This window comes from Diadema antillarum, unplaced genomic scaffold, assembly GCF_040938485.1.
Source record: "Diadema antillarum isolate AM-2024a unplaced genomic scaffold, OU_Dant_1.0 scf00000061, whole genome shotgun sequence".
Classification (NCBI taxonomy): Eukaryota; Metazoa; Echinodermata; class Echinoidea; order Diadematoida; family Diadematidae; genus Diadema; species Diadema antillarum.
The window spans coordinates 1,683,629-1,755,717 of record NW_027270950.1 but is presented as its reverse complement, the minus strand read 5'-3'; the positions used below and the strand labels follow the sequence as shown (position 1 = coordinate 1,755,717).

The window sequence follows — 72,089 nt, the reverse complement described above, 5'->3', positions numbered from 1 at the left end:
ATATCTTCTTGGGTAACCCGACTGAATCAATCTTCACTTGCTGCCCAGGCCACCGGATACATTAGAAAACCACGAAGTGCCCATCAGCGAATACTGTCATGTAGGCCTCTGTACGTCAGCGTGGTAAGCCTACGTGCATCAAAAGCGTAGGCACATAGATTGGTAAAAATCGACACCAATCGAGATTCCTCGGTTGTGTGTGTAATATTTACATGGAGTATTTACTTCTGCAGTAGCTCTGTCAAATATGACTTACTGATAGAACTGAGGTACAATTTCTACAGTCCCTTTAAATGTCTCTAGTTTTCAGTGTTTTCCGTCTGTCATTATGTTTGTCGTCTTGTGCTGTTGTACTTTGCCCCAACTTATTCTCCCCGTCTATTCGTCTGTCTACCTCTCTCATTCGCTGTCTATCTTAATCTGTCTTTCTATCTATCTATCTATATCTGTCTATTTATCTATCGATCTATCTATCTATCTATCTATTTCTCTATCTATCTATCTATCTATTTATCTATCTCTTTCTCTCTCTCTCTCTCTATATATATATCTATCTATATCTGTTTATTTATCTATTTATCTATCGATCTATCTATCGATCTATATATCTATCTATCTGTATATCTATCTATCTCTATCTATCTATCTATATCTGTCTATTTACCTATTCATCTATCGATCTATCTATATCTGTCTATTTATCTATTTATCTATCGATTTATCTATCTATCTGTCTATATCTCTATCTATCTATCTATTTATCTATCTATCTATCTATCTATCTATCTCTATCTATCTATCTATCTATCTATATCTGTCTATCTATCTATTTATCTATCTACCTATCTATTTATCTATCGATCTATCGATCTATCTATCTATCTGTCTAAATGTATCTATCTCTATCTATCTATCTATAATCTCCCCATGTTCTGGATGGCAGCGTTACTTCCCAAAGTTGTCTGTTATACTTCACTCTATTTTGCTCCTTCTCTCCCTCAAAAAGACAAAGCAGAAACAAAAACAAGCATTACTTTTTAACCACTATATACGTTTAATAGGATTGATGTAGGGATTTGAACTTGTTTGGTATTGGTATAGTTGGGTAAGGGTACACTTCTAACTCATCACCTCTCTTAAAGGGATTGTACAGTTATGGTTGAGACCTAATTTCAGGTTTCTAACAATTTTTGGTGAGATAATGAGAAACCTCTTATAAAATGTGAAAGAGCATGTAATTCTATGAGGAATTCAATGTTTATTTAATGAAAATTGGTTTTGAAATGGCTGAGATATCAAAAAAGAGCGATTCTAATAAAGTGTGGGACCCACACTTTATTACGATCGCTTTGTTTTACTTTGTTTTTTGATGTTTCAGTCATTCCAAACCCGATCTTCGTCAAATAAACTTTGAATTCCTCTTAAAATGGTATGTTCTGTACTACTATCATAAGTGTTTTCTTGGTATATCGCAAAAAGTTAAAAACCCAATTCTCATCTGCACCAAAACTGTACTATCCCTTTAAAGGTGTTAGAATGAAAGTTAATTTTGCATACTGTGCACGCGGTGGTAATAATAACTCAGGTTCTCTCTCTTCCCTGTCGTATGTTGCCCATATGACATATATTATAGGCCTATATAGGCCGGTTCCATGACATTTGCTCCTACGACAATAATTGCTCCCGTGAAATATCTGCACGCTAAAGCCAAACATAAATTCTACCCACTATCATAACCCTAACCCTAATCCTCACTTCAAACTAAACTTGAAACTCTATCACAACCCTATAAATCCCTAACCATATTCGGAGAAAATATGACCGACACAATCGTCGCAGGAGCAATTGTCGTGTCACCATCATGGACCTACCCTCTAGAGTAACTAGTTCCTTGCAGAACAAACTGAATGTGGTAACAGGATGGGAGGTGACATAAATCTAAAAAATCATCGCTCCGATATATATGATATTGCTTAAGAGTAACATAGCTTGCGTCTGAATTGTGTGTTAAGTTTACCTAAGGGAATCTGATTCCCCTTTTTTGCGTTGTGCAGCCACCGCCTCGGACCGCCTCGCCATTCAGTCGAATGGGACCCTGAGGGCGGCGCATCTATCACCGCAGCACCTGCTGTCGTGCAACGTCAAGAGGCAGCAGGGGTGTAACGGGGGGCATCTCGACAGGGCGTGGTGGTACATGAGGAAACGGGGGTGAGTTCAGGAGGAGGAATGGGGAAAAAACTAAAAAAAAACTAGACACACACACGCTGCAAACATACACACGTTTACTGTGCAAACAAACAAACAAACATGCATGCATCCATCCATCCATCCATCTATCCATACATACACACATACAAACATACATAGGAACGTACATACACACACACATGCACACAATACATACAGTACATACATACATCCATCCATGCACACATTCAACTTTATTATACCACATCCTAGAGGTATGAAAAGAGACCTATAACTTCATTTACCAAAATGTAAAAGGGTGTGTGGACAACTTTAGATATTCAACTGGGATTAAATTGTTAATTTCTTCTTTGTTATTTCTTGTTTTGTCACGGGATATTAGAAGACACAATACGCGAAGATGCTTTCGTGGAATGCTGGCTAAGCACGTGTCGTCCATTATAGAGATAAGGTTGTTGAAACAACTCTTGTAAATCAAAATGCTGCTTAAATACTTAAATATATGAATATTTTCTATGCATGCAGAATACTTTGGTCGGTCAATACTTACTGCACTTGTGCTAACTTTTAGTTCTTTTAACAACTCTCAACTTTCAACTATTATTATAAGAATGTTGTTGTTAACTCTTTGAATTTAATTATGATACAGTGCTTGTTGTGTTTAATAAGTCAATATCAAATAAATATAAATATAGCAAACGTTATGTGTCGTCTCACTACAAAGCTAAACCTTTAACGACTATAAAGATATTGACAGTAACACATTAACACGACGTATGAAAAAAAAAAAGATAATCATGCAATTACCTTTGACCCCTTTCCGCCTGATCCCTCAGGATCGTGTCTGAGCAGTGTTACCCATACATGAGTGGGATGTCCCCAGACCTACAGATGAAGAAAGGAACGTGTTTCATCAAGGGGCGCGGAGGCCCGAGTTACTGCCCGAATCCGGCCATCAGGAGCGAGCGATACGTATCGACTCCACCTTACAGGATAAAGAACGATGTAAGTTGGGGTGGCTTGGGTCAGTGTTGTGGGTCAAGTGGAACAGGGAGATGAGACTCACCCCCCCCCCCCCCCCTGTCTGGAATACTCTCTGGCCAGAGGCTACGCTCATAGTTTAGGATTTTACCACGATTATCATCATCATCATCATCATTATCATCATCATCATCATCATCATCATGTTATGATACCGTTGTACCAAGATACCTACAATCCTAGGCCCAGTCATGACATTGGAATATGTGATTATATCTTCGTGTATAATGAAGTATTATATTATATTGAAATGTGACTATTACGATATATATAATCATATTATAGATATATAGAATAGAGAGAGAGAGAGTGGGAGAGAGAGGGAGAGAGAGACAGACAGGCCTACAGATAGACTGACATCATTATATCGTACGGATTAAGAAAAGATATATTATTCTGTGTTGCTTCTGATCTTTCTAAACGCTTGGAAAAAAAAGAGACATGATATAGGCCCTAGGAATAACCAAAGCAGCAGACGCAGCATGAGTTTCTTTCTACTCAATACCGCAAGTTTGCATCCACAATCTATAGTGATAACTCCCAAAACCAGCGTTAAACTTCTTCCCCACTCTGAAATTAATTCACTCCGACGTGCAACTCGGCGTGTGTTCGGTAATTGAATGCTAATTCCTGCAGGACGTGGGTCGTGAGACACACATCTCGCCACAATGCTTTGCAAGCCATATTAGGGCTTTTTACACTTGTAAATTTTTGCTTAGCCCCGGACCAACGGTGGGGCTAAGGGGGCGTTGGCACGGGACTATCCTTAGCCCACTTTCTGTTTACACTTGTTTTTGCCAAAGTGGGCTAGCCCCACCGATAGTACGGTACTATCTGGCCCTGCAAAATAGCAGGGGTTAGCACCGCAATTGCGGTGCCAAGCAAGTGAGTGTAAACAGAACGAAAAAATAATCCTGGGCTAAGCGACGGAGACGAAGTCTGACCCTCACTGACCAATCAGAAACGAGGTAATCAAGTGCTGCCGGTGCGTGCGTGTACGTGTATAGTACACAGCGTAATCATGAATATTCATGTGGTTTGGAAAGTCCGGGGCTAAGAAATACGAGTGTAAAAAGGTAAGTTTTCTCCTTAGCCCCGGACAAGAGATAGTACGGGACTAATTGGCGAGTGTAAAAAGCTTAAAAAATTGGTACGGGACTAACGATAGTCCTGGGTCAGAGAAAGTCCGGGGTTAAGAAACGCAAGTGTAAAAAGCCCTATTGATAACCTACTACAACCTTCCAAATACGGCATTTCTTATTCGACGCAAAAACAAAAAGCACAAAGAAACAAAACCGAAACCCTTAAATGGACCTGCTGGATCTCACCTCCACTGTGATTTGTGGTGTAGCTTCGAAAATGACAGCTCTCTTTGACTCATATCGCCCTGCACGAGATTTCGCTGATTCAATTAAAGGTTCAACGATATAATTTTGATGGAAATTGGATGAAAAATAAGGAAGTTATGACATGTTGAAGTTTCGCAATTTCTTTTTTTTTTTTGGGGGGGGGGGAACAGTTCTTGAACAGTCAATATGGACATGCAAATGGCAAAGTGAGTATGTCATTCCCTCATTACTTACCATAATAGTTTGTACATATAATTTTGACATTTCCAGTTTTTCATTTACACGTAATTATGCCCGAGGCTCAGGTCCTCGTATATCTAACTAATCACTATTTTGTAGTTATTTAACCAGGAATAGCATCATGTTTCACACTTCAATGACAGAAACACTGAATTTTCGTCATTTTTTGTACACGATCAATGGAAAATGACATAGTTAGCTCACTCATTTGCATATTCATATCCACTGTACAAGAACTGTTTGGCAGAAATTAGCAAAACTTCAAAATGTCATAACTTCCTTATTTTTCATCCGATTTCAGTCAAATTCTTACCGTTGCCCTCGTAAGATTTTACTCTTTTTTATCAGACTAACTTATATTTGGAGTGGATTTCCTCTTTTAGCAAGAAAAGTAACCTGTCTTTATTCCCTAGCTAACACAGTTTCCCCCAGTCCCTATAGGTTGTGACTATGAGCATACTAGTGAATGGGATGACTGTGAGTGATCTATGTGCTGTTATGTGAGGTCTCGAGATCGACAGCAGGTCCCGGATTGGCGTTTCAGTGCCGTGTGCGTTTAGCAGTGCCGTATATTAATATACGTCACTGGCGTTTAGAATAGAGTAGCGCCCTCTTCGGCAAGCATTTTGTTCAGTGATTAATAACTTGCGAATCGGACAATATATCCGACTGATAGTGTCTAGTCTTTGATCAAAATCATGACGTTTAACCAGGTGAAATGAAAGTATTCCTTGACACTGCTTTATTATAATCAGTATCATGATCATTGTATCAGTTAGCAATGGTTAGTACGCTGTGAAAGTCCACTTCTGATAACTGTTAGATAGTCTTTGAATTGCCTTTTGAAGGATGTTGCAGGTGCATTAATTTCAACCTTGAAGGTGCACAACTGCACCCGTTGGGAGCAAAATTTACCTAGCCTTCAAAAAGTGCACCATTTTCACACTCACAAACATGTAGCACTAAAACCAGCATAGTTCATCGGATATTATATTGCTAGGCACGATAATTAGAATGGGGTTTTCGCCCCATTTTACGCGAAAGCTCCCCCATGCTTCTCAAATGGCACAGGCATACACATTTATTCCACCGTCTTAGTCAACTTTGTCAATTAAAAACTCCATGGATCGTCGTATAGGTCGTCGAGAATGGCACCATCGTTCTGAAGTGAAAATAGACTGAGGAAGCACTTCGTGATAAATCAGTTATTGTCGTTCCTGCTTTTGTTGACTGCATGCGGACACCTTTCCTCGCTATGTTAATCTGACACTGTCACAATAATACATGTATTACGAAATGCTTTTGTCTGATTCAATTTCTGATTTTGTGCGTTTTGTTTCCTGCAACAGGAGCAGCAAATCCAGGCAGAAATTTTCAGGAACGGGCCCGTTCAAGGTAAAACAAATTTTGTTTGCGGTTAAAACTATTATCATTCGTCTGTTACGCTCACTTCTGCAAAACGTTGTCATAACAACAGGCCTTCAGTTGACGATTAGATCACTATGAGCATAGATTTAGTGCTGGAAATGGCTCGTTACTTTCAATATATTTCTATTGTTGTTTTTCTTCCATATCTTTGTTATGCCAAAATGTGTGTGACAACCATGTTGTGCATGCAATACTTGATTGGTCAGAATACAACATTTTCTGATTATGCAAAATGACTGGAATCGTTGCATTTACCTTGGCAACAACTTACTATGGAACGCCAAAAACGTACAAGTTAATTAGGTGACTTCATGCACTCTGTGCAAAAAAAAAAGGCAAAGAAAATAAAGAGGTGGCGTTTTTGCGGGTTTTTTAATTTCCTTCATACAGCAGCTTACTGGTAGATCGGTAATATGACTATGGAGAAATAAAGCATAAGAAAGTTAAAGTTCATAAATGGTATTGTTTCCTGAGTACCGACATTTGTTTTTACACAGTGTCAAAGGTCATTATGGAAAATAAATTGCCTGACATCACGATCATAATGTATTAACCCCGTTTAAAACGAAAATCTCGCAATGATGTTGACAGTGTTAACAACAATGTTGCTGTTGTCTTGACAAAGTTAACTGGTATTTAGCAAATGCTGATTACCACTGAAATGTCCACCTGAGGATTCTTGTCCATAATTTGACTTTTCACCTTTTGTGTGCATGGACTCTCTCCACCAGCCGTTTTTAATGTCAAGAGCGACTTCTTCATGTACCGAGGCGGCGTCTACCGACACATTGCAATGAAAGCGACTCCGACGGACGTCAAGTTCAGCACGGACCAGTCAGCCGTCCAAGGGGACGGTGTGTTTGAAGACGAGGAGGGTGGCTGGCACTCCGTCAGGATTCTGGGATGGGGCGTCGACAGATCATACGCCAACAGACCGCTGAAATACTGGGTAAGATCTTAAATTCCTTTCACAGTGCACTCGACTCGACTAGTGTACCCTTTCACTTGGGTAAAAAAGAAACAAGAAGAAGATAACAATATTAAACAAACAAACGTAAGGAAATAATGCGCTAAATAGCCAGTCGGGAGCTTGTATTTCGGATCCTGTATTTTGGATTGTCCAATCCGGATGGAATAAGAAGAGGGTGGGGTGGTGTCAGGAGGAATAGTAGGCCTATAGGAATGTTTACGAATGAACACACAGTGATAGGCGAAGAGAAATTCTGAGTCGGCTGAAAACAATGGTTGCAATTGTTCCTATAGCTGATTGGCCATTAGTTAAGCGCCTACAACATTGAGAAGATTATGTAATGTTATAAGGGATTTGATGATACATAGTCATGTACAATCGTCTGCTTTCACCTTTGTCTTTATCATTGTAATCATTGTTATTAGTATCATCATCATGTCGTTATCATGATTTCTTATCATTGATATCATGGTTATTAGGGCCGCCATCGATAAGGAATCTATCTTGTATCATTATATCTCGTTGTGATTACATAATGTCCAAATTCCCTCCTCCTTTTTCCAGCTCTGCGCTAACTCATGGGGCAAGGAATGGGGCGAGAATGGTCTCTTCCGCGTCATCCGAGGCGAGAACGAGTGCGGCATCGAGAGCCTCGTCATCGGCGTCTGGGCGAAGATCGACAGCGACATGATGAGTCCAATGAAGTCGAATAACGTCATCTAAACGTCCACACGTTTAAATCCTGCAGACTTTGTTTTACAGACGATATGAGATACTTTGGGAACTAAATGTATCTATTGGGTTGACAAGTTGAAAAGAAAAAACCTGCAAGAGATCTCTGATTGGCTGATACTGTTGTGACATCACTACCCATGATTCCTCTCTCCCCAACTGAACTTTGCTGAACCATGGACCCACTTCGTTGTAGGTCCATGGCTGAACGGACAACAAGTGCTTCGACGAGTGGTTCAGTTGAAGAAAAAAAAAAACTGCAAGAGATCTCTGATTGGCTGATACTTGTGTGACCTCACTACCCATGATTCCTCTCGCCGCGACTGAACTTTGCTGAACGGACGACAAGTGGTTCGGTGTAAAAGGCTGTAAGATGGAAAATATGGGTACGCATTATGACCGACGCACAAGCACCGCAGGAACGTCTTTGCAGGCAACAACTACGCAGTTTCGCGGAGACTAGAGAGAGGAACACAGACACTACACAGCGTATGATGATATGCAAAGATATCGATACAGACTGCAAATCAGAGTTTGCTGCGGTCAATCCAGCTTTACTCTCAGCTTGATGTACACCTAAAAGGCAACTTATCAATATACATTCGTGGAATGATAAATACGAAGGATCTATGCATGTGTTCATTCTCAGAAGTCATGAAGTAGCTAAAGTGCCCAGGGAAGCAGTTCACCATCGTTGCGTCGCGAACGCGTTAGCCACTACGCTCGACCCGCGCAATGAATGAATTATGCTCTTTTAACTGAACGCAGCTGCGACGTCGCGGAAAAGTGAAGCATGACCTCTATTATTACGTCATATTAATGTAACGATGACGTGGTGATGGAATTTGCATGCTAGCGTCGAACAAATTGGTGGGAAGTACATCACATCGAAATGCTGTGCTGGCAACGCGACGTGGGGAAGATACCTTTTCTCGCCTATTAAACATCTTTTAAGCTGCAAAGAGTGATTCTTGGCCAGTTATGAGTTCGACACGAGTCTGGAAGTCAAGTTTTTGTCTTCAACATTAATTTCTTGCTGCCTTTCAACATGCACTCATCAGGTTCTCCCCTGTCTGATTCTAACTAAGCTTCACTGCTTTGTGATACGCAACGTAGGACCCTCTGCACACGTTCTTTTTAAAAACCCTTTTATGGATCGATATTATAACAATGATGTGCCCCATCACAAGATGTTGTCTCTGCCCATTTCGGCATAGGGCCCACAGTAATCACTTCAGAAACGAAGAATTGGTTCCCAAATGTCCTCACCAGTACGGTTCCATGACAAACACGTTTGAGAACAAAATGTACACTTGTACATTGATTTGCCACTTGAGTAAGCCTAAACTGCAGACATAGAGCTTAATATACATGTATAGGGGTGATCCGTACATCCGTCCGCTTGTGTTTATGTCCGTCCGTCTTTCTGGTCTTCTTTAAGCTTTACTCGAGTAGGGGAAGTTACAAATCACAAGACAATTACATTTTGCTTATTACAATATTGGGCAAAGTAGACAGAGGTCGGGTGTCACAGGTCACAGTCAGGGTTTTCCCATATTCTCCTCATGCAATATTTAAAAAAAAAAAAAAAAAAAACGTTCAAAATTCCGTTTTACCCTAGAGAGAAGGGCCAACGTTATTCCGTAATGAGATTTTGGATGTTTGTAAAGGTCAAAGGTCATAGACTTCCACTCACAGATTTCCACCCTGCATAGGAGATGGTTGAGACAGAACATGGTGTTAGATGGACAGTATCAAGGGCAAAGGTCAAAGTGTCAGAGGTCAAACTGTCAAGTCTATATCATTCATGCCACAACTCAGGACAAAATTATTTATTACTATTTCAACAAGTTCTTGTACATACACGAAAAAAGGGGCAAGACAGCTTACGGATTAGATTTTGGTGCACGAGATTTTAGTGGTCAAAGGTCAATGGTAAAGTTCACAAGGTCCAAAGCTGAGACAATGTACGCCATGTGGTGTCTGGTGTGATAGACGACATATACATGTAACACTTTTTTTTTTCAATTGTCCATTCACTTCGTACATTCGTGTGTTTGTCAATCGATCAACTCTTTACAAACTCATGTTTTGTAATATAATTCATCAGAGTGTAAGGATTATGAAATTGGCGTAAAAATATTGTTTATCTGTTTTGTACAATGTGTTTCCATTGATGAACAATAATGTAAGTAAAGGGCCGTTAATCTACAAAGTGTATCATACAGGACGTAGATGGCGTAATTCAAAGCACTTTGTAAATCGCGTCTTCCCTATGAGACTTAAGCATACTGTCTAAAAAATAATAGCTCACCATGTTGTTGTTGTTTTTTTCAAAATACTATTTTATCCATCCCTCGTAAGGCCAATGATAAGATGTGCGAGCGAGTTTATGAGTTTTTATCATACCTGTAATTATAATAGCAAGCATGTAACATCAGCAAGGAAGCATAGGACAGACCGCTTCGAACGACGGAGAAGCTAGCTGATGAAAATGCCCTGCGTAAAGGCACTACTGTTCCTGCCAACAGACTCGAACCGCTGACCTAAAGATGATGATCCCAATGTGCTTACCACTGAACCTCCAGAGCAGAGGCCATTGTTTATTGACGAATATATGACATTTTGGCAGACAAAGACTTAATCCTCGAATTTCAGCAGTTTGTGCGAATCAAACGTTGTGAATGGTGTGTACGATTTATTTTGTGCTAACTTGCTAAAAAAAACCGAGTATATTCTAACAATAATTACGATGTCACGACTTTAGTTTGATATAGATATCCAATGAATATACCATTTAAAGGACATTATTTATTGCATTATCATAGCTTGACTTGTGACTTTTGAAATATATGAATATATGCGTATATATTCAATAAGATGTTGTTATTCATTATTTTGCATACAGTGGCTTTCTTACTTTCAGTTGACATGGGAATGTTGTCAGAGATTAGAAATAGATATTGGACTTGTAGTATTAAAGGGTTGCTACATCAGTATAACGACTTATGGCCATTCACGGCTTTCCCACAGCTAAATTCCTGATTGATAATTGCTATCTGCCAGTCACATTGAACATCAATGTCTGAACCTTTAAAGGGAAAGTAAAGTTTCGTTTGAGACCTGGCTTCAGGTTTCTGACTTTTTGAGATGAGATAATGAGATACTTCTTATGAAAATATGAAAGAGCATAAATTCCAAGAGGAATTCATAATTTATTGGATGAAAATTCGTTTTGAAATGGCCGAGATATCCAAAAATATGTGATCAAATGTGGGACCCACTCTTTATCAGGATCGCTTTGTTTTAATTACTTTGTTTCTGAATATCTCAGCTATTTCAAAACTGATTTTCATCAAGTAAATTATGAATTCCTCTAATAGAATGGTATGCTCTTTAACATTTTTTTAGTATCTTGCAAAAGGTTAAAAGCTCAATCATCATCTCCACCCTACATCACCTCCATACATCGCTAGACCTCCGTACTATCAAGATGGGGTCGCAAAGAATAACGCATGTCTCTAAAGTCAACTGGTCGCCTTGCGAACTGCTTTTTTTAAAACCTACAAATTAATATTTGTTTAATTTTTGCACCGAATTCCAGTGTGCGCTATAGAAATGTTTATATTGAAGATACTCATAATCCATTTCGTGAACTGCTACAATATTGAAAGTGCATTGTACGTGAGTCTTAGCTCTAATTATACACGAAGCCAATGCAAACAAAAGACAAGACAAAAGAAAATAAAACAAAATGAAATAAAACAAAACAAAGCAAAACCCACGACCAAAAGATCGGCCAGATGTATGATACTCATGATGAGCTTTTCCCCTTTTGCTATCTTCTTGCGCCCACTGATGTTTATGCCAATTAAAATGTATATATAACATTATAATAGTCTTTTTACGTCATGGAATTAATTGAGCACATTGTCTTTCGTTAGTCCGTGGAGAGTTTAATGTTAGTTTGTCAAAGTACGAGCCGTGCAACACATTTCGCCCTCGGTGCTTTGAGGTTATCGGGACCTGTACAGAATACATGTATTGTACTCGCAATGACGTAACAAAAACATTACGATTTAAACGATGAATATGCGCATGACTTTCTACTGAAGTACGACATCAATTAGTTTTGAATGGTGTATTTTCTTCTTTCATTTTTTGAAGCAGCCTATATCAGATTTATCAAATTAGATTTGCATACATAGTAAGTAGGGAAACATTTTCGTAACGTTCTCCGTTGTTACGTTATGCCTTTAACACAATGTCCAGCTTACACTCATATTACACGAGCTTTTACGGGTGTATTTAAGTAATGCGTTTGTTTTGTCCTGTTTATGTGCATATTCCTTCCTGAACTCTTAACTGTCTAACTAGACATGCTATAGATGTTGTTATTTGAGCTTACTTCTTAGTTTGGCCATGAACGGTGCATCTGTTTAATCAATTCTTTCTTCTTCCGCTTTTTCAATATAGGAGTTTGAATGATTACGATGTGGATATTACCTATCAAACGATGCCTTCCATCATATCAGATAAAGAATGGCTCCAAAATAGATGGGTGTTTAAAATTATCATCTCAAAGAAAATTTGGGCAAAATCTTTGTGAGGTCCCGTGGTCCTCAACCGCAGAACTGTATAATTACAAGAATTAGTGGCACGATTTAAAATGTTGTGTTAACTATTTGTAATCATTAGACATTTTTTACTCTATTCTTTTAATATTTGTCTGGTCAAGCTACTGATATAGTTGTAGTGACTTTTCCTACTTTCCAAACTTTGTTACTATATTCCGGTCCCCTTCATTAAACCTATTATTTGTGTATCTATTACAAATACGATACAGTTGGTGGAAGAAATTGCGATTTTTGGACGTACGACTGAGCAGAATGCATAAATGAAATGTACAGTCTGCTTTCCGCAGAGACTCGTCTTTGTTTTGTGCATGTTGTTTTCCGTTCGTTTGCACACATACACTATACGTGATCACGTATTTTCCATTCACAAGACATGACTGCACTTGCAAGGGATATGTTTGAAAATGTTTAGTTCATGAATATCTGAATGCGTGAGGCGTTACCAGAAAACCCAACCAAATACCTCCCCCCAAAATGAATATAAGAATAGTTCTGCCATAGATAGAACCCCTCCCCGATCTTCATTCACTCGTTCGTCTTGTGTTTTTGTTTTCGTTTTTGAACATTGACTTCATATACCTGTGACATATCAATAACCAATTTTAAATGTAAATCTTTATCGTAGAACCCTTATCATTATTATTTCAATACGTGTATGGTAATTTTACCATTGTAATCGCTATATGAAGTTGCGTATAAATAGATATAAGATGTTTCTGGTATTTCTTTTTTCTGACGTCATAACTTATTTCGTTTGATAATGATTATAATAAAAGCCACGCTTATGCACTATTTGGTTAAAAAAAAAAGTTTCTCAGTGCATTATTCATACACACACACACACACACACACACACACACAAAACAAACTTGAACCATTAATTTTCTTTTGAAAAAATGAAAAATTTCAAAACCGTTTTTCATTAAATTAACTTTGAATTCCTCTTAGAATTATATGCTCTTTTACATTTGATAAAATAGTTTCTAATCAACTCGCAAAAAAGTCAAAAGCAGAGTCCCCCATCTCATCAAAACTGCATACCATCCCTTCAAGTTTATTTAACCGTGTATTCCAGTGTGCAGTACATTGAAAGACACCCGGGCCTTGTTTCATAAAGCTGTTTGTAAAGTCACCCATGACTTTACGTACGGCTGGAATATGAAGTGACAAAATGTGTGCATTTTTTTCTTAACGTTTTGACAAAGTGCGACTGTATGTCAATATTACATCTCAATTGGGGCAATAATACACTTTCAATTAAAATGTATGTTAGCACATAAGAATAATCATTAGCATCTTCAAATTTCAAGTTTAGCTATTGAAATTAACGATACAATTGTAATAAGAAAAACCCACTTGGCTTGCCACAATTAAGTCGTTCGTAAAGTCGGGCGTAACTTTACGAACAGCTTTATGAAACACGGACCCGGTCATCATCGATGACTACACCTCTTACTATCGTTCGTTCTTCCACATACTTAATATCTGTGACCTGGTCAGAAATTAACATCAAGATTTGGGGAAAGTGGCCCAAAGAGAAACCAGATGAATCTATCGGTTTACTTGCATATTCAAATTTTATGCATGCCTTTCTGACATTGTTTCTTCTTGACAACGTGAAAGCTTTCCCCGAGGTTTGAACCGACGTCGCTACAATAAAAAATAATGTATGCAGTCTGGATTCCAAGCATTGAAAAGTGTTTTAAAGGTACAGATTAGGATTACTAGTTTTCTTGAAATATCATTTCAGAGAAAAAAAAACACCCCCTAGAGGTAACATTTGGCAGTAAACTGGAGGAAAGACAAGAATATTGATGTCATGGGATGCATTTTTTTGCTTCACTGTAAACCTTTGTAATTTGTGGAGAACTCGCACACACACATACACAAACACACAATCTATAATCATGTATTACATATATGTTCTCTCTCTCTCTCTCTCTCTCTCTCTCTCTATATATATATATATATATATATATATATATGCATATATATTTATTGTTTGTATTGTATATAAACATATAAATATATCATACACATATATGTAATGTAAACATACACATTATTTTCAACTATACTATTTGCCCCCTACTCTGTATGTTGTATAAATGTATATGAATATATCGTGTATGTTGTCTGTCTGTCTCTCTCCCTTCCCTCTCTCTCTCTCCATATATATATATATATATATATATATATATATATATATGCATACATAATCATATATTTATATATACTTGAATATATATGTATCTTACATTGTATGTACATTCACCTACATTTATTTTGTCCCTACCAATGCTGATGCTTGAACACTGGGTGATTGCAACTTTTCATCTCTGTCTGTCTGTCTGTCTCTCTCTCTCTCTCTGAGATTCTCTCTGTCTTCCACACAGTTTTACAGCCGCTAAGAATACATCTTTTGACACATACATCACAAAGAAATAACACAAAAGGGGCTGTTTCATTAGTCTAGCAGCCTTTCTCCATCATTTATTCTAAGCAACATTTGCAGAAAAAAAAAAAAAAACAACACATGAGAAAATAGCAGAATAGGAGCGCCATGATTCAAGCAAAGAAAAATCATATAAATTCCTTAGGAAAAAAAACCCAATAACCATCAGTTTTGAAGTACCAAGATTGAAGCCATACAAATAATCTTTCTTATTTCTCCTCCTTCTCTTGCTCAGAAAAGAAAAATATACAACCCATTTTTAGATAAACACACATCACAGTACGTCCACATTTTGTCTCGTCCACATAAAAAAAAACAAGAAGACTTTAAAATAAAAGTTAAAAAAATAATATTGCTCTCCAAGCACCAGCAAAACACTATGATATACCCTTTCATCTTTAAAAATGATAATTCCTACTAGTCTGAGAAAAGCCACAAATTATTAAAAGTAATCATTAAAGCTAAAAACCTTAATTTCATCTACAATCATCCTCAGTTAATTGTGGATTTATGGTGACAATGGCAGTCAACCCATATTATTCAGCATGTATGTCTATTAAGTCCACTGTGTGGATAATGCAGAGGAAGCGGAATTCTGACATCAAGAAGTCGTTAGCAGATCAGAAACCTTTATTTTTTTTTTTTTGTCCCCAGAAAAATCAAAGTTCCTGGTACACAAAAGACTTCGAGAAGTGTGAATTCCTCGGCTAATTGGGCCACTTCCATCCTCGCTTTCTACGGAGCGCAGATGGTATAATTCAACGAATGACCCCAACGAAATGTCCCCACTTTTCAAAGGGATGCTCGCCAAGTTTTACCATCTGTGCTCGATAATCAGTCACATCGATTGCAAAGCACAAAAGAACACAAGTCCCCAGTTGTTTCCTCTTGCGCTTAGCAATGATGGCTGCTATCAGAATATTTATCACATTTTTTTTTCTTCATCTGAAGCATTTCAGAATTGCATTCTCCACCATACTGACAGTTGGATTCGGAATATAATGTAAAATATCTATACATTGATCTTCACAAAAAAATCTTACTCTATATTGCTATGAGAGTAGTAAACACAAGTTGATAAAAATCATTTCTCTATATATTCTATATAATAAAGACATAAAGAACACCAATAATCACCAATTAAAAAGTTTTATAGAGTACTTTTTTTTGTTTGCTGCGAGATCTACAATTGTATTTCAAGTCTATTAAGAGGGCAGGAAAATAAAAAAAAAGAAACTAAGAGAACAGCAAAAGGCATGTTTTAAAGAAATGCATTTAAGACGACACGTCCCTATCTATTCAACTTCGTGGTATAACCCATCTGTCTTGTTCATGAATACAATGTAATCAAGCCAGAGTCGCGCTCGGACGGTTTTACCGAGACATCACGCACAGGGAACAAGTCCCCAGTTGCTCCGTGCACGCGAGTCAAGGATAACGCCGACATCGAGTTGCGACTCGTTCCCATACTGTTGCCCCTGAAAGCTTTCGTGACCCCAGAAACTGACATTTTGTCCCCATAAAATCTCAACCCTGAAAATCACGCAAACTTCAGCGGCTTACATTTTCACACAAAAAACAACAGAACATTGACCAATGCAAGCATAAATGCTCTGGAATTCGTCCCCAGGAATTCAAAGAATGAATACTTCCATTATGTCTACATTCGATGCTAGTTTTTTTTTTTTTTTCAGTCTTTACTTTCCGTAGCAGATGGCAAGTACTTATAATTGCTTGACTCTGAAGCTATAACATGACAGAAAGTAACTCATTTCTCATCTACATACTATTCAAATATTCCATTATCTTCAAAATTTGCTAGCAAACAGCGTGGCTTAAGCTTGGAATCTTACATAATTTGTTTCTGATATAAGTACTTTTTTTTTCATTTTTGTAACATGATATCAACACTCCTGCTTCTTTGCTTTCTTTTTTTTTTTACTATTATGAAATGCGTTTCTTCGTGTAAATAATATTATAGGTCAACCAACCACCTTATCTCCTCTTCAATATTAAGGCCGTATAATGACTCGGCACTTCCTTATTCTCCTTCATGGATACATGTGACCTTCCCATTGAAATGTCTAGCACAGGTATAATGCACTTTTGTGTGTATAGAAAAAGGATGCAAGACACAGCACGATACGTAATTGTTGACGGTAACAAATGACATTAAGTACTTTTTTAACCATTTCAATCTCGTGGAGTCAAGCGTTGAACAGACTTAGAGGGTAGTCTGCATGTGATTGAAACTGCATTGGAAATATAATATGATGGCAATTAACGCATTTGCCTTGGCGGTCACAACAAAGTACAAGTTAAATTCGTGGAAAGCGTATCGTAGACTGGATGATCACGCGATTATGTAACATACAAAAAAAAAATTCAAACTGGAAGAAAATGTCATTATCTGTCATATTCCTGCCTTTGTACACTTTTTTTTTTCCTTTCTTTCCCAATAACGTCTTGCATAGAACTGCAGTGACCACTTGAACAGGGTAAACAAAAAAACAAACAAACAAACAAAGAGAAACATAAGACGAGACATGTGACAAACACCCAATTATTCATTTTCATTGTGTGTGTTTTTTTTTTCATCTTCATCATCTCACATATCATGCAAATGTACAAGTGTACAATGTACAGTGTATAAGTACCTTGCAGATGTTTTGCATGTGCCAAGTGGTTCTATTAGACAGGCAGTAATAATTGTAATCTTGTCATATTTTTTTGTTTCCTTTCACACATGCAGGAAAACTTTTTCTTCTCAATTCAAAGTCAGGAAGTAGATCCTACTCATATCAATTCAGCCTGTACACATGCATGTAATTTATTGGTTTCGGCATCCGAATGATGGCACAAAACACTCAAACATCACAACATTTTCTTTTTTTTTTTAAACAAACAATCCATTCATTAAAGATGTTCCTAATTTCAGACAGAAAACAAACATACAAACATTGGGCAACATTATGGAACTCTTGTTGAAGACCAATATATACACACAAAATGCACAGTTTATCGTGTTTCTGCTTGATTTTGTTTTTTGGTTCAAATCATATACAAGTACACTCACACTTTCATAATGATCGAACTTCTCTGAAAGACGAAAAATCACTCTTCTTACCCTTGTGACGATAAGGATGTCACAAAGTCACTGATAAAATGATGAATTCCATCTGCTCTTAAAAGGAATGGCAGATGATGATTTACACATGAATATCTGTTTGATTTCGCATAGAAAGCATTAAGATCATCCAATCAAAGACTGAGTAATACCTCACAAAGAAACTCAAGACTAACTTCTCAGAATGTACTGTTACAGCTTCACTTTAGACATTTAGTCACGAGTTGCTGGGAAGGTATGTTTTACAAAAAAAACCCACTTTTATGGTCATCCTTTTATAGAGATTTCAGTTTACAAAATGTTTGTTTTCATTCCATATTACAAGACAAAAGTTGATTGATTCCTAGTCTCCGCGTTTCAGACCCCGTTCACTTTAGAATCGAAAGCCGCGGCTTGAGTTCTTGGCAGACGTCGCCTTACGGTTCTTCGCCGACGACGCCGCGGTCGGTGAGCTGAGGTCCGAGCGTGGGGAGTACGTGGTGCGCCGGTGGGTCGGCATGGTGACGGTGCGCTCCTCCTCCGTGACGGTGCGCACCGTGACCTCGCCGCGGGTTCCCCCGGCCGGGCTGGTGCGTGTGTCGTACGACACCGTGGTGTTCCGCCCCGTCACCTTCTTCTTGGTCGAGTAGCCCCCCGTCGGGGATGGCGAGCGCATTGTGGAGGCTCTCTCACCTAAATTGCAGGCAAGTCACAAAATAGGTCACATGTAGAGTAAATTTGACTATGAGATTCAATCCAATGTGACATTCTTAAATCTCGTGCATAAAATCAAGCTACAGGATCTTAATGAAAGGTGGCATACATAAAAACCACAAAACAAAACATACACTTGTACATATATTAGTATCAGTATATAGCTTGAATACATTATATGAAATGCAGAATTTGATAATGATAACACTAGATACAAGCTCATGTACCAGATTGCTAATCTGCGGTAAACACTAATCACTGGCAAATATTGGAGGCACCGTGCCACTGTGTTAATACTTGTATACAATGTTGTACGATGTAGTTCTGTACCCAGATAGACATTGTATGCAGTTACACTGGATATTGGATATACACTTAAATATGATAGTGTAATATACAGCCATGTACATCATGTACAAACACACACACACAAACATACATTGTACAGATACAACTAGTATGCTCATTAGTGAAGGGAATAATATAGGCTGTGATTTAAGAACAGCGGGGAGTGTTTTTCTACAAGTCTCATTCTCAGACGGCTGGGAAGTAGGCTAGGCTGCAAATATGCTTGGATTACAACTGTATGTGCACTTTAAAACTTCTGCATGCAGTATTCTATAAATGTTGATTGACACATTTTCCCAGTGTGTTCAAATGCAATTAAGGATTGTTCTAATAACAGTAACTTTCCAATGTGCATGTGCACTTTCCTCCATATTATGGAAAAGAATTTACCCATTCAACATGCAAATTGGTCAAGTAAGTATGTACTGCATAAAGAATTGTCTCATTAAAACACGGACATACATGTTGACATGTAGACGATACAAATTGTACTTTACAAACTCCATCTATTGTACATTTGTATGTGGGCTTGTATAGATTGATTTTGACTAAAACTCTATCTGAGGAATCATGCATTGGCTTCAATAGTAGTACACATGCCACACACACCTGCATAATTTGATTTACTTGTAAGTGTGCGGTAATAATACTCAGAACTGTAAATATGTGTATTTGACAACGGATGACTGAAAGCTGAATATGCATAAAGGCATGCTGTGTGTGGGATGTGTCGTGTACATTGTGTGTACACTGTGTGGATGTGTGTGTGTGTGTGTGGGGGGGGGGGGGGGGCATTGTACCCTATCCCTGGCTATTGTATGCCTGCTATTAAATACACACTGCAACTTGAGAAAGTACACACACACTACATGCGTGTGCACAGTACCCTTTAAATGCCAACATCTGCAACAACAAAACTCAAATTCAAAGCAAAAGAAGCAGAACTCAAGCAAAAGAAAGAAAATATATGGTAATAATGATTTGGATAAGAGAGCGAGGGTAGTTTTTCAAAGCAAGCTTTTCTTTTAAGTATTCATCATGCAGTCATTGGTGATATAAAATGATATAACATACTTGTACATCTGTACACCTGAATTATAATTCAGAATGCGTGCCCGGTTACAATCAATTCGATCTACTATAATCTGTGAATTGGTTGACTGTCTACAAAGATGAGAAAAACTGAATTTCTTCCCCAAAGTAGAATCCAAGCCAATCTGAATCATTCTCCCACACTTAGTAGCATTTAATTTTCTATGAATTTCTATGCATTGAAAGTCCAACCATTTTCATAATTTATATATAATTTATTTCTTTTTCCTTCAAATATCCTTTACGTTCACCTCGAAAGGGATGCTAACAGTTTTATCCAACCCCGTCATGCAATACAATATAAAAGTTTTTTATGTTATGAAATGCACCATATTTTTGTGTTTCACATACATTGTAAATAAAGAAATGATGTACAACTGTATTGCCATACTAGAGAATCTACGATCTGTGTATAACTGAAACCAAGAGCAACACAAAACTTCCTCCAACAATACCACCAAAAAAAAAGGAGGTTCTCTAAAAAATGCAAACCAATCTCAAATCTAGACACGTAACGGTAAGGGAGAGCTACAAGCAGGCGATTCTAGCGAGATAATTTCACATACAAGAAGACAAGGTAAGAAATAAAACAGGAAATATGAAGGGGGCTTTGGGTATGAAGGGGTTTTCTTAGCAGGTTCTTTTTCTTTTCTTTTTTGATTCATCAATGAAAAGCAGGAATGGGCATATAAGAGCTAGGATCCAAATATCTCTGCAGTAACATCAGGCGACAGACCGAGGATATTATGAAAGTCAGGGGTGGATAAGTACATTCTGTCAATTGTAATAAATGTTGAATCATATCTGCATTGAGAAGTTGAAATCTGTTCTCAAATTAAAATCCGAACTTTCTTTGAAATAGGCATTGAAAAAGAAGATAATTAGAATACAATGTATGTGGAACATTTGTTGATTCTTTTTTTTTTTGGGGGGGGGGGGATTCTTTCTTGGAACAGGTACAACTTTTTTGTAACACCTTTCATGAAAGCACTTCCATTTTGGTGTCATTTACTATGATTCACTAACCCTCTTTTGTAGAGATATTGACACTGGATTTTTTTGTTTTTTTTTGTTTCAAAGTACATTGCAGAAGTCATTTATTTTTCCACTGTCATCAATATCATCGTTATCATTATAGTGCTATTTAGAGAAGGAAAAGGGGGGAGGGGAACAGAAAATGTCCAAAAGGGATAATGAATAGGTATTAGGACACGATTGTCTCCTCACAAAGAACACATGTAGGCTATCAGGCAGGCAAAGCATACACAGGGAAGGATATTTGCGCGTTTGAAACCAATAATGAGAGAGGCTAATTTTCTTTTTCACAACAAGAGCATGTGGCTACACCGGCTGCCGCCAAAACTGAAAATGAAAAGGCATGCATGTGGTCACTTACTGCATAAGAGTGTTTTGCAAAGAAAAGTTTGTTGTGGTGGTTACAGTTAGATGTATTTTTCAAGGAGAGAAAGGAAAATAAGCATCGAAAAGAAAAATCAATTTCAAATGAAGTTTGTGAAACATAAAAGCGAGAAAAAAATGAAATGGAAATTAAGTAAAATCAACTGCATTATAGTGATGGCAGAGTCCTGCTTGATTGCCTGATGTTCAAAAGAAATCACTGTGTAATAAATCTCAGAGCAATGGATGTATAATTTCTTTATCAAAGAATGAATTTGTAATTGCTACTCTTGATAAACACATTTTGTGGTATCATTGTTCCTACATGAAATCTGAAACTTTGACGCAAGTTCATTCTGATTTTTTGATCTGATACTCTGATTTTCAAACGTTTCCAGAGAGCAAACAATACGTACACATGCATTTAACTAAAGCCAAACTCATAATTTCATAGCTGTTTCATCATACATGGGTATTTTATGGGTATAATCAAGAGGCAAAATAAAAGGGCAAACAATATACTGCATTGTAATTTGAAAGACATTTTAAAAAGAACTCTGATGAACAATAGTAATAAATTGCGTATAATGTAAGAGGTTGGCAGTTATGTCGACAACAGATATCAAAGAAAGACAGTATGGATGGATTAATGTTATCTTTATGAAAGGAAGTTAGAAGAAGAACCACAGATATCCCATGTTTTTTAATAGCTGACTGTGATTTGCATAGACAAAGAGACACTAAACAGTAGAATAGTGATCACCATGATCATAAAATGATTGGACGATAAGGAATAATCCCATTCAACAGCACCTCTCTCATCTTGTACATACATATGCCTCATTGTGAAAATGAACACACCAAAAAACAAAAAAAAATCACATTCTCTTCCTTAGATCTCTTTTATGTATTAAGTGCTTGGCACACCATCCCCTTTGCAGAATGTGAAAGTCTCACTTTCAGTTGTAGGTGCACTGATAACTTGAGCACTTCACTATTCAATGAATCTATTCGTTCATCCCCCTTCAGTTTCAGACTGCACTGTGTGACCAATCTGCACCCTGTTCCACACAATTATTATGATCTGATCGTCAAAAATCATGAAAGCCATGACAATGCCTCTGTTTCTTCGCAGTAACAGCAGAAATTGCTTGATGTGATCCTACAGTGTTTGTACATACATTTGTCATCAATGGTCGACAAATAACGCACAGTTGGGATGAGAGAGACCTTTTATGTTCAGATTTACAATTTGGTTCAGCAGAGATGCCAACCTTGTATTACCAGCATAGCGGTATTCTGAACATCAAAATGGCACAAAGCTAGTGGAAAAACAGTGTTCTTTTATATTTCCGGCAAGATATGTGTAATGACACAATTTATGAAAAACAGTATTTTCCATGATATCTGTAGTATTTCTTGCAAAAGGCTGTACAAAATGCTGCAAAAAAAGAGCAAGAGTTGGCATCTCTGTGCTTGGTCCTAAAAACATAATTTATGCAAAAACATGCAGGAATATTCTGATATTAACGAGGTCTCTTCTTTTTACCTGGGGAGAGTTCCTTGGTCGTGGTTTTTCTGGTGATCTGCTTGCCATCACCGCGAGTCTCTCTGGTTGTAGTGACAGTACCGTTGGTCCCCATTCGGGTGGTCGTCGTTCGGCGCGTCGATGGACTGGCCGAATCCTGTTGCCACGGGCGCGAGATGTTGCGCTTCTCTCGTATCTGCAGACGACGAAACGAATCATTGTCAGAAAATGTCGCTTGTCTGTATTTTGATTCTCTTCCTTTTCTAGAAAGAATGAATGACGATCACATTATGCTTGATAAAACAGCCAGTATACAGATAGAGGGTTTACCAGGCTAACAGTTTCTATTTTCATAGACAGCGGTACAGCTGGATATGTCCTACTCCTGATTTTATTCTCTTGACCTTAACGTCTGTCAGATTGACCGAATCACACTCGTACATAACCTGTTGCATGGCGAAACTCTCAAAACTGCTCATGGGTAGAGTTGAGGTGATGTCACAAGCTATTAAACCCACCCATACCACTGACAATTGTAGTGTATTGGATATCAATGGTAACTAGAGTGCGGCGGTCTTGAAAGGGTTAGAGGGAGATGGGGAGAGACTCACCTTGATGAGAGGAGTGGAGAAGCTTCGGGTGCTCCCCGTGCTGGACTCCGAAGGGGAGCGCGAACGAGGACGCCGCATAAACGGCGTCATCGACTGGCTGACACCCTCCGCCAGCACAAACTTCTCGCGCAGCTCGATGTTGGTCCTTCCCTTGGCTGCGGGTAAAAGAACAAGTCAGAATTGGTGGCTAGATTCAAATACAGATACTGCATATCCCCAAAATACGGTGCCGCAGATGTGGCAAAACAGCACTGTATTTCCATTACCTACAATGTACTTGTACTTGCACAAAGTAAAAAATCTAAATCGTGGTGAAGTAGAAATAAAACACAGATTCCATCTACAATGATATAAAGCTAAAAGCCTAAGGTATCTGGCCATATTTGCACTTGAGCTGCTTAAAAGACTGAGCGCACCTAACATACTACTCAACTAGATACTTGTAGCAATGTTATAGTAATCAAACAATGATTTTTGGGTTGCACTGTAGTGTGCTGAATTGAACGTCCATTTGCTTTCATCCTGAATGCAGAATAACACCTGAAATATTTGCAAGCAATGCTTCCTTTCTCAAACATAAAATTTACAAAAACTGCCCAAACATGAATGCAGAATAACACCTGAAATATTTGCAAGCAATGTTTCCTTTCTCAAACATATTTTGCAAAAACTGCCCAAACATACATATAAAAAGGAGCTGATTGACACTCTTGATTAAATCGAATTTCTGTGGTTAAACATGCTAATACAAGAACACATAGGAGGGACAAAAGACCCATGACCACTACTGACCTCTGCACGGGTCATTCTTGACCAGGAATTCGTCCAGGGCCATCCAGCCGCCTCCGACGCGGACCATGACGGTGCTGCGCAGGATTCGGACAAGGCGCATCTGCTGTGAGTCTCCAAACTACGTCATCAAAAAGAGAGAAAAAAAAGGAGCATATATGTTAACGACGTAATTTCTTTTTCAACACAGTTTGGGCATTCACCAATCCAAAATTGCATGGACATGCTTTTTTTAAATCAAATTTTAAGGCAAACTTCACAAATTTAGATTGGGTGGTCAAAGCAGGCCTACGTCAAGATAACAGAGCTATTTTTACTAACCAAACCTCATCTATAAATGCAAAAACATGGACAACACTGTCAAAAACATAGCACTCAATAATGTACATACATTGTATCCATACACTCATACTTATCTATGTTGGTTCTCCATATAAAGACCAACTACAATTGTACAATGTATTTATCCCTTCCCCCTACCCCTTTAATTAACCTTACATTGTACATCCATCCATGGTTCACTTTGCATCTAGAAAATCACACTATTGCACATCCATGCAAGTCAGAACAAAAAACAAACAAACAAACAAAAACAAATCCACAACCATATATGAAAAACAACAAACAAACAAACAAACAAACAAACAAACAAACAAACAAACAAACAAACAAACAAACAAACAAACAAACAAACAAACAAACAAACAAACAAACAAACAGTATGACTTACCCTGTACTTGCTCTCTCCAATTCTTTGAACTTTGAACTTCACCTGGCAAGTACACTGGGAGATCTGCTTCTTCACCTGTGGTGGGAAGAGAAAATTTGTATCCAGGTTGAGAGCGAGTCAATGACATTTTTACCGTTTCAATGTTGAGCAGCAATAAAGTAGCTTCTCTGAATGCTCAACATAGTCACACTCTTATGATCAATAGATTCACTGTGGCGATACTGCTCTCAAAGTTCCTCCACCTCAAATGTTGACAACTTTATAGTTGATAAAAAAGTTTTCTAAAATGATTATACTGCCTGTTCTTTTTTTTGCTTCTTCTTCTTCCTCTTTTTGGTCAAACAAACGCATTTTAACCTGTTCCTTCCGCAATTCTCTAAATACCTTCAATGTCCCCAAATGAGATTCTTTTTGCCCGTCGACAGAGAACGGACAGGTTGGTAATCCACCTGTGCGAAAGCAGTCAAGCGGTGCATGCATCCCCTCCCCACGGTCAACTACATGTGCCCTTAAACAATAGAAATATCGATCTGGCCCTATGTATGAACAGAGCGTGCGCTGATGGTCTTACAGTCTCTTTTGTTCTATACAAATCAGACACCAGAATGCGATGACTGGGGTCAGCGAACACAGATATCTACTGTGATCAGCTTTAATCGCTAATGTACGTGTTCATACAAGTTTTGTAGCAGAGTAAGGGCAAACTAAATCAGAGCAAAGGTAGAAAATACTATGATATACAAATTCTTTCAACAGAAAGAGAACAAGTGCGGATAGAATAAACTCTAACCTTTTTATCAAACCCATTTTTGGGGACTTTATAAGACAGAGAAACATGAATTTAGGCCACAACAAAAGCAAGCACTCTTCATCTTGGGAACCTGGTATACCAGATTCTGTATATCAGTTGCCCCCATGAGAACCTGGTATAGGTTCCCGTAAGGAACGGGTTAATATACCTCATCCTCGATCTTCTGAGCATCTGTCAGTGGCTTGCCAGACGCTTTGCCCGATGCCTTTTCCGGCCACAGGGCAGCGATGAACTCCTTGTAGTCGATGAAGCCGTCACCGTCACGGTCAAAGATGTCAGCGACAGCGTTCATCTCCAGCTGGTTGGTTGGGAATTCTGGGGAGGAAAAGAGGAGGGGAAGGTGGAGAAGGATTCAGATGATCAATTGTCCAGTTCCATTCGCTAATTCGGTGCATATCAAACAGAATAATCGGCATTACATGTACCTAATTCTTTTGCTTTCATCTGGTGACTGTTTTTTAGTTTTTATTGTCCATTTTTGTAAAGTGCTTAGCATCTACACTGACCACCTGATGATGGTTAGAGTTAAATGAAACTCACATAGTATTCAAGGAGTTTAGCTGCAGATACACTGTAATACACGGTAATAAATTATTGCAGCAGTAAAAATTAATATCTCTTGCATATTTACTGCTGGATGTAACGGCTTCCCCTAAAAAAAATGTTCTTCCATCGACATCTCCAGACTTTTTTTTTTCAATTCAAATGACTTTGGAAATAGCGAATAGTAATTAACCAGATGACCTCCAACCCATGACCAATGGTGTAGTAGACTTTATAATATAGGGTTACCTGAACTCAAGGTAAAACCCACAGATGAAACTCACTGGACTTGATGATTCCATCGCTGAACTCGCGGCGGGTGAGCTTTCCGTCGCGGTCGAGGTCAAGCTTGCGGAAGAAGTCCATCACCCGGGCCTTCTTGTGGTTCATCCACTGCAGGTAGCGTTTGCGCCACTCGTCAAAGTTGAAGTTGCGCAGCTTCTGGAGCTGCAATTGTGACATATTCAAATTGGCAATGCAGGTCATGATCATGAGAAATTTAAAAAAAAAATATGTGGCATCATTTTTTATTTTTTGTGGAGATTGTTTACATCGCAGAGGTGCCACATTTTAGTACAGATGTTGTCATTGTAGATTACAACATAAGCAAACAAGATAATATATGCATAAATTTCTAAGGCTAGTTCTTTTGAAGTAACATGTCAAGGGGCAGAAAGCTTGAAATATGTTGATGCAGAATATTTAATAAGGAAAAAAAATGACAGTGCCAACTGTGTGCCGACATTATTGATTTTTTTGAGCTGCAAGTTTCAAGCAATGAAAAGGGCAATGCACATTATCAAATTTAGAAAAAACTTAACAGTGTTATGCTCTTGTCTAAGAACATGACATTCTTTTGTGATGCTGTACAAAGCAGTGTTTCCACTGATTTTGATATAAAATGACGATGACTTTTCCAAGGGGAACTCACCTGAGCCTGCCTGTCGAGGGCGTCCTGCAGGCGGCGTCGGCGGTCCATGGCCATCAGCCACACCTGCTTCCACTTGTTGTGGAGCGCCGCCACGCGCGGGTTGCGCGACTCGGCCCCCGGGCTCGGGTCCCGGCTGCGTGGTCGGCTGGAGCGGCCGCGGCGGGAGCGCTCGAGCTGGGGCACCAGCGACTGGCCCACGTCGGTGGAGCGGCGCCGCTTGTGGGACTTGGTCAGGCGGTCCACGTCGGGTTGCTTGGTCGCCATGGCGTCCTCGAAGCTCTGTGTTTGCCGAAAAGTGACAGACAAGTTTAATAGTTCTCGCTCACAGTAATCATTACATGCTTCATCATTACAAGCTAGAGATTGCTAAGCACTTATTCTGGGTGTGAAACACAATGATGATGTTTGAAGTAGAGTTTGGGAATAGACATTATGTCATGATGTCCATCTTTAACATTCGATACAACAGTAAAGCACATCCATATGCACGTTGAAAAATTGTATCATACATGTTCTCTACAAATCTTTGACTGTCTCTTTCTTTCTTTATCTAAAGTCATAAAAAGCTTGAATTTTTCAGAGCTCATACACTGAAGCAGTATTGGTGATTAAAAATTATATCCAATCTTTATCAGCATACTTCAGATATTTCGTTCACAAAACTACGGAGGGGCACAATTAACCCTACGTACAATTGTAGTTGCTTTATGTGCTTTGAGCGCCAACTGACACAGAAAACCACATAATGCCCTATGCCCAAAGTCCCTGGCACAAAAAGGGTTAAAAGATAAACACGTTATACATATTTCTGGAGCTCCTTGCTAACCTGGTGTTCATTCAGGAGGTCCTGGATGCGGTCAGCATCCTCTGGGACGGGTCTTGAATCCCTGTCCTGCAAGGTGTTCTCTGACTTGGTCAACCACTCCATCAACTGCTCCAGGAGCTCTGCGTTCTCCTGCAGGTTGTCCAGGGCGTCGCCGAGGTGATCGTTGCGCTGATCGGAGAGCGCCATCACCTGGGCAAGGTGGGAGAGGAAGAGAAAGATAATGATAACAATGATGCTGCTGTTGCTGCTGCTGATGATGATGATGACGATGACGACGATGATGATGAAGACGATGATGATGATGATGATGATGATGATGATGATGATGACGATAATGATAATGATGACGATGATGGTTGTGAGGGGGTGCGACAAAGGAACACATACACACAGTAAAGGAAAGCTGTGTATTGTTGATTCAGAGACGTAAGGGCATGTACCTACATGTTTATGAATATTTCATTACCTTTTAGTACAGATTATTTCTCTGTAATCACATGATGTGATTTTTTTTTTACCTTCATTTTAATTTTTTTTTTTTTTTCCATGAAATGAAAAAAAAAAGACATATACATGTACAATGCTACAACTGTATCTTCCAATGGCACACTCCCATTTTGAAGCATGAGACCAAGTGAAATTGAAACCCTAAAAGACATCAGTGCACTGATACTACTTCTGTGTGACACTGCTTCGCTCAAATGTCAGACACGACAGTTTAATAGAGAATATGGGCCAACAATTGTAGATGTGTGCACCTGTGAGCCAGAAGGTCTTTTTGCAGGGGACTGAAAGGAGAATCACACTCCATGCATCAGTGCCCTTCTTGCCCTCAACAGATATCACACACAAAAAAATGATGAAATCTTTCCAGCTCCCCAACTCACCTCCTCCCATCTGGCCTGGAGGACAGTGATCCAGTGCTTGATGACCGGCACCGCCTCCGGGTGGCATTTGGCCAGGATGGTCTCCCCCATCGCGCAGGCGTCGTTCAGCCGCATCTCCTGGGCGGCAAAGTTCTCCTTGAAGTCCTGTCCGGGGGGAGCGGCACCCAGAGGAGACAATAAAGATGGAAGAGAGAAAGATACATGTTGTAGAGTGAGAAAATTTTAAGACGGATGATAATTCGATGAAAGGTTTCAGAAAAGTATTCTTATGGGCTCTGACTTAATTTCATAATTTCAAGACCATTTCCTACTTGGATATCAAAGAAATAAGATGTGCAACAGCTTTGTGTATTGTTTCCACCAATGATATCAAATCATTCATACATTTGTATAAGTCTGAGTTTTGCCTTGCACATGCACACAAAGTGATAAAGGCATCAAATCATTCCAGAATTTTATTATATTCAACTGGTTCCCAATTTTCATTACTAAATTTCTCATGTAATTCTATCTTGGCATAAGGATATTCCAGCCCCAAATGAAGAGAAATGAAATACAACAACTGTTGGAATGATGACTTCTTAAACATACGTATGCACACACCAAAGCTTTATACCGGTATTTCTACTACTTTGACCTCCTCCTGTTTCACTTGACCCCTTGACCTCACCCACCTTGTGTTGTTCGATCTGCTCCCGGATGACCTCCACATCATCGCTGAGGGGTCCCTGGAAGCGGAGGCTCTGGGCTGCATCAGCGAGCCAGTCCAGGAGCAGCTTGACGGTGTCATGGAAGACTTCGGCCTGGGGGAAGAAGGGAAGGTCATAAAATGTAAGTCACTGTTCTAGATTCTGTTTTGATATACATGTACCACTGTAAGTATGGAATGTCCCAACTAAGAATAATTCTTCTTATTATTTTTTTTTTCTCTCCTTATCTTTCTTACAGTGCATCTGTATGTTTGCATCTGCACATTGTACAATTACCAATCGAAATTACCAATCGATGTGCAGAATAGATCTCTTCAAGTCTATGAGTAACATATATCCATCTATCTTTATATATCTTTATGTACACCACATGTATCTATCTATCTACCGTATCTATCTATCTATCTATCTATCTACAATGTACAATGTATTTATCTATGTATGTATGTATGTATGTATGTATGTATGTATGTATGTATCTATCTATCTATCTATCTACATGTATGTATGTATCTATCTATCTATCTATCTATCTACATGTATCTATCTATCTATCTATCTATCTATCTATCTGTCTATCTATCTATCTATTTATCTATCTATCTACCTACACGTATCTATCTATCCATCTATCTATCTATCTATCTATCTATCTATCTATCTATCTATCATCTATCTATCCATCAATCTATCTATCTATCTATCTATCATCTATCTATCCATCGATCTATCTATCTATCTATCTATCATCTATCTATCCATCGATCTATCTATCTATCTATCTATCATCTATCTATCCATCGATCTATCTACTTGTATCTATCTATCTACATGTATCTATCTATCTATCTATCTATCTATCTATCTATCTATCTATCATCTATCTATCCATCGATCTATCTACTTGTATCTATCTATTTATCTATCTACTTGTATCTATCTATCTATCTATCTATCTATCTATCTATCTACATGTATCTATCTATCCTCCTCCTCCTCCTCTTCTTCCTCCCTTCCTCCTCTCGTTCCTCATCCTCATCCTTCTCCTTACCTCCTTCATGGCATCCTCCAGTCTCTCCTGCTTGTGGACGCTGAGCTCGCAGACCACGTCCCACTTGGTGGCCAGCTCCTGCAGCTTGGCCCTCAGGTGTGAGGTGTCCTCACTGGACTTGTCCATCAGGTCCTTGGCCGACTTGTTGACCGATTTGACGCTGTTCTTCCGGCTACTCAGGTCTCGCTGGAAGCCCTGTATGATGACCATGACAAGGACGAAGCAAAGCAATTAGACATTGCTATCATGTATCGGAATCAGAGTCATTTGCTTTTCTCCTCTAAGCCAGCTTTACACTAAATAAATTCATGTGAATTTCAATAATCTGTTGAAAAATAAAGAGGAATGGATTATGATTGAATTGAAATGACTCTATGATTTCTTGTTTTATTTCAAAGAATGACAAATGCTGATGAACGACAGTACCACAATTACTCAATACTAGTTTTCTATACAGCTAATGGTGCAAATTGTGATATCATCAATTAAGTTACAGTGTAGATATACAGTCCAGTCGTGTAATGAAATGTCATGAAAATGAAAAGAGGAAAAACATTTTCATCAGCACCAAACTGAATGACCAACATAACAACAATTATCGTGTATTGTCACTCGACGATGACCACAAACCCACCTTGTGAGCCTCCATGAGGTTGATGACAGTGTCGATGTCGCCGTGGACCGGGTTCTCGTCGGACAGCGTCGGCTCCACCTGGTAGAGCCACTCCAGCAGTGCCTGCAGGGCATCCTTGAACTGACCGCTGTACAGCAGCGCCTCTTCAAGCTTGCGTTGCCTATTGGGGGAGCAGCATAGTGATTTTACAGTTTTAAGTGTCTGGCCCCATTTCAATACACAGCTACTGTATGCTTATGGATGCTTCAAAATACGCACACATATACAAACAGTAATTACACAGCATCTACTGGTATGCATATCTATGATTTCAAATTCTCTCTTTAATCTTTTTCTTTACTTTCACTTCCTTTGAACGCAAAACTGAATAGCTGAAATAGTCTATCATTCAGAGCAACATAGATATTAAGTAAATACTAAATTCAGCAATAAGCAGTAGTCTGTTTTATAGAGTGCAAGAAATGGCTTCATTGTTAATCATGAATTCAAGTTTACTGTTTTTAAATGGAAGAAATGGGTGGTAATGACATTTAACTCTTCAGGTCATGTGACCTTGACCATGTGACCACTCACCTGTCCACAGACTTGCTGCAGACCAGATCCCACTTGTCCTTGAGGTCAGTCAGCTGACCGTTGATGATCTTGGTGTCTGTGGGGTTGCTCTTGTCGCGGAGGGAGCGGCCGGAGCGGACGATGTTGTCGTACAGCGGCTGCTTGGCCCCAAGCGCTCGCTGGAAGTCCTGTTATTCAACGAAACAAACACATACAATTTGAAGGTCATCAAAAGTTATATGTAACTAAAAATGCATATATATATTTGATGCAGTTATCAGCTTACCTACCCAGAGGTGGACTTCTCATCTGCAAGACATTTTTCTTCCTTCTTCTTCTTCTTGATCACAGAAGGGGAAAAAATGGACTTTGTAAAATTTGATTTCAATGTTTTGAGTTTTTGTTTTATTCTGTTTTTTTTTTTGTATTGTTTTCAGGTGGTGGAGGTTATTGTGGGTTTTTTTGTGTGTGTTTGTTTGTGTGTTTGTTTGTCTGTTTTGTTTGTTGGTTTGTTTGTTGGTTTTTTTTTTGGGGGGGGGAGAGATTTTGTCATACCTTGTGCCTCCTGAGCTGGGCCTTGAGAGTCTCGGGGTCGCTGCCGATGGACCGGTCCTGGTCCAGCTGTCGGTGAGATTCCTCCAGCCAGTCAAACAGGCGGTTGTACTGCTCGTCAAACTGCAGGTGTAGGAGATCGAATGAAAACTTAGAGAGGGAATCAATCTTCATGTCCCACAAGATTGCTGACTATTTTTTAAATTCTATACATTACAGGGCTTTGGTAATTGAAATGGATTTAGAAGAGAAATGGTTGTCATTCCACCTTGCATACTACACTTCACATACATGTTCTCATTGTGTGTCAAGCAAACCAATTGCACACTTTATACAAGCAACACAGAATTGCGTTTGGAGGACGCGCCTCAAAACTACACACTCATTCCATTCCAATAAGTATGAAAATACATGGTGTACATGTAGATTGATCCATGAACATAAATTGCAAAAACACATCCCATGGCATCACTATGTTCTCGCTGCGTGTCAAACAAACCAATTGCACACTTTATACAAACGACACAGAATTGAGTTTGGAAGACGCGCCTCAAAACTACACACTCATTCCGCTCCCCGTACCACTAACTTTGAAAATACTTGGAGATTGATCTATGAACATAAATAACAAACATTCCCCATGTCATTATGATGTACCACTGTTGATAACAATTTACAAATAAGACATGACAGAGAAAAAAGAAAGGACACAACTATAAACACATTAGCTTTTGCCGTCCTAGATCGCTTTTAGAAACCGTACCTGCTTGGCCCTCTTGAAGCCGGAGTCCAGCTGGCGGGTGCGGTCGTTGCAGCGGGACTGCACCTTGTCCCACCGGTTCTGGACGCTGATGAGCAGGTTCTTGATCAGTGTCACGTCCTGTTTCTGGCTGAAGTACTTGAGCTGGGTACCCGCCCGGTCCAGCTCCCGCATCGTCTCCTTCTTGGCCTGGACCTCCATCAGGAACTCCTGGAGTTGGAGAAGGAGGAAGAAGATGAATGAAAGGTTACATATATATTTGTCTTTTTGCTTGTTTGCTTGTTAGTGCTTTCTTACAACTTTACAAGGCAACTAAATCACATGACAGATTAATGTTAAGCCCGGGAATAAATGTAGAAGCATCAGATACACCTCCAAACGGGTAAGAAAAACCAGAGGCCATTTTTTGTTTATGTTGTTGTCACTACTTCCTGTAATTGTGGCCTAATAGAAAGATAGACAGTCATGTACGAGACTGTAAAAAGCAAATAGAAGAACTCATCTGATCTCCCCATGAACAACACTGCCATCGACAGCATAACACTCACGGCAGTGTGCATTTAATAACATGTGTTACTATCGGAAGATGGTGTAATATCAAAGATATCTTTTAATGATGAGATATATATTCCAACCACTGGAAGAACATTCATAAGTCTCACCTTGTGCTCTGCAATCTGCTGGTTGATGGTATCCAGCACCGTGCTGGGAGGCTTGCTGTTGTTCATGGTCTTCTCAGCAGTGGTGAGCCATGAGATGAAGGCCTGGAGCTGGTCGTGGAACTTCTGTGCCTGGGTGAGGGCCTCCTCCAGCTTACGCTGCAGAGGAAACAAACAAAACTCAGTGTTAAAAAAATCTGACAATCCAGAATGGCCCACACTGGCAAAGATGCTAATAATTCATCACTTTGTTTTTATCTTTTTAGGTCTTGATGTAGGAATTGGACAAACACATCAGAATAGTCATCCTCATTTTTATCATCAGCTCAATCTCAATTATCATCTTCAACATCATCACCATCTTGGACACCATAGTAATCATCATCATCATCATATTTGTAGACATTACTACGATTATCATCATCATCATCATCAAACATTATCATCACCATCACCAAGATCCTCATATTCATCATCATCACCATTGACCATCACTCACATCGTCTCCACCATCCATTATCATCATCTAGAAGTGTAAAATGTAGGCCTACATCTCCATATAATAGCAACATCACAACTCATTATTAACATCACCACCACCATCATTAACATCACCACCACCATCATCATAATTCCTCATCTTCACCATCGTCACCTGCCAACCACCATCGACACCATCACCACTATCCATCGCACTCCTCTACCAATCATAAACTCACCTTCCTGTCATCGGATTTCTGCCTGGCCGCCTCCCACTGGCTCTGGAGGGTCCTCAGGGTCTGTCCCACTCCGCCCTCACGGTCAGCCTCCGGTCCGGCCCTCTGCCTCAGCTGCTGGCCTGCCTTCATCAGGGAGTCGTATGACAGCTGCTCCCGGTCCATCTGCTTCACCAGGTCCTGGGATGGCATGAAAGAGGTCAATAACAATGAGTTCTGTGCTCTATGTAATCCATATTAAGGGATAAACTACATGACATACAATGTACATACTGGTATCTGATACATGTCCTTTTTTTTCCTGATTAAGATATTACCCAAAGACAAGGTTCAAAGCCTTTTGTATTATGTGCAAGTAGTTAAGATTTTGCCTTGAACATACCAGAATACTTATACTTTTAAACAGAAGCTTACTTATTATGCTACCAGGTAATCATTTCTTTCATCTTCAACATGGTCAAGGTTTTGAATACATTATCTTCCATTTCCTGAATGAGAAATATTCATTCAAGTTTCGGTTCATCTCTGACAAAATGTACTGTGCATCACAACTTGTCAACTCAATATTTTGTGAGAGAACGATCATCATCATTTTAACAACGATTGATAGAGAAGAATTGGTCTCATGAAACCTGGTCATCAAAGGTCGTACAATGATGCCAACCATACGCAAAAAAAAGAAAGAAAAAAAGACGATGCTCTGCAGATTTGCAGTTCGTGGTCCCAACTACCAGCCAACAGAAATGAAAGAATCTATACTAGAGAGAGCTTGTTTACAGTTGGCTTACATTGTGCCTGTCAAGCTGCTCCCTGGCAGTCTCTGGAAGACCGCCCACAGGCTGGGCGGATGACAGCTGGCCATCGATGTCATGCAGCCAGCGAAGGAGGCGGGTGGCTTCCTCGGCAAAGTCTTTGGTCTGCAGGAGCAGGTGAAAAAAAGATTGTTCAGAGTTAGTGATGTCACCGAAACCATAGCAACCGCATCTCCCTATGTTCTCATTATCATCATCACCACCATCACCACCATTACCAGCATCAACATCCCAGTCAGTAATAGCATCATCATCATCATCACCATACTCATCATCATCCTCATCATCATCATCATCATAATCATCATTAAGTCATAACTTATCTGTAACACTGTTATTTCCTTTCTCATCGATTCATCTTGACATGTCAGCATTCTGACAACTAATTGCAAACATTGCTCCTACAGTATTACCTCTAGATTGACACTTTGAAATGGACAATTAATCTAGCATGTCCTCGAGCATACATTGTATGTGCAAGACAATCTTTTAGTGTGGAAAATTTGTGACACATTAGGCTGCTCACATACTTTCACTGACTTAGCACACATACACACCCTACCTTGCAATAACTTCATTAAATCAATTATGGCTGATTTGTTTCAGTACAACTCTGCAACAAGTATATATGCTCATACTGCTTTTTTGGTGCTACTCTTTTTGAATTCTCACCTCTCCAAGGGCGCCCTCAAGCTCCCGTTGCCGGTCGCTGCTCTTCTGGTTCAGCCGCGCCCACTTTGTGTTCACATCGTCCAGCTTGTTGCGGATCACATTGGCCACTTGCCGGTTGTCCGCCGAGGCCATGAAGTTCTGGCCGGCCTGGTTGACCGACCGCACGCTGGACTCGTGCGCCATGATGTCGTTTTGCAGCACCTGTAAGAGGACGGAGAGGTGACGAAAAAATATTAGCTTTATAGGAGTAGCTGCATGATAATTTAGAACTGTATATTACAAGAGAGCAGCAGAAACTGTTTATACAATGTATGCCACTACATTATGATCCGATATCCATCCTCTTTATATCGTCTGTTGAGAATGAGAAGGGCGTTAAGTGGTCTTGAACACTATGGGTTTAGTGGCAACTTAACGCCCTTATCATTCTCAACTGATGATATGTACTTGTACAACATCTCATACATTTATGCTCATTTTCAAAGAGGAAACAACAACAAAGAGGGTATCATTATACGAACGCTTGCAACATATGCAAAGTAGTGTAGGAATCAAAAAGAAAACGTAGCAAGCATCACATTCATGCATACTTTGATATTACTAATCATATTTAAGGACACTACAAGGGAAAGGCAAACAAGTGTAGCTGGAAATGGAAAAATGTCTAAGAAAAGCAGTGTAAAATAAAAGTATGGAACAGTATTGAACAAAACAAACAATTAGTGAAAGAGAGAGAGAGAGATAGAACAAAGGAGTGAATAAATGAATCACTGAAAGATAGTAGATACAGGCACTTCAGCTGGATGGATGACAAGGAAGAAAGAGAACGGCAGAACGAGAGGAGCTGAGAAGAAGTGAAAAAGAACAGTAGGAGAGCCAGGATATAGGATGGTAAAATGTACCTTGTGTTTGGCCAGAGCGATCTCTGCGGCCTTCGTGTCGCCGGTGATGGGCTTCTCGTCGGCGAGGGCCTTCTCCGTCCGGTTCATCCAGCCGAGGAGCTCGTCCAGGGAGCTGTCCAGTTGGCCGAGGGCCAAGAAGCCAGCTTCCAGTTTGTGCTGGACACGAGAAGCGAGAAACAAAAATATGGAATTAATTTCTCATTTTCATTATTTTTCTTTTCAATATCTTTTACACATGCACATACAACTATATATGATACATGTAATCTTTTGTTTTTCTTTATAATAAGTGCCCTTTCTCCCTCTTACTGGTTCTTTTATCATTTTGCACATTATACTTAAATTTCTTTATTTGGTGAAACTTATCACAACTGAATTTATGATAAAGCATAATCTGGTGTTTTTCCCCAAACTCTACATGTAGCTTCGTGACTTACATATGTATGATTAAACTTTAAAGCCTTTATTCCACTAATGTGATATGTTTACCAAGAAGAAGTACACTTGTACATGTATAGCACATCCTTTTAATGATGGGTGACTTATCCTGAAGTCTATTACACTACAAATCTGACATTTATTTATTCAACAATTTATGTTTTTTAGAACAAATCCTGATGACTGTGATCAAGGCTTCTGATCACCACATCCTCTCGGAAAGGTTCCGTACCTGTCTGTCGAAGGTCCTGTCCTGGAGTTTCTTCCAGCGCCGGTTCATGTCACTCATGGGCGCCTGCACCAGTTCCCGATTCTCTGGGGTGCACTTGGCCAGGAGGCGGTTGCCCTGCTGGTTCACTGTCTCCAGCTCAAGGTTACTCCTTGCCAGGTCCTTCTTGAATGTCTATACAATGACAAAATTAGAATCAAGAAATCGCCAGTTAGTGATCAATGTCTGTACAAACTAGTACATAATCAGCAAAGTCTTTGCAAATATATGCATAAAAAAGAAAGATAAAGCTAGAAAACAATACGTGAAAGGTGAGTAAAGAGAACATTTTTCATTTTCATTTTTTTAGTTTCTTTTTACATGTAGTACAACTGCCGCAATTAGGCTGGAGTATCGTACAATTCACAGATGCCTTTACGTAGGGATGGCAGAACGATTTTCTGTTCTTGGGTGCATAAAAAAAAATAAAGGAGAACTACACGTGTACAGCTTTGAAATATCATTTAGAGTCTACATTCCAGTTACAGTAAATGTGCAACAAGGGTGGTAGATAATGTATGACAAGTTTGGGGACTTACAGACCAGTTTCCATCAACCTTCCCCAACAATTCACTCCTTTGTTCAAAATCTTACCTTGAGGTCTTCCAGCTGCCTGCGGACAGTCTCTGGGTCAGATCCCACTGCGGGCATGCTCTCCAGTTGGTCTTCAGCCTGGGCCATGTACTCGTTCATGCGGTCCAGTCCGTCCTGGAAGGTGCGCGCGGCATCGTCCGCGTCCTGCAGCTTGTCGTGGCGGTCGCGGTAGGCGTTGTTCAGTCCGTCCCAGGCGTGGGACAGCTCGTCCACGTTCTTCTGGACCTCGGGCTTGTTGGAGTCGCCGCAGTGCCTCATCAGCTCCTCCCCTTGCTGCTTGGTCATCTCGACGTCCTGATGGACGGCGTCGATGTCCTCTTTGATGGCGTGCAGGATGTCCTGTGTGGCGAGGTACAAAAACATTTGGGATGACATATCTATCTCTGAACTTTCTCGCAGTTTGACAGATGACATACATCTTATGAGACACAAAACTCTGCACGCAGACCTTATCCAATATCAACTAATGTGTCCTCCTGGTGAACTTCAAAATAAGATAATACAGAATGTAGCTGCATTCACAATTTATAGGTGACAACTACAATGTAGGACAACAGGGCTACCAACATTCCCACATCAAAATCAGAAAAATTCCACACAGCAATCGGGAAGACATTTACATGGCACATGCATCTCAATGGGCAAAAGTAATTCCCAAATCAGTGAGATTATATCACTCTCTTATCCAGGCATAAAAGAGATAGTGAAGTTTTGAAGACTCCTGCAGAATCAGGAAAACTTTGTAGCTTTGAGATGAGCTTGTCTGCATTAAATATTTCTATGACCTGGGAAATTATAAAAGGGGGAAGTTGCAACCGTGCCAACAGCTGGACAACTACATCCTCAGGACAGTTGTTCAGGGGGCAATTGCCCTCGGTAGGTCTGTACAAAAGTGTAGCTTTCCAGAGGGTAATTGGCAAGGGGGTAGGATCAACTGTGCCGCCTCTCACCTGCTGGTCCTTGATGGCGGGCACCTCCACGGCGGGCGGTTCCTGGCTCTTGATCTGGTCCTGCAGGTCCTTGATGGTACCGTTGGTACCGTTCAGCTCTTCCCAGAAGGATTCCGCTGCGTGCAGCGCCTCTTGGAGGGCGGCCGAGCGCTGGTTGGCTGTGGCTGTGATGGCGTCCCACTTGTTGCCGAGTTGGTCAAGTTTGTCCTTCAGATCTGTGTTAATGTGGGGGTTTTTTGTTCATTTTTCAAAATGATCGATGCTTTTTCAGACATGTAAACTATTCATGATTTGCAACTTCAAACTTTGAACAAATTGGCCAGGAAGTATTTCTTGCCAGATACTAAGAAAGACAGTCAAAGATGAGAAAAACCCTTATTTATTCTCGAGCTCATACCAACCTTTACAGGCCAATCAAGGATATCAAAAATCTATTGCATTGCATTTGAACGTTAAGATTAAACTCTGCGGATCTTTGAAATTACAATGTTGCATTAACTCATGCACAAGTACAATCATGTACAATGTGCTGCAGATTTACTCGCATGAAGCTATTAACCTTCTTCCAACAATAATAATTTCAATGCAATATACAAAAAAAAAATGCAACCTGTCTAAAAGATGCATCTACAATGTATGTAGCAAATACATCAGTAAAGACACTAGAAACACTAGACACTAGAAAATACGTTCCTGCAATGTCACTTGCACTGCAGTGATTATTGTTATAATATCAGATTGTGCTCAAAGCATGCTTCAAAGGAGAGCACTTCTCCAACTAGACAGACTTACAATGTAAGTCTGCATAAGGCAGCATTTGAAAGAAAATTCTCACCTCTGACATGAGGGTCATTTGGCGAGGATGAGGCAATCATGTCCTGTCCAGCCTTGCGCATGACGTCCACAACGTCCATCTGGCTGTCGATATTGTCTTGAAGAGCCTGTGGGATTGTCGTACGGAAAGGCAAAGGTAAGCTTCGCGGATCACATTATTAAGAATCAATGAATGAGTTGTAGCATGGTTGTCGTCCTTTATAGCAGAGCAACTGTACTCGGAATTACCTGGTGGCATTCACCATCATCATCATCATCATCATCTTTATCCTTACTAACACTACCATCTCTTCCATCATTCCCCCATTATCAGGATCATTCTCATCAGAATCTTCATCATCACCACCTACATCATCACTGCTAGGACCATAAACTTCACTAGCTTAATACTATCTTTACTATTACTGCCCCTATCAATGACATACATTGTAATCATGATCATGATCATCATCATGATCATCAGTATCATTGTCAGCATCACCATCAACATTGCCACCAGCATCAAAGTCATCATCATCACCATTGCTGTCTTCATAACCATCATCATCATCATGATCACTATCACCACCATCATCATCATTTTCATCGCCACCTGATTGTCATTACCATCCTCGCCATCTTATTCATTGTCATTACCATCACCACCATCATCATCTTCCATGTCATTGTTACCAGCAATGTTCTATGAAACCAATATCACAGCACTCTCAGATATCCCTCAGACCACAACAGAAGAATTTATGAGTCATCATGTTCCACAAACTACTCACTTGCAGCTTCTTCATCTGCTTGCGGAGCAGGTCCGGATCTGCCGAGATGGGCTCGGGGCGAGCGAGCTTCTCCTGGGTGATGTTAAGCTGCTCGAGCGTTGAATCCAAGTCCTCGATGAACTGTTAGGGTGAGGGGGAGAGAACAACACAAACATCACACAAAATGTTCAACCTATTGGGGATGAGCTGATTTTACGTTTCCCAAAGACACCTCTTCAAGTATAATCGGGACTAGTCTTCAATAGGTTAATGGGGAAAAGCGTAAAGTTGAACCTACGTTTGTACACAAAACAGTAACGTAATGAGAATAAGAATTCTAGGCGTGAATGACACACATGAGGTACATCTTTGCCTTTAAATGATTACAGTGTACACCCTTGTACATTACTTCCACATCTTGGTAGTGAACCTTTTACAGATTCATTTCACAGCACCAAACTCTATGCATGGGACTGAGCAAATGTGTGATCGTTATGCATTTTAGCTCCTTGTAAAGCTTACCGAGCTTGTCCTCTGTAGGAGATCAAACATGTTCTCGCCTCGCTTGTTGACCTGCTCTTTGACGTTCTCGTAGCGCTGGTTGTCATCGTCCACCTTAGCCTTGATGGCTTTGGCCCCGGGGCCGGGACTGAGCTTGGCCAGCTCAGGGGCGATGCGGTTCAGCTTGTTGACGTACTGCTGCTTCTCAGCCACATTTTGCTTCATGAACTGCACAGTGACAACAACAAATAGAACATTAAAAATAAGCAAAATAAAACTTAATGCAAGCTTAGCAATGCTGCGCTTCAGTTGATAGTAATATCTTGAAGTTTATGTTCTTCTGGGAAGGCCATGGAATCTTGTAAGCTCATCAGACACCACTTTATCGTCCGCTAGAGTTGCCCAAAAGTGCACTACTATGCTTCTCATATTTTGTTGTCTTCTCTTTTTGCTCCCTCCAAACAAGATACACATTGTACAATGTTAACTGATTTTGACGTAAATCCATCATTATAAAGAGTGTGAAGAAAAATTTGTGTTGTTTGTATTGTCTATTGGTATTTGATGTGATACCTTGATATCATTTCACATTACCATGCAGTGCAAGTTGTAACAGTACTCTTTGGTAAAAGAGTGGTAGGTCCTACAGTATTCTTTGCATATACAGGCAAGGAAATAAGATTTCCACTGTAAGTCTTGCAGACAATTAGACTAACCCTGTTGTTGTCGACTTCCTTGCGGATCTCCTCTGCGTCCAGGCCTGGCGGCTTCAGCGACTTCAGCTCTCCCTCAATGTCGTTCAGCCAGCTGACGAGCTCGTCATGGGCCTCGTTGAACTGCAGCGTGTGCGGCAGCGCTTCCTCCAGAGCCTCCACGCGGTCGGCGCTCCTGCCCGAGAGGTCGTCAAACTTGCCACGCAGCTGCCTGGCCTGGTCTTCGAGGCGGGCGCGCTGTCGCGGGTCGGACGTCTGCTCGATCAGCTTCTCGGCCGCGCCCAGCGTGTCCTGGACACGACTCTGTTTGCCCATGATCTCACGGTCAATGGCCTGTTATTGTCATATGAAAAGTGGATGCAAAATCACTGCACAACTGAAACAACTGAAGCCCAGGGCCCTATTTCATAAAGCTGTTCGTAAAGTTACGAATGACTTAAGAGCGACTGGTGATCAGTTCTTGTGCTGAATTATTGAAATAAGTATTGATGTGCTATATAAGTATAGCACATCAGAACTGATCACCAGTCGCTTGTAAGTTGTTCGTAACTTTACGAACAGCTTTATGAAACACCCCCCAGGTCTACATGTATTTCTCTGCTTTAATCAATGCTGGGGAGGCCAGTATTGTGTCAAAGAGGAAATGAGATAGAGTTTGTAACTACACCTGACACAATCTAGAGTGGCACACTAGGGCATTTTAACATGTAATAATCATGTCAAAAGTATAGAGAAACTGAGATTCAAATGTCAAAAGAAGCACGGCATTTTAATGCTACAGCAGGGATGGTGACACTCTCTTGAGAAGGTATGAAAATTGATCTGCTTGTGAACTGACTATTCTGTAGGGCCTATCGATACCAATCAAAAAAACACTTTCAAAAAAGTGACCAAAACCTGATGCCAAATCCAATCACTTCATATTTAGATTTCTTTCCAGTAAGTGACTGGTTGTACAATGTGGTAGGAATACAGTGAGTTGCATTATTTTGTGTAAGATTACTGACCTTTGCCTTCTTGAGTTGCGCCCTCACGCCATCGGGGTCAACGCTGATGGTCTCCCTGGAGCTATTATCAAGTTGTCTCTCCGTGTCATTCAACCATGACAGCAGGCCGTCCATACTCTCTTGCACCTGCAACAACCGAAATGAATTTACTTAATGATACACCAGCATACACATAGCATACACATGTTAGTGTAATGTAGGGTGTCAGACATATGCAAGACTATCAAAAACAGTCAACCCCCACTGCAACTAAGATGTTTCTCTCGTACATCTTAACACATTACGGTATGTTTCCATTAGATATTCCTTCTAGCAGTTCTGGAGTTTCAAATGTCTACATCTATGCCTGACACAAAACTACATTGTATGTCATGGAAAATTAAAATCCGATGAATGCATCCACAATGCTCTAAAAGACTGTTAGATTCTGAAGTGACTTCTCTGACAACATTTGTTAGAAGAAGAATTGTACATTCTGTGTTGCTATGCCTGTTGGAATTATTACATTTGCTCTCCATATCAGAATTAAATGATGATTATTTGGCAATGCTTGACTGTGCCATAAATCAACTGCACATTCTCCAACAGTGTATGATCTTAAAATGGCATTTAACTAGTGTAAAACTTGGTTGCCGGAAGTACTGGTAGTGTTAATACAGCAAGTAATGCATGTACATGAGGGGTTTAAAACAAACCGTTGGCGATAAAACACAACATGAAATCCCTGTGCATTGAGACTAATGCACTGCTCGTAAGAGCAACACTGAAATGCCACAAAAACCCTGGGACTGCAACCATTACCTTCTGAGCACCGTCGAGGGCAGCACTGAGCTGATATTCGATGTCCTTGGTGCGGGATGCGAGCTCGTTGAAGCGCTGGTTGTCGTCGTTGAGCTGCTGTCGGATCTCCGCCGCCCCCTGACCGGGGCTGAGCTCGATGAGACGGGTTCCCTTCTCATTCAGCTCCCCTAGGGTGGGGCGGTGCCGGTCGATCTCCGCTTGCAATTTCTGATAGACATGCAAAGATGACTGTTTTGTCGATGTTTTGTTTTTACAATAAAATTTGTCTGGAAATAATCTATCACATCTTCATTTCTTAGGCCATCTGCACAAAGACATTCATGTACTAATCTTACACTTTAAGTGTTGCCTAGACAGATACTGAATATTACGCTTTACTCTCCTCGTAATTCTGTCCTCTTCTCAAATCCTTTTGTGAAATTTCAAATTTGCTCTTTACCAAATTTCCCTGACATTGACAGCAATAAATGTACACATACATTTAAAGCTCAATGTACACTGTACTTTGGTATTGAAGGTTTTTTTTTATGTGTTTGTGGGTTTTGTTTTTACCTGAAAAGGTCATGGAAAACAACAGTGAAAAGCAAACAAAAAAGAAAAAAAATATCAAGCCAAAAAGAAACAACGAGTTGATGCAAAAGCCTTAACAAGACAGAAACTTGATTCTTCCAAAGCCTTGTAATTACAAATAATGTACTTGTAGGTAGTACATGTATCAATGCCTCTGACACTCTGTCCAACGCGTGTCACAGGGGCAAAACATCACCAAGCCATGCCCATCCAATGTACCTCTTGCATGGCCTTCTGGGCCGCGGTGCTGGCCGACGGGTCAAAGTTCTGCAGGTCCCTCTCCGCCTTGCCCAGCCAGTCGGCGAACTCCTTCTGGGTGCGGTTGAAGTCGTTGGCCAGCGGCACGGCCTGCTGCAGCTGCGACAGCTGCTCCTCGCTCTTGCCCAGCACACCGTCGTAGCGGTCACGGATGTTGTCCAGTTTGTGCTGGACGTCGATGATCTCCTTGCCTGTGGGAGCGACAGATTTCGTGGGGGGAGGGGGGGAGATGAGAAAACAATGATAATGGCAAAGATGATAAGCAAACACCATTGTGGTATAAATCATCAATAATATCTACCAAATAATGTGCCAGGCTCTCACAATAGATTCATTTGACACCATACATATTTTTTTTGTGTGTCATTAAAGTCAGAGGTCACAAAGGAACACATGACTGAGATACGTTTTATGTTAATTCATATCATATTCATCATATCATGTCATTCATACATTGTATCTTTCACACATACACAGTGTATATTCATGTATTTTGTCATACAGTTGAATATCTAGTAATTTATAGATGTACATTTGTATATTTCCTTTTTTCCAAAAATGTAAATGTCATCAACTAAACTTGAACAAGTAGCAGTTAAAAGCTTGGTTCACCGGTGAAAACATTTTTTCTCAACGAGCTACACTGTACATGTATATGTATTGATGAGCAGTTTTCAGAATCCAGAGGCTGCAGAAACAGATCTGGGACTGTATTCACAACGGGATTCACAACGGAATTTACGTTTCATTGGAGAATGCATGAGTGTGAGTCTGACATGTCCATGACAGCTTGGACTCAAAGGGGGAAAATTGTCACATTTGGTTACCTGTGCATTGCCTGAGAAGCTCCTGTCCATCAGTGAGAACTTTCTTAATCTCCGGCTGCTTCTCCTGTACGCTAGCGTGCAGTTGCTGCACGGGAAGAAATCACAATGGGGATTGGAAATACTGGATTAGAAGAAATATTCCCACAAATGAAATGACAACACTCTACTCTGGCCCGAGTGGAAAAGGTTTTGTTCAAGTACAAGAATGAGAAAGTGCATTGTATGTACATTTGATGGATGTAAAAGTATATCAACCAAACACAGAGATTTTGGTGAAAGATTTTTTCTTTTTTGCAAACAACACAAATGGAAATACACAAGTTTGAAGCACTGTGAAATGGCAGATATCATTTGGTGTAGAGCTTAACACTTACAGGTACAAATGTATATTGTACAAGTACATGTATGCTGTTCGTACATTACAATAAGTAAATTATGTACTTGTTCAGTTATTGACCACTGCAATGTCTTAGTAGTTGTGTGCAGTTAAAAGTGCAATCAAGTATCCCAAATAAATAAGTGTGCTGAAAGTTCATCAATCGTTAGAGTACACACACATACATTACTACATACATACATGTACATACATAAATTTGTTATTTATTTTCGTGTGTCTAATCAGTGACAGGAGCTCTGTTACATCACAGCGCAGTAGAGTATATTTACATAGTAGCTGCGCTATACAAATTTGTCTAATTATTATTATTATTATCATTACTATCTACATCACAGCAAAAAACAAGAGAAAATCTCAAGTTCAAGTTAGATAATCTACCATGAAGAAACATCTAAATAACATTAAAATGATTTAAATTACAAAACATTATCATCCCTACATACTGCACCTTAAGTTTACAAAGACATACCTTTGAATGCTAAGGGATTGAGTCCGTAAATCACTTCTCATTCAAAACATGTTTATCAGTACCAACAGTAGCATTCGCATATTGTACTACTCTATAGACCATGTAATTCTGCGATGTTGGCATAATATGCTACAGAATGAATTATTAACTGACTCTTCAGAAAGCCCAAACATAGCTTTTGCAATGAAAAGGTGTTTTGAAAGAAATAAACCAAAACTTTATGATGAGATATGCAGCAATACTGTGTACAAACATTTTAGTCTCAGGAAATTTTTAGCCTCATCACTTGTTATATGATGTGTATCTTCCTTCAAAAGCTTTATACATTGTATGGTGGTGTTGTCTTTTGGACCATGTGGTTTTCAAAATCCATGTTTGGGCTTTAAAGTGTCTCTTGAATAACATGCAGATTAAAAATATCACTTTCCATCTGGAAGCATGCACATCATTCTATGAAAGTCACATGCAATATTGACAAGGCCTGATACATAATGAGTTGAACCCAACATAGATGAGAGGAGAGATACCGTATTACCTCTATGTCATAACACTACATGACTACACTCATGCACATGCATTTCTCTTGCAAAAGATCGTCATGCGGAATTAAAAGTGACTTGTACAAGTTGTACATGTAAAGTTGCGAATCATGGCATACTGTATAACTGTATTTAAACAAATGTGAAAATTAGCAAGTGTCATATGACAAGGCCTGTACTGTATTACATGAAAAATGAACGACAACAACAAAATACTCCATGATATCATCAACAATAAATCCCAGATGAACCACATTTGCCCAACACGTCTTTGCCAGATGGGTTTAAAAACTCGAAAAAAGTTGCAGCACAATCATGATCATAAACCTCCTGATATCATCCATCCACACGAAATATATTCACCTCTCTCTCTCTCTCTTCTGTCTCTCTTGTATTATTCTTTGTCCTCTCAGCATACTTTATCTCATATCTTTCCACTCTCAAGATAATGATTTGCTCATTTTCAACTCTCTTGTGTACATTCAGAAGTAATCCTGTACATTTATCATTCTCTCTTTCACTTTTCTGTTGTAGTTCTTTAAATCTTCTGCAACACGTGTATATTTTCTATTCTCTACCTTGTCACTTACATATAATTCACAAAGACATTCTTCTTCTTAATCTTCCTTTGTCTACTTCCAAAAGTTTATCTAGCTTTATCTCTCTTCTTTCTGTTTTTCTTTATATAAATGTAATCTTCCAACATGTGCCCATGTACAAGTGTATGTACATTTTCTACCCTTATACCATCTTTTGTGCTAATGTGTTGCTATGCACAGCAGTGCCCAGCATACAATGAACCATGACATTAAATAACACAGTGAAATGCAACAATAACTCTTTCACAGCTATAACCCTCTGCATGTTGATACATTGTGAGAATGAGGCAACATGTATACAGCATGTCGGCAAAGCACTAGATATGCACTGTTACGCCAGGCGTTTTACCAGCTCCCCCATGTGGTTGAGTATGCTTACACTAAAGTGATCTCCGTTCTTTCATACCAAATGATGTTATATGAAGTCTTTTTGTGTCTTTCTCTCAAAACACTACAAGCAAGACACCAAGCTGCATTAACACTACATGTGTATTAGAAACTAACACTTTATAGGATGCTCCTCTTCATGGTACTGATATGAATGCTACATCTGATAATTTTACTCTGAAGCTCTGGTGTCAAAATGTAACATCAGTGTAGATGTCAAGTGATTAGCATCTACCAAATACTCAATGACAAGAAATACATTAGTATGTTTAATCATATGCACTGTAATTCACATTAAATTAAACTAGAACTAACAGTTCACTGTGGTTAATATGATTACCCAGTGCACTGCACAAAGTATACGATCTACAACGTGTGCAGAAAGACACACTGCCATTGCAGGCATAATTTGGTCCCTAAAATTGTGCTCAAGCTTTCGACATAACTGGCCAACAAATTTAGTTATACCTGTATACACATACATCTGGGATAATTCATAGTAAACATAATGTCGTTAAGATGGCGTTATGTGATCGGTGTGGTGCAACATTCTGCTATACACATGATGAGCCTGCAAATAAATACCATGAACGAATATGACGAATGGAAAAACTGTGTACAAATGTACATGTGATCATCTGTGTATGGGTCAGCAAGTTATGGATTGTGACTTGATTATCAAAGAAAGCGGGAGACAGACGTACATCCCATCACCACGGAAACCAAAATCACCAATGTGAAACCTGTTAGACATACTATGGTGAGCCCAAAACAAAAAGAAGATGATAGAAGACGATTTCCCAGCCAGCCAAGGCTACAGGGAAGGTTAGTCGAAAGAAGCTGGTGTGGGTGAAATCCATCAAAATACATAAGAAACCAACACCGTGGCTTTGGAAGGGATTGTTATACCGTCTGGCTAGCCAGCTGGCGCTCGACGATTTCGGGGTGGATCGAGACGGGCTCGGGGCGGCTGAGCTTACGCTCCGTCTCCGTCATCCACTTCAAGAGGGCGGCCTCGTTATCGCCGAACACCCGGCTGCTGGCCAGGGCCCGGTCCAGGTCGCCCTGCTTTAGGGCGGCCTTCTCGCGGAGGTTGTCGTAGCGCTTCTCCACGCCATCCAGCCGCTTCTCGAGAACCTCTTGCTCTACGGGCCCTACCATCTCCAGGAGCCTCTGGCCGATATCATCCGTCTTCTTCACATCAGCCGCATGGTCTTCAACATCTTTCACTAGCGCCTGATAATCATTGGGATGCCATTCATTGGTAGGGGGTATGGCCGGATTAGTATTATTTTCTCAAGTGTTATTCGACTACCAGAATTGACTAAAGTTTACCGGGAAGCAAAGAACTCTTCAGAGATGGACAAAGGAATAGGGGGTATTGCTTTCAGAGTCAGAAATATACACAGTAGAAAAGAATCGCCATAGCGCTTGAGAGTCAAGCTGGTACAATATACTGTACAGCACTAAAAAACATTGCACATTGTTCATACATACCATATTTTATGATATACGCATTTTACACACCTTGAAATACACTTGGCAGTTTGTATAGTTTCTGACTAAGCGAATATAATGGGGGTTGAGTACATCTTTTAAAAAAAAAAAGAAAAAAAGGGAGGTGCATGTATGTGGAATACCTCCTATGGCATCTTGTGTAAAATGGTAAAAGCACATAATAGTCACCAGCACATAAAAAAAGGGACATACTATATTTTTCTCTTTTTTATATGAACAGTCAGGGGAGTAAAGCAAAGGATAAGGTAGGGAAATAAGGCAACAAACTTTGAAGGGAAAATGACAGAGATGTATCGGGAAATATATAAGTGTATACAGGAAAAGAGGGAATGCAGGGAAATGGGGAAATGTAAAATGCTGTCTAACCCCTGATATTATGATGTAATAGGGTATTATTTTTCACCTTTCAGCACACTACCTTAATACGTAGTGCATGTGTAAGAGTATCAACATTCTTTGTGGGAATGGTACTATTATTATGTGTCATTTCCTATTCAAAAACAAGATAGGAACACATACCTCTACAACAACACAGATCTTGTATAAAGTATAGTAGATGACAGTCAAAGTGTTGCTGCAGCTTGTGCACTACGGTTTTGTTATTGCCTTGTTTAACTTGACTTGTAGAGTACATTGTACATGACTGTTTCATGCTTGTCAACTTGGAGAAACACACATGCAAAGATGCATCGATTAGTGCATACACGGCACCACTTTTAATTTTTTGTTTTTCCGTCGTCATGGAGACGACTCCGGCGGCACTCACTCACCTGTTGCTCTTGGATCTGTCGCTGGATCTGCGCCTTGTCCGTGCTGACTGGCTCCTGAGAGCTGAGGGTGCGCTCGGTGGCGTCCAGCCATTCGGTCAGCGGTGCGATCTGTTCGTGGAACTCCTTGGCCGTCTTCTCGGTCTGCTCCAGCTTGGCGCGGCGGTCGCGCACGGCGTCCACTAGTGCCCGCCACCTCCGCTCCAGATCGGACAGCTGCTGCTGGATGCGCATGCGGTCCTGGGGCTCTGACACCCGCGAGAGCTGCTCACCCATCTCCTTCAGGGCGTCGACGCTCGGCTCGCGGTCGGTGATCAGGCGGTCAAGAAGCTACGACAAACCACAGAAAGACAACTTAACTCATCTCATTATGTTCCATTCTTATTATGTCTCACTTTTTTTTCCATTTATCTAAACTCCAGTGCTCTATCAGTAAACTGATCAATACTCTACTTTTTAATCTCCTTGCATCCTTTCCCAAATTGTCTTCATACTTTATCATGATCGCATTTATTTTTCCCTTTTAATGCCTCTTCACTGCATTTCATCTTCAGGTGTACAGTGTAATTGACTGTAAGTTGTGAACGATATACTAGTACGATAATACGTTTGAGCAACAGAAATTTAAGTTTGAAACTTCCACCAAAAAATACTATGTTCACTGTTTGATTGGTAAGCCCTTCTAATGGGACACTAATGTATTCTTGCTCACGCTGAAAGTGTCTTTATCACATTTTCATCAAATATATACTATCATTCTCGGTGTACGTATGTGTCATTAAACTGCAGAACTCCAAACTCCCTCTCAAAGTGCTTTGACCTTTGACCCCTCACCTGCTGCTCTGAGAGCTGAGCCTTGACCACCTTGTAGTCCGAGGAGGGGTCCTTCTGCTTGGAGACGAGGTCTTCAGTCTCCCCGATCCAGCCCAAGAGGGACTGCAGGGCTTCCTGGAACTTGCCGCATCGGAGGAGGCCCTCGTTCAGCTTCGCCTCGCGATCTGAGTTCTGTGGACAAAAATGCAAATTTTGAGAATTTTAATGTACATTTGTACAATGTATCTTAACCCATGAAGGATGGCCTAACTTTGCTACGACACATATTCCCATAGACACGTACAATACTCGGGACTAGACTTCAGCGGGTTAAATACAATATCTTCAGACATCCCCAGAGAAGCTTGAGACTTTACCTCTGGCTCACTATGACAATACTACTAGACACAGCTGAAAAGGGATAGCTGCATGATTTCCACTGAGGCAGGATGGCTATAATCAGAAACAAAAGCACTTATGTATTCTTTTTTTCAATTATATTCTTGAGAAATGCAGACCACTCCCAGTTACGGCTGTACCTCACCTCCATTCAGTTCAATGACATTTATTTCCAGAAAATGTGGACATACACAAGTACAGAATTATTGCATTTGATTGTCAGTGTAAAGAAATGGAATGCACATCTCAGGTTCAAGAAGGGGCAACATGATTTGCATAGTGTTACTTTGAACCTGTCAACGTGATAACAGCTAGTACAGTATAAAGAGACAGCAACCCATAGTACACTTGTAGCTACAAACATAAATACATTGTAATGAAATTAATGATTCAGTACCCATTTCTTGACTATGACAGAAAATACACTGTGGAATGAGAGTTGTGCCCCCCTTACCTGTGCATGAAGCCTGTTCCATCTGTCGTTCATTGCCTCCAGCTCCGACTCAAGCAGGTGGGTGCCCACGCGTGGCGCCGCACTCTGCACCAGGTTCTGGCCCACGCGGTTGGCCTCCCTCAACCTCGGTACCAACGGTTCCACAAAGTTCCTCATGTAGGTCTTGAACTCCTTCTGTTGCTGCTTGACGGTGTCCACGTCGGCGCCGATGGGCTTCTGCGTCATCTGCGCCGTCTCAGCCTTGGTGAGGAGGTCATCGACCTCGCCCATGGTGTGCTTGAGGTCTTGCATGCGGGCCGTGGTGCGGTCGATCTCCTCCTTGCGCTTGTTGGCGCGATCCCTCAGCCGGGCCCAGCGCTTGTTGAGGTTGTCCAGCTGCTCGCGGAAGCCCTCGGAGTCGGTCAGGTAGCCGCGGTCGATGATGTCGCGGAAGACGCGGTCGGCGCTCAGGAGCTTCTTCTTGATGTCCTCCAGCCTGAGCTGGTATCTCTGCGATATTGATGCGAAAGGAGGTTTAAAGTCAAGACTAACAAGTTGTTCACATGTGTATTAATAAAGTCTCTATCGTGTGTGTGCAGACAGTAATCTCCATTTTACTGATGTGTAAAACAATACAAAGCAAACAATGATTTGGTATGATTGATTTGATCTTTGAACTTCAATCTGAACTACTAGTATATGGAACCATCTCTAAAAAAATAGAGGACAAAACATCTGTAAAGTTTTACTATACAATGTTGTCCTACCAGTACTAATGTATTCCTTGGATGTGTGCAACTCATAATACATGTTGCATCAATTCTATTGCATACCTAGCTATCTATACATGTACATGTATGTCTAGTTGTGTCTCTACTTGGATACAATATGAACATATTGCTGCACACCACAGTGGCTTCAAAAACTGCAGACATTTGTGTTTTTGTGAACTTTGAGGTAAGACTCACATCAATCTCTTCACTCTGGGCGCCGAGTGTGTCGAGGTCCCTAGCAACGGGGTCCATCTTATCCAGAGTCTCTTCTGCCTCACCAAGTTGGAACTGGCAGTCGTTCAGCATGGACTGGATGGGTGGAAAACAGTGAAATCAGGCATTCATTAAAAAGAAAAAGAAGAGGAGTGGTTTCTAGATATTTTGCTCTGCACTAGATGGGAGCAAGTGATTTTAACATTGGTCAAAATCTCCACCTAAGGTAGTAGTATTGTCAACAGTCAAAAAAAAAAAACTTCATTGATGGACAAAGCAAGCTGTCCTTTGCTATTCATTTTCATTTTTCTTCTCCTTCTCATATAATCTCCTCATCCTATTATGCAGTAAATGCATCATCAAGTCATTGTCAATGTCATCATAGCAACAGATGAGGAATGGCCTGTATTACAGAAAGAAAGGGAATGTGCAATGGTGTAAAGAAACCACCAAGACATGAGGAGCAACTCGGCCATTGCAATCTACTCACAGCCATCAAATGAATCCAAAGAATTGCAAGAGAAAGAGTAACTATACAGTCTAGTTTGCAGTTGGGAAAGGACAGTGACATTTATAACAGGGTAAGGGGACAGGGTGGGGTGGGGTGCCCGAGGGGGACAAAATGGGGACACCGGTCAACTCTTACATGGAAGGAATTCAGCTCCTGGTTGCCGGCCTCCATCTGGCCATAGCGCTCCTTGACCAGGCCCTTCAGCTTCTGGTAGCGCTTGACCACGTTGTCCACATCGTCGTTGACCATGGTGGTGTCGGCCCGCGAGGGCGCTGCAGCCATCAGGCCGCTGCTGTTGTCCTGCACCTGGACGATGGTTTCTTCCAAGCCGTCCACTTCGTCTTGGAGGGCCTTGATAAACGGGACAGACCATGGGAATAGATAGGTGAATATCACAATGGAATGCTCCATCTTATGTAAATGCTTTTCCGTGTCTGAGATTTGATTTTGCAATAAATTCATTGGTTACACAAACCCACATTCATTGAAACATAAATGCTTCAAATGCAAACAACACTTTACTGCTTTTCCTGTTTTACAGAGGGGATTATTACGTTCAGTAATTTGGTGTTACTGGAATTCCATATCATCCCAAATTTTGCACATCATCTTATCAGCAAAATAATTGAAAGGCATGCGTTGTAGCATTATTTACACTCACACGCACAAGCAAGGAGAAATTGATGTACAAGTACACTACTAACGGACATGCTCTGATCAGCTGTTTCCAGACGATGAAAACCCCAGGTTAATTTTGTATTTTTCAGTATTACAGGAAATCTATCACATACGTGTAGCCCTGTCCCACTTACAGTGTACTCTTGTAATGTACAATGTAGCTATAGGACTAAAATACATCATGCTCATGAATGTGCACATGCATTACAGTATCTTGAGGAAAAAAAAAGATGAGCCAAACATGTCAAAAGCACAGTCATACAACACTGACAAAGGGTCAAAGGTCATCGTACCTTCAGCTTGTCAAGGTTCTTCGGGTCCATCTGGCCCGGTGCATTGTGGGACGCCAGCAGCTCCTCGAAGTTGGCCAGGGTGACCTGCGAGGTGTTGACGGTGTCGTGGAAGTCCGAGAGGCGGCCGTGGAAGTCCTCCAAGACCCCCATCTGCTCTTGCACCTCTGTAAAGGGGTCGTAGAAGGGTGAAGTGGGGGTCAAGGGTCAAGTGAACACTGTCATCATCATCATCATCATCCTCTGTACTCACCCATTCCATCACATTCACACACACTCACTGAAATGTATCAAGAAAAAATAAAAACAATTATCATGTCATGACTAGGTTATGCTGAATTTCATTTTGAATAAAACAAAGTTAACTGTTTCTGTTACTTCAAATTGGCAAGATCTTATTCATGCAGCCCTTTTCCATACACAGCAATGAAAATCACCCCATTCTACACAGAAATGTGCAATTTCATATACAGTTGTAACAAAGCTCCTCCTTTTTCAATGTTTACATCGGCTGCATCATTCTGCTGTCATGGCAACTGGAAGAACTTGTCTCTGAAAAAAAAAATCTCATGGCAACTGGAAGAACTTGTCTCTGAAAAAAAAAAAAAATCTCACCGGTCTGGAGGTTATCCCATCTCTTGTTGGCCTCCACTACTTGGTCCTGGATGAAGGGGTGGTCGACGTCGGTCCTCGAGATGAGCTGGTCGGCGGTGTTGTTGACGGCTTCATGGTGGTCGCGGTGGTTGTCGATATCTTCCTGCAGTTGCTGTTGCGAGAGAACGAAAGAGGTATGGAAGATGAATAGCCATGCTTCATCTGTAACGCAAGCATGTACAATGTGAGTGCACAATAAACTAGAGAATCACTTGGAGAGCGCAGACCTCCACCAAGCGGCTATTTCCACCCATATTGTCATTTCCATCCTACGTACCAGTACTACATCAAGCTTGTGCTCTGGAACACTACCAAAATGTACCCGGTAATCATCTGTTCCTTGTGTCATTATCGACTTATCCTGAAAATTTCGTCCGAATCCATTTGTAACTTAAATTTGAGTTATTTTGCAAACAGATGAACAAACTAACACTTGCAAACACATAATCTCCTTGGCAGAGGTACTTTTGTGGCCACATTATACAGAGGTCTACCTGAGAGAGAGAGAGAGAGAGAGAGAAAAGGTGAGATGTGAGAGAGAAAGAGATAAGGAAGGGAGAGTTCTTCCTGGTATACATCCCTTCTGATATAAGTACCTTGATGAGCTCGTACTGTCTCCTGACCACGGCTGGTTTGGCGGTGACCGGTCCCAGTGAGCTGAGCCTGTCTTCAGCGCTGCGCAGCCACGGCAGGAACTGGTTCAGCTCGTCTGTGTAGGTCTTGGCCTTGTCGCTGGCGTCCTTGAGGCGCTCGCCGCGCTGCGTGGCGCGGTCGTTGACCGAGTTCCACTTGCTCTGCAGCTGGTCGCGCTTAGCCTGGAGGGCGCTCTTCTCCGAGGGGCCGTCCGCCTCCTCCTTCAGGGCGTCAATCTTCTCCAGCATGCGCTCGTAGGTGTACACCTGCTTCACAATCTCCTTGGGGATCTCCTGTTGTTTGGTGACAAATTAGGGCAGGGAGGGCATAGGAGAGTGAATGGGTATGTAACAATACATCTGGGTCCCATTTCATAAAAAGTTGATATGATAGCAACTCTCGCTGGAATGGCCATTGCCATGGTAATGTCAAGAATCCAGCTTCCTGATTGGCTGTTGCTATTGGAAGTTGCCATTCCAGCAAGAGTTGCTATCCTACTATCTTTTATGACATGGGGCCCTGGTGTGGCATATTTTCAAGTGAGGAGTTTTTGCCATTGAAATCATGTACTGTACGACTGCCTTGTCAAGATACGTTGTACGTTTCATATTCACATCAAATCTCAGTACATACATGTAGTACAGTAAATAGCCATGTGAGAATGAAAGAAAAAACGCAAAGTGTCAAAGGTTATCCCTTTTATATTTCTGCTGACAACTCAACATCCATTCATTTCATACTGTACATTGTATATGTATGCCACTGGCATGTGGTACATGCATGTGAAATTGAATAAAGATGGAAGTTATCACCTACAAGGAAGCAAAAGTACACTTGTATCAATCAGCAAATGGGAGATGTGGAATGAGGAGAAAGAAGAGATGAAGAAGAGCAATCATTACGGACACGCCCTTACCTCATGCTCTACGACCTGGCGGCGCAGGATCTCCGGCTTGGCCGAGATGGGCTTGGACTGGCCCAGCTCCTTGTCCTTACCATCCAGCCAGCGCTGCATGGTTCCAAATGACTCCTCGAAGTCGCGCGACTGGAGGAGGGCAGCCTGCAGCTTGCCTTGACGCTCATCTGCGAGAGATTAGCAAATCGATTACAGAGGAGAGTCAAGACATCGTTCGTATGCTTTCTTGACAAACCATACATATCAAGAACACAACTCTTGAAAAATGTGGACATGCAGAACGATATTATGACAAATGAACATTCTCCATTGCTAACTCAGGCCTTGGAAGATCATTCTTACCACATAAACCCTCATGTTCATCACATTCTGAGCTTATCTACATGTTGTATCTCCATTTTATAATATTGCTAAAGTGGAAATTGTCACCATTTAGACGATTACGAAACAAATGAGTTTTTTAATTTTGCTGACTGTTCACACAAGTGCAGTGTGCTCCCATCATAATCAACATAGTCATATTGAAATTTCATCTAATGAAGTAAAAATTTATGTCCACATATTACTATTCAGAAATACTTCATTCATTAGGCCATAACAAAATTTTGATATTGTTTGACTCTGTTATATCGCTAGTCACCCGTAGAAGCCAAGGCAAGGAGACTTTACCCAGTTTGCGACAGAGATCATTGAGCGGCGTCTGTACGCTTTCCAGTTTGAGCGTGACCTCGGCCTTGGCAGTGAGTTCGGGGTTCAGGGACGTCAGCTGTCGGTGGCATTCTGTCAGCGTGTCTTGCTGCGGTTTTCTTCTCTCCGCCTCGCGTTGTAGGTTCTGTTGGTGTGCCGAAATGCGGGAGGGAATTACAAACGTTCAGAATGATGGCTTAAAATGTCAGTTCACAATGCAGGTACATGTAAAGACATCTTTTTCAAAGAACACAACACATTCCACACATTCTAGTCCACGACACAATCAAAATACAGTGTAAGAGATATCAAGACAATTGATAAATTACTTGAAGAGGCCCTCCCACTTAATTTTACCTCTGAACATCCTCCTACATGACTTGAACAAGAGTATAATATCACATATTTCAATATCTATATCTATCTAAAATTTCAAACTCCATAATCATATCTATTTGATATTTCAAAATCTAAAGCTATCTAAATCTATCTAATATTTCAAACTCCATATCTATTTAATATTTCTAAATCTATCTGTCTATCTATCTACTTATGTATTTACCTTATCTGTCTATCTCTCTATCTACATTCTATCTATCTATCAGACTGTCTCTCTCTCTCTCTTTCTCTCTCTCTCTCTCTACGAAGCTACATTCATCTCAAACATTTATAAGAATTAAATCTCTTTTTTTTCTCTATTGCTTCATCTGGAAACCAGCCACCAACCTTAGTCTCTTCCATCTGTTGTCTGACGACATCAGGACTGTTGCTGATGGGGGCCAGGTTGGAGATCTTGTTCCTGAAGTCGAGGAGCCAGTCAGAGGAGTCTTGAAGGGTATCGTGGAAGCGCTCGCTCTCGCGGAGGACGTCGTCAATCTGGCCCTCGCGGTCGTCGAGGCGACCCTTGAGAGTGTCCCACGTGTTCTTGAGCTCGTCTGCTTGGCGCTGGACGGGCGAGGTGTCACGGGCGTGCGGGTCCTGCTTCTCCGCGATGGCTTGGGCGGCCTCGAGGAGATGCTCAAGTTGAGGCTCGTGGGCGGCGAACTCCTCTTGGAGGACCTGTGGAGGAGAGTGACAAAGTGAGCATTTCCTCAAGTTTCCCTTTGAGATAAAACCATCTACGTATATTGTATATGCCCATGCACTTCTAGCATATTGTTACTTACAATGTATCAAACTATCTTATACGGCATTTTGGCAAATTCTCCCCCAAATTTGTCTGTACTGAAAAGTTGACATCCCATTATAGTAAAATTATGCAATGTAGGCTTTGAGGGTTTTTTTTTTTGGTGAAAGTATTGCTTGATGTACATCTGTACATGTATTATCAAATACATATGTACCATCATTCAACAGATGCAGTGTGATCATCATTCACAATGGAACTTCTGCCCTAATAAAATTTACTTTTCTCTAGCAGGAGAGTATTGGACATACATTTTGTAATATACACTGTATTTTACTAAATAAAGTTTCACAAGAATGATCCGAGTAAAAATTCTTTGAATTTCCATATGAAGATGCATTATGTCACTTTAAAAATCTAACAAAAATTGGAGCAACACTTGAAATTTCCCTAACAACAACAAAACAATCAACAAGCCACGATCTTGAAAATAAACCCCAAATGTCTTGCGACATTTGGCGAGGCAAGTAATACACTGTCAACATGTATTTGCTCATCTATTCAGGCAAATTCTTCTTGTGCAGTTTCTACTTGCCTGGGGAATATTTGACCCCAATCATGGTCAAATAATCATTGGCCCTTTTCTGATGTCTTTTGTCCCTACTCTGTATCCATTGCAAATGACCCTCTCGTTCTGATCGTTTTTGAGATTTGTATTTACTCGGCCCCTCGGACACTCAGGGAGAGCAGGACCCCAATAAAGTAAGAAAAGTCCACAAGAGGAATGGTGCTTTGCTATGGCTTACGAGTGAGTTAAGAGTTGTGGTTACAAAAGTTGCTCAGGCATATTTGGTTTGTTTGAACAAACAATCATAAGAATTCAGGTACAGATGCTTTTTTAACTGTCTTCACCCTCAAAACTAAACAAGTTCAGAGGCACAAGTACTTGCAGGATGTCATATACATGTAGCACCCCTTCCCAATAGTAGCCATTTTAAAAACAGCTTTCTGTACTTCACAGAAAGTTGTAACTTACAGTAATTTGAGTAAGTTACAACAAAGTTGTTGTGTCAGTGTAAAGTCATTAGCAGACTTCTGTTGCTTGACACTTTGCTTCAAAGACATTTTCGTAAGTGCAGGTAGGTTACACTCGATCAGCTTTAGAGTTAGCATGTGTGAATGGCTAATAGCACTAAATGGAACAATCCTTTCACTCAAAAGGCTCTGAAATTCCCATATAGACTGTGTACAGGTCTGAGCAGGATCCTGTACCCAGTGGGTTAGTGGTTATCTTAGAGTGACAGGCATTTACTGACTACAACACATAGCTCAATGCTGAAGCAGCATTCAGACACAAAATGGCCGCTACAAGTTGTATCTGCTTTTTAAAGTGAAAACATAACTTTACAACTTGAGTTTATAGTACACATAATACATTTTCTCTGCTCAGTCTCATGATTTGTCCTAGCATGCACTGCTCTAACCTCCCCAATCCTGTACTTAAACTGCTTACTGGGGGAAAGAAAGAAATCTGCATATAACTGTCTCTAGTGCTAACCTAAATGACTTGTAATCCTAATCCTCAAGATTAAAAGGGGGAATATTTGTTGACTGGATTATCTGCTGGAAGGTATTAGCACCTTATTCACTAAGGTACTTAAAAGATGTTAGGCTCTGAGCAATGTTTAGCAGGGGGGGGGGGGGGGGGGGGTACCTGACCAGCACAAAGGCAGTATTAGAAGTGAAAAGGGGAAATGTTGTGTCTTGATGTGGCCTACAGCTTGTATCCCCAAGTACTTCCAGTACAAGTGTACACGACATGATTTTGCCCGCTTTTGAGATAGCCAGTTCCAATAGGCCCCACTTCTATTCACAAAGAACAGCACAAAATCTGAGGTAAACAAACTCATCCACATCTACAATTACCCCTGTCAAACACACCCTTAATTCCACTTGTAGCATGGGGCTCTAGGACAAATAGAGACTATTTTAGCAGATCGGTATGGTTTTGTGTCTCGAGTTTGGGCTTCGCACAATTAAACGAAATCCACTGAAAGTGCGTGGGAAGTCTTGAAACCTTGAATTTCTGATTCTTCTGAAAGTATGGGAATCATACTGGGTACAATGTAAATCCAAGAAAATGTGTTTGCGTTTTTGTGTATATAACAAAAAGCAAGCTGTCCACATCATTTGTGATAAAAAGCATGGGATGAACACTTTCTCTACAGCAAACATATATGAGACATGATCATGGTGAATAAAAACAGCAGTAAGGAATTAAGAATGCAGACTTAATTAAACCCTTCTGCGCCATGAACTTTAGACAGTGCATTCAAGGCTATGAGGTTTTCTGTTCCAATCCACACTAAAATCACATGATGTTTTCAATGTCTCAATGAAGATATAGTACAGCCATACTTAAGCTCTATACAACAGTGAATGGTTGACTGTAATAGACCATGGGAATTTGGTGGATATGGAAATATGTAAACTCACCTCTACTTGTAGTTTCTGGTTGCGTAGAATGCCTGGTTCCACGCCGATCGGCCCAAGAACCGACGTCATCCTCTCCTTCTCTCCCAGCCACGTCTTGAGGCGGTTGTAGGCACCCTCGAAGTCGCTTAGACTGTTGATGGCGCTCTCCAACTCGTGCGTCCTCTGCTTGGCCTTCTCCTGTAGCCTCAGCCATCTCTCCTCTGATTGGTCGGGAAGCGTGCAGCAAAGCGGCGCATCATGGGCGGGCGATGACGCAGGGCGTTCGCGTCCGTCGGGTTCGGGCGGCGGGACGCAATCGTGAGGAGATGGAGGTTGGGGTGAGTACGGGGCGCGATGCACATCGGGAGGCGGGGAGGTGGTGACACGTTCCGGCGAGTACCCAGGGAAGAAGTAGAAGAGCGGTTTTGCGGGCGAGGCATCCGATGGTGGGGATGTGGAGGAACGATATTTGATGACATAGTGGGAAAAAATGAGAATAATGCAGAGAATAATTAGAGGAAGAACATAGAGCACAAAGAAATCCTCAATCACAAAAGGCATGACTGCTGCTCAGGTTAGCTATGACCACTGTGTGTCTGTGGAAGTGTCTCTTGGCAAATCGGGAGCAAAACGGCGGTGGATGTTGGGCAATATTCCTCTTTCGGTATTTTTGTTGAGTGTCCTTCAATTCCAAGGCAGCACTTTCACTCTGCTCTCATGTAAACAAACAATTTTTTTGTTTTGTTTTGGTTCTGTCTCTTCGTCGTTCCCAAATGTGGCGATGGGACGACTGCCAGAAGAGGAAAGGAAGGATACCATTGAGAATTCTCCAAGCAACATCAGGATGTTACACTCATACACCGGCACTGAACATTGTCTGCTCTGTCATCCGCGACACTCGATATCCACGCAACAATTATCACACACATATCATATCCAATGTTGTTGTGAGCATGTGTCGTGCATTGGGTTCCCCACTTCTCTTTTTTTCTGAAAGAACATGTATATCGATCTAGGGCGTGCAGCAGTGAACTTGGCACCTCAAATGCGATTTGAGCTGGTATGTGCAACCGTACATGTTTAACCAGCAGATATTTGACTGTTTGTCTTGCCAGCATTTGTCATGGCGACAGATGTTTATATAAAAAATGCCAGTCTGGAGTGGCACTTAGGATTAATCACACAACAACTTTAAGCCTTCCCTTCCCCGACAAAATCACCTGTCCAGGGAGTACAAGAATTTGTAGTACAGCTGTCTGGCTCAACACTCAAAGGGTTAAACTGCAGGAAAATTTGAAAAGGAATTGAATACTGAGTTCACAGCCATCAATTTTCACTTTGTTAGCACTCTCGCGCGAGACTGACGGATTCCATGAGTGAATGGATGACAACATTATAATGACAAATCTACGCTTTTCACATCATTAAAGTTCTTTTCCCTCATATCTCTCTATCGCTTTTGTTTCACTGTCATAAAACCTGTCCTTCTGGCATACAAGGGCCCTTACGTTAATAACATACAGTAACGCACACTATTGCCACCTTTACTTTGCAATCAATGGCTACATTCCTTGATTATTCCAAACATATTCCACTATTTCTAATTCATCTCATCAATTCCACGACAGAAGAAAACTCCCAGAACCACTGAAGACACTTCTTCTTTGTTTTCCACCCAGGGAGCGATTTCTCCAAAAATTATCCACAAGCATTTCCATCACAGATTTCCACACCATAGGCATCCATTGTTTTGGTTTTTAGCTGATCACATGATCCAAGAAAAACATCGGTTTTCAAAACCCGGCAGGATACAGTGTGACAAGCACAGAGTCCGCGGATTACCAAAGGCAAGCCAGGGAGGTGAGAGGAAAACACCAGTGCAGGATGCTACCGATCTATCGACAGACAGCTGAACGCTGATGAGTGACGCAGATCTTTTCTTCTTCTTCTTCTTCAAGACAAGACAACTCTGTCATCGACCGCTTGCTACAAGTAAGGGTTGACCACTCTTGGACGACCACGTACGAAGCAAACCATAATTGACAGAACTGGACCTAGCTGGTGTGAGGGGGAGGTTGGACGAACACGAGGGAAAGCATCCCAAAAATGTAGGCTGCCATTTGAACGCTACAGATAAACCCCGCTACGCTAAGAGTGCAGTCATATGACTTGATGCAAGGCGTATACCATGTCACTGACACCCCCAGAGACATCACATGGTTTTAACAGACGGCTGGACATCCAGAGTCAAGGCTGACTGATGTACATGTAGGCACAGGAAACAGAGGGATTTATGGGATATGGGCATGGAATCTGGGACCACTATGAACAGATTAATTTATATCTTTGTCATTCTAACATGACTTAATCTCTTCATGATTACTGGTAACTCTTTCTAATTTCTATCTTTTATTTGTTTATCTATATACTTACTTTCCTTCTGGTCTGGTATTTAATTTTGAAGCCCCATCTTGCATATGGATAAATGTACTCCACATCTACAATAATACGGGATTTGTGAATTCTATGGAACAGTTGTAATCTAACAATATTTGAACTTGGAACCAAATAAAAACACTGTCTAACATTCCTCTAAAAATAGATTGATGAACATATAAAGTGCAGTAAGTCAACTTCACATTTTGGGTTTGTTTGTATGCAGTTATTTTTTACTACTCATCCATCATATTCCTCCCTCTTTGTGTGTGTACATGGGGGGGAGGGGATTGGGGTGAGATGAGGACCGGTATCAAGTGAGGACCGGTATCAAGAAGTCCCACTGGGGAGCCAGATGGATGCTGGCACTAATGCCCTTGGAATGACAGAACTTGGCGGAGAACTTATGACCCCTAGTGACCTCCCTGTCTGCTCCACTCACATTAGCCCCCTATCATCATCACCACCCCCCCCCCCACTCCAATGACATTTAAAGGGATACGAACGAAGCCATCAGTCTGCAGTAATGTGACAATTAACAAAACAAAGGGAGAACACCCTTCTGACTTTACACTGTTGCATCTAAACTTTTTTAAAAATATTTTTGATGGAAAATGAATAGAAATTATTAATTTAAAGTAGTGCATGAGCCATGCTGCACAAACCATTCATTCATTCAAGCATATGGCACAGTGTACAAATGTAATTATCAAAATAAAGATACTGCATGCAGCATACTGCACTAAACTTGACAGATGGATAATTTTAAAAATCATGTATGAGCACACTAATGACATATTCAAATATCCTTTCATTTGTTATTGTTTTTTCCTTTTTTTAACCTATTCTGTAATCTTTGGAAATCCATGGAGTTGGTGAGACACCAGAGTATAAAGAAAACAGAATTTTGCCCATTTTGAACATTGCAATTAATCTGCAGAGGAAGTCATATGGTGATTTCCAAGGAGAAGTAAATTATATATTGTAGCTACAGTGTATTATCTCACTACTGTAATTGTACATCAATATCACAATGAGGTTTGAATATAGAAACGATTAAACACAAGCATGACAGATTTATCATACACATACAGAAAAAAAAAAGTTGTCTGTCTGCCTGTCCGTTAGTCTATCAATATTTGTGTGGATCTGTGGGAATGCGTTCCTGACATTTGTACACAAGAAACAGATGTTGCCGGTTCTCCCTTGGTTTGCTGTAGTTCCCTGAAACATCACTCCACACGTTTTTCCTTTGCCAGCCCTTGTGGCATGATCACACGTGAAGGTATGCGAACATCCACACGACACTATCTCGACCCATACTATAGAGGGAGCTGTTCAGCATTTGGCTATGGCACCAATTAAGAGCAATCCTGTACCTGCCACTGGTAACTTTTAAGTGTAAAGAATGTTTGTGTGTGGACATATGGGCCATTATCTATATGAGAGATGAATTATAGATATGCATAGGCAGGAGAGAGGTTTATGTGTGTGCATGTGAGTGCATACATTGTACATTGTATAATTACAACCTGTATGTTACAACCTGTATGTTGTTATGAAAGACAGGCAAATCATGCATCATTATACAACTTGTATAAATGTTTAAAAAAATATCAGATGCATTAATTACAGCAGCACTAAAACAATAATAAGCAACTTGTAAATAAGTTTTCTTTGCCACAGCAATGCTGCACACCTATAGTGTACATACATGTATTAGTAAGGTTGGTTGTGTGTGCATGTAATGGCTTGAAATTCTTTTAGAGTGCAAAGGTTCAATCCCTTGTTTCAATAATTGTTATTCATGCACAAACAAGGATCATCAGATTATTTGGGCACAGAAGATAAAATGTAGTGGGGCATATACACACATCTGAAGTACATGTATTGCCACTTGTGTATATATTATAAAGAAGATAGCATTTGAATGACACAGTGTCCAATATGTGTCAACATCTACAGTAAAACCTAAATGTTTTGTGTTGTTGTAGATGAAATGAAATGTATCTATGGATAAATTGTAACAAATTAGACAAACAGGTCAAATATATGCATGTATAACAAGCAAAACTCATTGTACATTTCACATCATTGATCAATGATGCCCCAAAATCCAATATTTCAGACAAAGGCACCTGTTACTCACACATTACAAATGCCTCACTATTGTTCCCATAATACCAATGAAATACACACAACAGGTGTGTGCAGCTTTATTGATTGATTGGAATCTAGGGAGTGAAAAGTACTGGGCAACTCCCCCCTACAGTTCCCACACTTTACATCACAAACCATGCCGGCAAATGAGCATATTACATGTACAACTGTAGGCTTACATACAACCTGCAAGTGCGTGAATTTTATGCTGAACTACAGTCGTATATATGCCAATCTATGGAGCTCTGCATACATGAATTTTTCAATACATTACATGGGAATGAAATCAGGCATGAAAACATGGTTGTATGTGATGCACATACAGACAACATATGGGGCAGAACAGAAAGACAGACAAACAGATGGGACAAATGGATACAGACATACAAACTGATAGGTAGATGGATATATAGATAGATAGATAGATAGACGGATGGATAAATAGATAGATAGATGGATGGATGGATGTAATATATGTATATATATATACAAATATGGATAGATAGACAGATAGATAGATAGATAGATAGATAGATAGATAGATAGATAGATAAATAGACAGACAGACAGACAGATAGATAGATAGAAAGACAGATAGATAGAAAGAGATAGATGAGCGATAGATGGATAGATAGAAAGAAAGATAGATAGATAGAAAGATAGATAGATAGAAAGATAGATAGATAGATAGATGGATAGATAGATAGTTAGATAGACAGATAGATAGATATATAAATAGACAGATAAATATGAAAACATAAACAGAGAAAGCGAATGAGAAGATAGACAGATGAACTGAGGGATGGACAGATGGATTGAGATAAGAAAATGGAGAGAAAGAGAAAGACAGACAGACAAACAAACAAGTGATTAATTGACCTGATGATGGACAAAGTCATAAGTACGAGAAACTGCTACACAACTGCAAGACATGCAACATGGTAGGCCTACATGTGCACTGCACTACAATAAACCAAATTCTTGTATTAGTTTATTTCATGCTGATGAGAATTGGACAAGTTGACTGGGAAAAAAAAAAGGCTCAATGCCTTGTGCAATTTTCACTTTTAAAAAAAGGAAAATTATTTTGTTTTGTCAAGGACATAATTATATTTCTACCCTGCGGTTAGAACTTGGGAGGGCTCCAAACGAGAGTAAAATGAAAAATAAATCAGCACAAAATCCCTTCCACTGCTTGTTGCCCAACTTGATTGATTCGCAGAAGCCAGCGTTGACAAAGCCCAGAGGGGCAGCTAATCCCAAAATGGAAAAGTTTCTAAGGACATATTCATTAAGCTGAAACAAGGTGTGGGAGGGGAAGAAGGGGAGGAAACTCTTCATTTCTCTAATCATCTGCCAAAATGTGACTTTTGTGCGCCACTTCACTTCCCCAGCAAGATGGGGGGAAATTTTGCACATAAATCACCTGATCTGTTCTGCTCAGTGTAGAAATCGCCTTTGGCTTGCGCTCAACAACTCTTCTGCTTTAGTGCAAGATTTTGGGCGGCCTAATCTTTGATTCGATTGAAACACAAACTAGATAATCCTCTTGTGCACAGCATTGTGAGTATATTCAAAGAGTACAGTGACGACACTTCGTTTCACTTTCATTCATTTACACAAACCACACTAAACAATTCTGACACAAGATCAATCAGGATGCTGAACAAAGAAAAAAAATGATTGGGTGTTTGCTTTGGGATCATTCTTACTAAGGGTGGGATTTCACGGAGCACGCGAACGATTTGCGAAGGACGCGAATGGCAAAATCCAGCATTCGCATTTTGGTCTGCAAAAGATCGCCAAACGAACGTGAGGGTTCGGAAGCGTCGTCAATTGTTCGCGAATGTCGTTTTTACTTCGGCGAGAATTTCAAAAAAGTTTGAAATTTTCTGCGAACCTTTTCCGCACACTTGGTCGTGATTTGCTCGTGAATTGTTCTCGAAAGTGTCTTTAAAGCCTCGTCATATGCGCAAGACCTTCGCAGGACACGCGCGATGTTCGCAAAATGTTCGTGAAACCCCAAACAGACTCCGAAACTTTGGAGAATGTCTCGCGTATGTTACGCGAAATCTGCGAAGTTTTTCCGATCATTTTACGACGTAATCGCAAACTGTTCGCGTACCTTTTGAGACATTCTCGCGAACGTTTAGCGCACGTTTGGGGGATGTATGACCTATACGTTTTCTCCAAATAAAAATCGTAGCATACACCTAAACATCAAACAATTATGAACAACTATAGTAACAAAAGAAATTAAAGACTAGCAAAGAGAAAGAAATGTTTGTTTTACAAAAAAAAAATCACAGAATACAGTTAAAATTAATCTGAAGTATGTAAACTTTCATTTGAAGTATAGAGATTATGTGTTGGAGGAACTGCCACAAAAAAAAAAAGATCATATGCTATACTAGTGGAGATACGTCCTAGGAAAAAAAATGTAGGCAAGCACACAATAGAAAATGAGAGAAAAAGAAAGGAGAAATACAGGAAAGAAAAAAAATTCAACTCAAGACAGCTTCCACCTCTCCTTGGGTACATTTTCTCCCATGATTATTGACAATTTTTCGTTGTTCGCATTTCCGTCGCGTGTTCTTCGTGTACGTAACATGCTGTACTTTAGCAATGATACACACGACATTCGCACATACGTCGTGGAAACTTCGCACAAATTGCGCAAGAATAGTTTTCGGCTTCATTGTCGGAAAACATTCGGAGAAAAACTTTCGCGAATGTTGAATTTTGTCATTCGCGTCCTTCGCAAATCGTTCGCGTGCTCCGTGAAATCCCACCCTTAGGGTACATGAGACAGGATACCGAAATATATTAATATATTCACTTTTTATAAATCATTGTGTTTAGTATATTCCTCTCTATCTTGTTTTGTTTCATTGAACTCATAATTTGCCAATGGATACAAATAGACTTTTTTTAACGCCAAAACACAAAATAAAGACAGAAGTCAAACTCTTTACATTCAGTGCACGGTTTTCTCACCAACACTCAGTGCTATTGCAGAGAACTTTTGTCGTTTATTTTCACCGCCTCGCTATTTTCGGAATTCATGGGTGTGGGGAAATAGAGTGTCAACACTGATATTGTCATGTACCATCAAAGTGGACTAGTACAGCTATTTTGAGGGTCAAAAATGAAGAAGAGGAAGGGGTAAAAACTTTAAAAGGCAAAAGAGAGGTGTGAACGATCAAGAAGCGGTATCATTCTTACCTCGGGGAAATTTCATCTTGCTGCGTTATGTCATATTGGGATATATCAATTACCCAAATCAGGGTTTGACATCGTCGGGCAGGTGCTTCAATGAGCCGGAGCACAAGATCTATTTTGCTATTTTCTTTCAACCCCCTCGTCGATCTTGCAAAATAATCTCAAGTTTTTATCCTTTAAAACCTACATGTATGGGAGTACCCTTTGCTTTTTTCTTTTTTTTTTTGAAACAACACTTACATAAACAAGTCATGTGATCTCCTACAAAGTTTTGGTTTGAGCTCCGAAATATCCCAAGCATCAAAACATGGGATTACACCATTCTCTATTAAAAAATTAACAGAAGAGGGAATGATGTACTTTTTTAAAGTCTTTGGACTTTATCTAGATATCATACTTAGTAAATTAAAACCTGACCCTAACAATAACATTCACACATTTAGATTCCTACATGGTCAAGCATTTGTTTTGTCAGTACATGAGAAGGGTTTTTTGTTTGTTTTCTTTTTATAGAAATATCACCATTGCTTTATGAGTGACTGGAATAGTAATATTTGAAAGTTTGCCATTATCTAAAAGCATTGTAGGAATCCAGGAACACATACATTGTAGCATAACTTGGGTATAGGCCTGTAGAGGAAGCGTTTTTCACCTGTTTTTCTGTTGTTGATCTTTTTTTTAAAGGGGAGGAAGGCTTGGGGTGAATTTGGTTTAATACTTTGGAGTTCATGCATTGCAGTATAGTCACAGAACATATTCCTATAACATGGAGGCATACATGCATGCCTAAATTGCAATCATCACAGACACATAATATTGTGATAGGGTTAGCTGAGTATTGTGAATGTTTGTGTGTACACTACAGTATGTAACAGATTCTCTGCACAAGAAAACAACAAACAGCAGATGTAGCAACTGCATTAAAAAAAAAAAACTATTGTTCAGGATCACACTTTCTGAATTCCTGTATGGCAAATCTCTTTTGTTTTTTTCATTATACAACTACAGGCCACCTGGTGCTATACCATCACAAGTACAATAGGAACACCTGTGGTTTGATTTGATATTTTGTGAAATATGCAGGCAAAAAAACACAAACAAATATGCAAGGGGAGGGGTCAACAAAACTCATGAACCTGTTGCATGATGTTCCAGGGCCCTGTTTTATGAAGAGTTACTATTTTGTTGATTTCTGTTGTAAGTCTATGGCAGCTTGTGTGGTAAGGACATTCATAATAATTGATTATATCTTTTGATAAAACGGGGCCGAGATATACATGTAGGCCTATACTCTACCATAAAATCCTTCAGCTTGTACATTGCTGTGAGCAAATGAATGTACATGTTCCTGACTACACAGTATTTGCAGAGGTGTGCCACAAACGTACAGATAATGAAGATGAGTTTTTGGCGTGGACTAATGATATAACCTTTTGACCTCAATCTACAGCTAAACCGCACCTCTTCTTCTATCTTGTTTTCCAGTCGCATCAATCTCAATTGTTCCGCTCAAAGGAGAGACAGGGTTATGTAATCCACCATAGGTGGTATTTGGCTTTCAGTTGATTGGGGATAATACACTTGGAAGTCTGATCAATAGGCTGTACATTCATCTCAAGTCGAGTCAAAAGGAGGCTGTTTATATCTCATAAGGCCATCCATCCATAGAGGAGCACAATACCTTGCATTCATATTGAACAGGTTACACAATATCCGTCTACTTTCACAGCCCAGTCTGGCTCAGAATGGCAACCCATTGAACCAACAACCTTCCCATTCATCAGCAACCTACACAGTTGTAGTTGTGTGCAATGGCAATGGACAATTTGAGATGTTGATCCTCAAAGGATTCTGAAAACTTTTCCAGGTTTGATTCTCTGAACTGCAGATCTGCAATTCAATCCACCATTCTTTTCTCACAATACATAAACATGTCTTAAATTTTTTTACAGTAGCCACTGATCAAACCCCCTCTCTGTTTCCTACAATTTGAAGAAAATGTTCCTGGAAGAAGAGCTTCTAATGGCTATGCAACATACAATGTTCCATTACAAAACCTGTCCATGATGAAATGCTTTGATGGCTGGCCAAACTACCTATCAATTTGCTTCTCAATTGTATTTTTTCTTCTGAGCTCTGGATGTTTGTCATTATAATAGGAGCAATAACTTAATTCCCCAGCCACAGTCTCTTCATGGCTTTACCAGCTCAGAACTTCTTCCTAGTGCTTACAATGTATTTTTGTCAGCATAGAATACATGTAGGTAAAATCTATTTGCTCTGCAGTCTGCTACATATGAGTTGGAAAACAAAATCTGACAGTCTGAAACTAGACTACATTTAGTTCTTGCTCTTAGAAATTAAAATAACAAAAACAACAATCTTTACAGTGTCCATTATGCCCAGAGAGAGCCCAGTGGGTCAACTTCTTGTTGTTTTCTCGTTCCAGGACACAGCAAAGGGTCATTGTGGGGCACTTGACCTCCTTTATGAGGCTAATTCACGTCTCCCCCCCCCACCCCCCCCCCCCCAAAAAAAAGGTTGAATGGTCCACGTAAAACGAAAAAGACAAATAGCTGAAGGCCAGATATTAAGCTGATAGAAAGGGGTCAAACTGTTCTATCGCAAAGAGTGGAAACAAAATAGCAACCTTGCACTTGTGTCTGAATGGTCTCTGTGGGTTCATAATAAGACCTTGAACTTATAAAATCTCAGATGCTTGCTGATTTCTTCATTGTTCACCTATTTTTCTGTATCACTAGCAAAAAAAGAAAAAGAAAAAAAAAGTAAATGCTCACATCCCCACAACATAGTGTACACAACGCATCCCTTCTTACTCTACATTAGGTCTACTTGCATGGATATGTGACCAGAAACAAAAATGCAAATAGCACATACATGAAGGTCTCTTTGTGAGCACATGATATGCACATACTTGGCTTCAATTTCACATGAACTTCCTGCAGAAATGAAGGGGCGGCTTGAATGTGGTGATTTAGCATGAGAGTGTCTAAATATAGCTGCATCATTTTGTTTGCCACCCTGCGTATCAAAACATATCTATTTCCGATCTGTTATGGCGGCTAATTT

The 72,089-nt window shown here is 40.3% G+C and overlaps 2 protein-coding genes across 2 annotated transcripts in view; one reads left to right on the top strand and one right to left on the bottom strand.

The window, feature by feature from the left end:
* Positions 1–8,286, top strand: part of LOC139716096 (uncharacterized peptidase C1-like protein F26E4.3) — an 11,348-nt gene extending 3,062 nt beyond the window's left edge. Inside the window, exons 5-9 of the mRNA XM_071627653.1 lie at positions 2,055–2,208; positions 3,045–3,213; positions 6,188–6,233; positions 6,998–7,215; positions 7,801–8,286. Of these exons, the coding sequence (XP_071483754.1) occupies positions 2,055–2,208; positions 3,045–3,213; positions 6,188–6,233; positions 6,998–7,215; positions 7,801–7,959 (746 nt within the window). The 3' untranslated portion in view covers positions 7,960–8,286. The remainder of the gene's footprint in view (positions 1–2,054; positions 2,209–3,044; positions 3,214–6,187; positions 6,234–6,997; positions 7,216–7,800) is intronic.
* Positions 8,287–18,391: 10,105 nt separating this feature from the next.
* Positions 18,392–61,757, bottom strand: LOC139716140 (microtubule-actin cross-linking factor 1-like). The gene is made up of 45 exons (XM_071627700.1): positions 61,203–61,757; positions 58,307–58,639; positions 57,563–57,725; positions 56,894–57,060; positions 55,941–56,270; positions 55,306–55,456; positions 54,694–54,857; positions 53,858–54,073; positions 53,194–53,307; positions 52,247–52,735; positions 51,415–51,585; positions 50,584–50,910; positions 49,205–49,531; positions 45,905–45,989; positions 45,039–45,268; positions 44,250–44,456; positions 43,449–43,574; positions 42,445–42,774; positions 41,750–41,956; positions 41,249–41,368; positions 40,480–40,585; positions 39,645–39,859; positions 38,695–39,033; positions 38,065–38,235; positions 37,395–37,550; positions 36,493–36,693; positions 35,797–35,925; positions 35,012–35,188; positions 34,296–34,451; positions 33,637–33,843; positions 32,877–32,996; positions 32,343–32,509; positions 31,770–31,929; positions 31,136–31,330; positions 30,049–30,177; positions 29,375–29,518; positions 28,488–28,676; positions 27,662–27,940; positions 27,015–27,177; positions 26,336–26,502; positions 25,377–25,451; positions 24,650–24,767; positions 23,858–24,012; positions 23,268–23,442; positions 18,392–18,859 (listed from the first exon to the last, which is right to left on the bottom strand). The coding sequence occupies exons 1-45, from the start codon at positions 61,740–61,742 to the stop codon at positions 18,561–18,563; spliced, it is 9,189 nt and encodes a 3,062-aa protein (XP_071483801.1). The 5' UTR covers positions 61,743–61,757; the 3' UTR covers positions 18,392–18,560.
* Positions 61,758–72,089: the final 10,332 nt, after the last annotated feature.

What these genes read in the sequence shown, in the direction of transcription:
- LOC139716140 (XM_071627700.1), bottom strand. Translation starts at nt 61,742, where the DNA reads ATGCCTTTTGTGATTGAGGATTTCTTTGTGCTCTATGTTCTTCCTCTA. An exon ending in CTCAGCTCTCAGAGCAGCAG is followed by an intron (nt 50,911 to 51,414) that starts GTGAGGGGTCAA and finishes GGTTTGTCGTAG; the next exon opens with CTTCTTGACCGCCTGATCAC. An exon ending in GCTTCAAGAGGGCCAAGCAG is followed by an intron (nt 32,997 to 33,636) that starts GTACGGTTTCTA and finishes CTACACCTGCAG; the next exon opens with TTTGACGAGCAGTACAACCG.